The sequence below is a fragment of the Schistocerca gregaria genome, chromosome 1 (genome assembly GCF_023897955.1).
Source record: "Schistocerca gregaria isolate iqSchGreg1 chromosome 1, iqSchGreg1.2, whole genome shotgun sequence".
NCBI classification, from domain to species: Eukaryota; Metazoa; Arthropoda; class Insecta; order Orthoptera; family Acrididae; genus Schistocerca; species Schistocerca gregaria.
The window spans coordinates 349,877,730-349,949,818 of NC_064920.1; the positions used below are offsets into that span (position 1 = coordinate 349,877,730).

General features: G+C 43.4%; 1 protein-coding gene across 1 annotated transcript; it reads left to right on the forward strand.

The window, feature by feature from the left end:
• Positions 1-10,305: 10,305 nt before the first annotated feature.
• Positions 10,306-47,572, forward strand: LOC126324532 (uncharacterized). The gene is made up of 3 exons (XM_049995136.1): positions 10,306-10,545; positions 37,471-37,929; positions 47,204-47,572. Exons 1-3 carry the CDS (start codon positions 10,382-10,384, stop codon positions 47,205-47,207), a joined length of 627 nt encoding a protein of 208 aa, XP_049851093.1. The 5' UTR covers positions 10,306-10,381; the 3' UTR covers positions 47,208-47,572.
• The last annotated feature ends 24,517 nt before the right edge of the window (positions 47,573-72,089 follow it).

Genomic DNA, 72,089 nt, shown 5'->3' on the forward strand with positions numbered 1-72,089 from the left:
TCTTAACTGGAAAATTCAAATGGTTCAAATGGCTCTAAGCACTATGGAACTTAACATACGAGGTCATCAGTCCCCTAGACTTAGAACTACTTAAACTCAACTAACCTAAGAACATCACATACATCCATGCCCAATGCAGGATTCGAACCTGCGGCTGTAGCAGCAGCGCGGTTCCGGACTGAAGCGCCTAGAACCGCTCGGTCACAGCGGCCGGATGGAAAATTCATATTTTGGATCTCCAAAAGCGACTAGGTTCAGCAACTTTTGCAATCGGAATAATTGCTAATTTTGAGGATACGGAAATCAGCAAGATAACATAAACTCATGTTCATAAATTAAGGATAATGCTGATACATGGTGAAACAACGCTGTGGTGGGCGCTTTGCGGATTTAAATCACCTCGGTGTATGACCATGCGGTGCATTTGACGTGCGGTCGTCGCAAAGGGGCGTTGGCAGCAGTTCACATACGCAGGGGTGTGTTGGTGCATGCCAGAATACGGTGCAGCATTTAAGTGTGCAGATATTTTCAGACGTGCTAATGGTGACTGTGTGTTGAAAATGGCTCAACGATCACATATTGATGGCATTATGAGGGACAGAACACTAGGGCAACTGGAGGCTGGTCAAACACAGCAGGTCGTAGCACGGGCCGTCCGTGTGCCACAAAGTGTGATCTCAAGATTATGGCAACGATTCCAGCAGACAGAAAATGTGCCCAGGCGCTTCAGTACGGGACCGCAAGAAGACCGATATCTCACCATCAGTGCCCGCAGATGGCCACGGAGTACTGCAGGTAGCCTTGCTCGGGACCTTATCGCAGCCACTGGAACAGCTGTCTCCAGACACACAGTCTACAGACGACTGAACAGACATGGTTTATTCGCCTGGAGACCTGCAAGGTGCATTCCACAGCCCCTGGACACAGAAGATCCTGTAAAGCCTGGTTTCAAGAACACAGTACATGGTCATTGGAACAGTGGTCCCAGGTTATGTTTACGGACGAGTCTAGATATAGTCTGAGCAGGGGGTGAAATAGGGGATCAAAATTTTTAAGATAAATCTGTGCTAACTGGTATTTCACTTCTCAGTTACATATAAAGAAATATTTGTTAAGGGATCAAAGTTTCTATGGAAATACCTGCACAGCAACGCAAAAGGCACTCTGAAAAGATACATAGAACTCCATCTACTATAATTGAATTTTGGTCAGAGGTGGCCTTAATTAGCGTGAAAAGCTTAGAAGGCGTTGCCGTTTGAGAGCAATGTAAAAATTCGTTTGAAAAAAAAAAAAAATCTTTGCAGCCCATGCGTGCGAAGCAATGGGTGATAAGTTAGTTAAACATAGAATAAAAAAGGAAAAGTCACATAACACCCTTAAACTACGGTGTTGGTCATCGGGACTACCATCGCATCAGATGGCTTATTCGGCGTTCCTGATCTCAACGATTGGGATCTCTGAAGGGTAAGGAACTTACATTTTTCTGTCGGGCCCCACAGTTTTAATCTGACAGGAAGTTTCATATCAGCGCACACTCCGCCGTAGAGTGAAAACATTTCACTCTAGAAACAACACACAGGCTGCGGCTAAGTCATGTCTCCGCAATACCCTTTCTTCCAGGAGTGCTATTTCTGCAAGGTTCGCAGGAGAGCTTCTGTGAAGTTTGGAAGGTAGGAAACGGGGTACTGGCGGAATTGAAACTGTGAGGACGGGGCGTGAGTCTTGTTTGGGTGGCTCAGATGGTAGAGCACTTGCCCGCAAAAGGCATAGGTCCTGAGTTCGTCTCGGTCCGGCACACAGTTTTAATCTGCCAGGAAGTTTCAACTGCGAAAGTGATTTCTCGAAACCTGAGGACTATATACTATTTATGACGAACTAGAGTTCCAGGAAACCCATACCAACTGAACACACCCCAAGCTACCTGAGTTACGGCCACAGATGACCTACTGCCGCGTTCCGACGTCCCAGAAGGGAGAAGTGTCAGCCAATGAGACATCCCTCTCCTCCCTCCTCCTCCTCCTCCCCCCCCCCCCCCCATTTCCCTCCCCCTAACACGCGACACACGCCCCAACCTCTCCGCCTCTCCCGGGTTTGCTCTTGCTGGGAGACACACGCTAGTCTCCTATATGTTCTCATTCATTCTGTTGGAACTTTAGACTTGTCATGCCCTAGATGAGGCGTCTCCAAACTTTTTAGTCCGCGGGCCACATTGACTCCTCCACGTAGTCATAAGGGCCAAGATCTACCTAGTGGCATTAAAGCACCCTAGCACTCCATGATCACCGTAATGTAAGGCTAAAGGAAAAATGAAATCGCAAAAATCTAGGGTTGTGGGAAAAGCTAGCACTGAAACGAGCTACGATTTTTATTTAATTACGTAATTTTGATTGGTGGACGTACCCGACCTAAATTCTGGCGTATTTCATTCTGGTGAATTTCATCGACAAAAAAGTATGCCACTGCACATTCTTCACGAAAGCGTCCTGCATAGTTAACGAAATCTCAAAATCATTGTTAGCAACACTATTACTGCAAGACGTAACAGAGGTAGAGTATGTCAAAGCATTGTTATTTCAAGCGGCACAACAGTAAGTGTAGTTACGTAGTCTTGTAGCTAGTAGCAGAGCCAATGTCGCGGTGTATTGGTCGCGATAGGCCTCGAAACTCAATTGTTGGCAGTATAGGTACCACCTCAAATATTTGGCGAGCCGTAGTTTGGAGACCCCTGCCCTAGATGCCAAGTTGTTGTCCGCAAGTTCATTGTTGGAACACCATTGTTTCGTTCGGCCGGAGCTGAGTGCAGTGGTGTCCGGTTCACAGAGGCAGTGACCCCATCCAGGAGGCGCTGGGTGTAGCGACCGCCTCGCGGCCCCCGTCCCTCTCAGCGGGCCACATCCGCGAGTTGCCGCGTCCCGCGTCACCGGAAGCAGGAAATCATTACCGCCACCTGCGGTCGCACCCGCACACGCAGATCCGGCGTGCCTCTAATTTATCAAACAAACAGCAGGCTCGCGCCGATCTGCGGTAGGAAATGTTTGCCACACCGCAACACTTTGCTGGTTTCCACTTATCGCTTATCAGAGAGTCAATCAGGCGGTGCCTATTAGTCACTACTCGGATATCCACTAAATTCTAGTCCAAGGAAACCTTTCTGTGAAATAAATGAACAAAATATGAAGGTAATTTTTAAATTTAAGGAAAGTACCTGACAATAAAAGCTAAAAATAGTAATCGAACTCAATTAGAGATCCGTTCACAGCGTTAGTGATTTTTACTGCAACATTTGAGTACATTTACGTTAGTTATGCACATCAACGAAAGTTTTTATAATTACTACGCAAGTAACTCTGTCCATGATCACGGAGCAAGATCAAGACTAAGATTCACCCAGAAAGAATTAACATAACGTTAACGCAGGCTGGTGCGGTAGATGCTTCAAAATGGCTCTGAGCACTATGGGACTTAACATCTGAGGTCATCCGTCCCCTAGACTAAGAACTACTTAAACCTAACTAACCTAAGGACATCACACACATCCATTCCCGAGGCACGATTCGAACCTGCGACCGTAGCAGCAGCGCGGTTCCAGAGTGAAGCGCCTTGAACCGCTCGGCCACCACGGCCGGCGGTGCGGTAAATCCCGATACGGCGATATTCAATTCGCCATCGCGTTGGAAGAACAAATTTTTTATTGAAATTTTTGGTCCATCACTGTTGTGTGTTAAATATCAAACTTCTCAACAGTGCACCGTGGTGTGAGGCAATGGATACTGTTGAAAGTGATCCGCCCCTCGGATAAGGACGACATGCTAGGAGTCCCCATTGGAGCTATACGATAAGAAGACTCGCTTTTGTCTATTTTTGTCATCAACATTACAAACTCAACACTAATCCATTGCAAACCAGATTCATTAAAGGACTTTATCGTAACAATTATTTATTATCACTGGTTTCAGCTGTGTTTTAGTTAACTTAGACCCCACTTCCATATTAGGTACTCCTGATATGCGTGAGACTGTATCATATCGCCATACAGTACTGAGAAGTGACGTACTTATGTGTGTAATTTGCACGGAAATGAGTCAGCCTGGTCTAAAGGTAGCTAAGTGTTTGCAAGAAAGACGTCATATAACGTGATTAATAGGACTATCAAGAAATTTAGCATACAATTCCAGAAAACTATCTGTCTTTTTTCCTTTTTTTGCACTAGATGTTATGTCAACCTTTATGAGAACACTACCCTTGCCACTGACTTGTCAGGGCCATCATCGCCAAACACGTACACTTCACGAAGGCGTAAGACTCACAGATCGCAAAAATAGGTTCCAGCGTGCGCTATGCAAGAAATCCTTTCCAATTATGTGGCTCAAATTGCCACTCGAATTCCATCACTACCAGTTAACAATGCCCAAAGTTTCTCGTTTCTCCATTATTCTGTCTCCATCTGCTGTAAAGACTTCTGGAGCATGGGGCTTCCACAACCGCGCTTCGGAAATTCATCCTGCTGATAGACGATGTATCCAGTTTTACGTTTATGAATGACTTTTAACATCTAGTTTGCATCCATTTTTTGAAAGGAAGTAGTATAAACGGGGAAAATTTCCGTCTAAGTCTCCGCGTCTTTGGCGGTATATGGTAGTAAACAAAAGAACTAATATCATTTGTAAGAAAAGCTGTATTAATATTGTCTTATTGTATTTCTCAGATAACAATAAACTATAAATCAAAATACGATCGAAGGTTCGAATCCTGCCTCAGGAATGGATGTGTGTGATGTCCTCAGGTTAGTTAAGTTTAAGCATTCTAAGTTCTAGGGGACTGATGACCTCAGCAGTTAAGTGCCATAGTGCTTAGAGCCATTTTAACCATTTTTGACCCAACCGTATAGAAAAATATTAGATTTTAATCAAGCAAAGCGACAAGCTGGCTTTAGAAGGATACGTAGTGCAGTAGACTATTTGAACGTCGTGAAGGAAATCACAGAACCGAGTAGTGAGCATTAATTATTACCACTGCGTCATAGATTCTGAAAAAGCTTTTGACTCGTCTTCAATTATATCCCTATAACAGACCTTGAGAAATAAGACAGCGAATCGGTATGCGTTAGTGCACACTCCAAGCATTATCGTACGCCTCATATTACAACCGTTGTACAGTTCACAGCAATGTTCGCATATCCCACTGTCGACTTCAGTGATTTGTGCACTCTACGGAGGACACGTTGTGTTGTGTTGTTTGTCTGATGTTCCTTAATGGGACCAAGCAGTTCATCTCGTGTATTCACCTTTCGTCTGTATACCTTAGGCTTCATCGAACCCCATAAACAAAAACCTAAAGACGAAAAGTCTGGCTATCTTGATCATCAGTTAAGTGTACTACCAAGACCGATTCAATGATTAAGGTCAGTGCGTTTGAGACGTACGGTCACACGTCTCGTAATATGAAGACCACGTGATCAAAGGAACGTCCTCAGTGTGTTCAACAAACTACACTACTGATCATTGAAATTGCTATAACACGAAGATGACGTGCTACAGACACGAAATTTAACCGACAGGAAGAAGATGCTGTGATATCCAAATTATTAGCTTTTCAGAGCATTCACACAAGGCTGGCGCCGGTGGCGACACCTACAACGGGCTGACATGAGGAAAGTTTCCAACCGATTTCTCAAACACGAACAGCAGTTGACCGGCGTTGCATGGTGAAACGTTGTAGTGATGCCTCGTGTAAGGAGGAGAAATGCGTACCATCACGTTTCCGACTTTGACAAAGGTCGGATTGTAGCCTATCGCGATTGCTGTTTATCGTATCGCGACATTGCTGCTCGCGTTGGTCGAAATCCAATGATTGTTAGCAGAATCGGTGGGTTGAGGAGGGTAATACGGAACGCCGTGCTGGATCCCAACGGCCTCGTATCACTAGCAGTCGAGATGACAGGCATCTTATCTGTACGGCTGTAACGGATCGTGCAGCCACGTCTCGATTCCTGAGTCAACAGATCGGGACGTTTGCGAGACAACAACCATCTGCACGAACAGTTCCACGACGTTTGCAGGAGCATGGACTATCAGCTCGGAGACCATGTCTGCGGTTACCCTTGACGCTGCAATCACAGACATGAGTGCCTGCGATGGTGTACTCAACGACGAACCTAGGTGCACGAATGGCAAAACGTCATTTTTTCGGATGAATCCAGGTTCTGTTTACAGCATCATGATGGTCACATCCGTGTTTGGCGACATCGCGGTGAGCGCACATTGGAAGCGTGTATTCGTCATCGACATACTGGCGTATCACCTGGCGTGATGGTATGAGGTGCCATTGGTTACACGTCTCGGTCACCTCTTGTTCACACTGACGGCACTTCGAACAGTGGACGTTACATTTCAGATGTGTTACGACCCGTGGCTCTACCCTTCATTCGATCCCTGCGAAGCCCTACATTTCAGCAGGATTATGCACGACCGAACGTCGCAGGTCTTGTATGGGCCTTTCTGGATACAGAAAATGTTCGACTGCTGCCCTGGCCAGCACATTCTCCAGATCTCTCACCAGTGGAAAACGTTTGGTTAATTGTGGCCGAGCAACTGGCTCGTCACAATACGCCAGTGACTACTCTTGATGAACTGCGGTATCGTGTGGAAGCTGCATGGGCAGCTGTACATGTACACGTCTTCCGTGCTCTGTTTGAATCAATGCCCAGGCGTATCAAGGCCGTTATTACGGCCAGAGGTGGTTGTTCTGGGTACTGATTTCTCACCATCTATGCACCCAAATTGCATGAAAATGTAATCACATGTCAGTTCCAGTATAATATATTTGTCCAATGAATACCCGTTTATCATCTGCATTTCTTCTTGGTTTAGCAATTTTAATGGCCAGTAGCGTAATTTTCCAAAAAATGGGAGTAATTCGGTCCCGTCATTCGCTCATCTAAAATAGCTGGACCCATCAACATACACTACTGGAAATGGAAAAAATAACACATTGACACCGGTGTGTCAGACCCACCATACTTGCTCCGGACACTGCGAGAGGGCTGTACAAGCAATGATCACACGCACAGCACAGCGGACACACCAGGAACCGCGGTGTTGGCCGTCGAATGGCGCTAGCTGCGCAGCATTTGTGCACCGCCGCCGTCAGTGTCAGCCAGTTTGCCGTGGCATACGGAGCTCCATCGCAGTCTTTAACACTGGTAGCATGCAGCGACAGCGTGGACGTGAACCGTATGTGCAGTTGACGGACTTTGAGCGAGGGCGTATAGTGGGCATGCGGGAGGCCGGGTGGGCGTACCGCCGAATTGCTCAACACGTGGGGCGTGAGGTCTCCACAGTACATCGATGTTGTCGCCAGTGGTCGGCGGAAGGTGCACGTGCCCGTCGACCTGGGACCGGACCGCAGTGACGCACGGATGCACGCCAAGACCGTAGGATCCTACGCAGTGCCGTAGGGGACCGCACCGCCACTTCCCAGCAAATTAGGGACACTGTTGCTCCTGGGGTATCGGCGAGGACCATTCGCAACCATCTCCATGAAGCTGGGCTACGGTCCCGCACACCGTTAGGCCGTCTTCCGCTCACGTCCCAGCATCGTGCAGCCCGCCTCCAGTGGTGTCGCGACAGGCGTGAATGGAGGGACGAATGGAGACGTGTCGTCTTCAGCGATGAGAGTCGCTTCTGCCTTTTTGCCAATGATGGTCGTATGCGTGTTTGGCGCCGTGCTGGTGAGCGCCACAATCAGAACTGCATACGACCGAGGCACACAGGGCCAACACCCGGCATCATGGTGTGGGGAGCGATCTCCTACACTGGCCGTACACCTCTGGTGATCGTCGAGGGGACACTGAATAGTGCACGGTACATCCAAACCGTCATCGAACCCATCGTTCTACCATTCCTAGACCGTCAAGGGAACTTGCTATTCCAACAGGACAATGCACGTCCGCATGTATTCCGTGCCACCCAACGTGCTCTAGAAGGTGTAAGTCAACTATCCTTGCCAGCAAGATCTCCGGATCTGTCCCCCATGGAGCATGTTTGGGACTGGATGAAGCGTCGTCTCACGCGGTCTGCACGTCCAGCACGAACGCTGGTCCAACTGAGGCGCCAGGTGGAAATGGCATGGCAAGCCGTTCCACAGGACTACATCCAGCATCTCTACGATCGTCTCCATGGGAGAATAGCAGCCTGCATTGCTGCGAAAGGTGGATATACACTGTACTAGTGCCGACATTGTGCATGCTCTGTTGCCTGTGTCTATGTGCCTGTGGTTCTGTCAGTGTGATCATGTGATGTATCTGGCCCCAGGAATGTGTGAATAAAGTTTCCCCTTCCTGGGACAATGAATTCACCGTGTTCTTATTTAAATTTCCAGGAGTGCATTACCGACCATGCTGCACCAAAAACTGATCGAAAAACTAACTTGGAAATTGGTTCCCACTGTAGCATGTAGATTTTTCCTGTGACCGTCTATGATTATTTCGTGTACTGCTGATTCCATTCCGTGTTAACGTGACTTCATCAGTAAAAAGAATTAACGAGAGAAAATGACGATTGTCATTTAACAAGTGACAAAATTTAAGTCGCATGGCACTGTAACCAATGTTCGGAAGAAAAGTGGGAACCTGGCAGAATACCTGCTTCATGCAAATTCTGGTAAACACTCTACGATCAGAAATTCGTCGTATCGGAAAGCGCCGACGGTACTCTTCGACAGCGGAAGAGCCCGTAAACATTCTTCATCAGTGTAGATGTATGTTAATTAATAGAGGCTTCTCTCTGATACTCTCTCAGTCCCTCTCACTACTTCACTCGCAACACACCATGGGCAGAAAGACACCCCGAGCGAAGAGGTTGAAAGACACGAGGTAAGTTGGCCTAGAATAAAATGTCGAAGGGGCTGGGTGGATAAAACATATAGGGTGTTCAGAAATTCCCGTTATAAATTTCTAGAACTTGTAGAAGGGAGCGAGTACATAATATTTTGAATATGGACCCATGTCCGGAAACGTACCGTTTCTCTTCAACGACGGTTTCAATTCGGATGTTTGACTCATCCTCTTCTGCCTCAGGAATTGAATTAGAAGCGACACGGTACACGTTATTAGATAACAGTTCGAAAGGAAGCACAACTAAATATCAATTGATCACTTACACACATTTGGTTGTATTAACATTTAAAAATTACGTGTTTACATTATTCCAAACTAAAAAAGAACCCAGCAAATGTTCAAATGTGTGGGAATTCCTAAGGTCATCGGTCCCTAGACTGACACGCTACTTAAACTGACAGATGCTAAGAACAACACACACACCCATGCCCGGACGAGGCTCGAACCTCCGGCTGGAGGGGCCAAGCAGTCCGTGACAGGGAGCCTCACACTGCACGGCCATTCCGAGCGGCAAGAACCCAGCATACTGTACGTACAGAACAGTACTGATGCATGACAACAGCGTCTCGATGTAGCGACCACCAACGTTGTTAAAGACATTGTACGCATTGTAGCTGCCAAGCACGTTATGGTGCATGCTTTGCATCGCACCGGGTGTCTCTTCAGTTGCTACCGCAGAGATCAGAAATCGTGCCACCACATCTTCCTTTGTCTCAAGAGGAGTCTCTTAAATTAAACTTCGCATATGACCCCACAAGCAGTACACGTCCTCTTGTCGTCCTACTGCATACTGGGATAAGCTACTCTGAGATTTTTCTCTTTATCACGGGAGTTGTGAACTCGTTACACGTCTAAAGTGAAACCATAGTAGAACGCAAAGATAAGTTTCCGGACACGGGTTTCTATTCAAAATATTATGTACTCACTCCATTCTACAAGTCCGAGAAGCTTGTAAAGAGAGTTTCGGAACTCCCTGTATACATGTACCTCACTATCTCAAAAAAAAAAAAAAAAAAAAAAAAAAAAAAAAAAAAAAAAAAAAACCGAACATTAAATGTGTTCTACCTCTGATATGGCGTATGTCCGTATGAATTTTTTTTTGCCACAGATCATCCTGCGTTTCTTTGCCTAAATATTGACCATTCCTTTTGGGACAACCTGTATATCATTCACTGAATAGCATACGATGGCACGAGGAGAGCAAGTGTAGATATAAATGTAGATTAATTAGTCTGAGGAGATACGTAAGAACCTTGTCGGATTAAAAAAACAGACGAAAGAAAAATTCATGCATTTGACTTTTTCACCTATTAGGCAATTCAGCAACGACCCATACAGTGTCCGCTAGCGATAAGACGAGGAACGGAAGAACATGAGACGACGGCAAACAAGTAGGTTTTGCGGAGAGCCGCAAGCTGCTTCCTTCGGGAGTCCAGGCGCGCCACCTGCGGACGGACGCAGTAGCCTTCCAGCAGCGTCAGGAAAATGCAGACGGCCCCTCAGCTACTACTTCTAGCGGCGGCAGCGGTGTATCCGGTACTCGGCTATCCCATTGTGCCGAGGGCCCTCCAACGCTACGGCTCTCTAGACGGGCCCGTATGGGGTGACCCGTATGAGACTCGCAGCGAATTGACGGACAACAGAATAAGGTTGTTACTCATAGAGAGCAAATAATTTCTGTTTTCAGTCATTTCTTAAATGCTATGTTATTGTTGTGTTAAATGTATTCTGTGTATTTGTCGCATTAATTCTCTATGAACATCTGAACCTTCGCTAACATCCACCACTATGTACGCGGTGCGTCACAGTTCCGTTAGAACTGCTCGTGCGAAATTCCATAATGCCATGGTATCTTATGGCGAGTTGATCTTGAAGTTGCGACAACAGCCGTGTAGTAGGTCAAACCAGGCGTCCTGGTCACGCAAGTAACAGTACGTATCTGACACTCGTCGAAAGATGGCAGTTACTGGGGGAACATCATGTTTTGTGTTATGTTAGGCAAAGCAGCCCATGAAACGTTTGATATTATGAAAAGTGCGTAGGGTAGTGATTGTTTAAGTCATTCAAATGTTTTTCGGTGGTATGCTCAATTTCTTGAAGGCAGGGAGTACAATAAGGACGCCTCCCAAGCATCAAAGCCACGAAGAAGTACTACGGACGAAAATGTGCAAAAAGATAGCCGAAATCATTGCATCGGATAGATGTCTTTATGCACAATTCAGCTATGAGCTGTTAGGAATTGTAAAAACTGTTGTGCACAGAATTTTGACCGAAGAGTTCAAAAGGAAAGCCCGTGATCGGTGCCAGACGACTTTCAGGCGATGAAAAACATGGCGCAATCCAATAAAGCAAAGCTCTGTTACAGGCAGCCCAAAGTGATACTGATTTCACGATCTAACTGGCGACGAGTCACAGTGTTTCCAATACGAGCCTCTTAGATGGTTCAAATGGTTCTGAGCATTATTGGACTTAACATCTGAGGTCACCAGTCCTAGAACTTAGAACTACTTAAACCTAACTAACCTAAGGACATCACACACATCCATGCCCGAGGCAGGATTCGAACCTGCGACCGTAGCAGTCGCTCGGTTCCAGACTGAAGCGCCTAGAACCGCTCGGCCACACCGGCCAGCCGAGCTTCTTAGAAAGCGGCAGATTACAGCATAACTGAGCTCGAAGAAGTCGAAACCAAAGAAAGTGCGCTTGCAGAAGAGTCGTGTGAGGACAATGCTAAGAGTTTTCTTCGATTCCAAAGGAATCATTCACAAAGAGTTTATTCCCGAAGGACAAACTTTTAATTCTAAGTAGTATCTCGGAGTCCTCCGTCGTCCATGGGCGATAATTCCTCGAATTCGACGCAAATATCGATAGGCAGGTTCCTGGTCGCCCCAGTCCACAAAGGGAAGATAATGGGCGGTGTTTTGCCAGCAAACGAATCACAGTCCTTGATCACTCCCCGGATTTGACCTCAGCCGACGTCTCGTTGTTCCCCAAATTGAAGTTGGCAACAAAAGGACACCGTTACGATGCATTAAGGACATACCAGAAAACTGTACTGCAGCACTAAACGCAGTTTCAGAAAAGGACTACAGTGACCGTTTGAAAACACTTCCAAACCGATTTCAGCTGTATATTAATTCAGAGGTGACTATAAATATATGGCTAAACAGTTACCTAAATAAGCCTAGTCAGGTTATCTGTTCTTCACACCGTGTCTCGGTATTTTTCAATACACACAACGCCTCTTACTATTATGGTAAACTATAATTACATCCTACAAATGTAACTTTAGCTCCTATAACGTATTTCAATTTGCATATAAAGCGGCAACAATTATTCACCATTGCTGTTACTAATACCTAATGTGTGAAAAGAGGGCAAATATATGCAAGCATTGTTTAGTTTTTAGCGCAAAATATAAATAAACAGTACTATACTGAAGTAAAATGTTAATTTCGGTTTGTTTTCGTCACACTGTATTATGCTGGACACTTTCCTATAGAATCCCTCGGCATGAAGTGTTCGCTTTCACGCGTAGCTGTCGAAGTTGACACACGTTCCCATTTTCACAGCCTCTTTCATGATTGAATTCCAAAAGTTTGAAACATGGGTTAGAATGCATGTCTGCTCAAACAATATGTTGTGCTTATTTGTAAGGCTGTATTCGGTAACAGCAAATTTTTTTTGTGTTTCTGTAATTGGTGTGCCACTGATGTTTGGTACAGTAATGGGAGAAGGTTCGAATAGACAGTGGCTCTTTCCCACTGCCACATTCACACGGAACATAATAAACGCCTGGGACTCTAATGCCATCATTGTCCTTCACAGGACGCAACATCTCTACGATGGGCTTAGGTAACTGAAATATCTTTTAATCCCGTGTCAGTTTAAGCAGCGTCCAACATGGTGTTGTTCCACAAAACGGAAGGAATGTCATGTACTGATCTTGTTATCTTGTTTGATCGTGTTTTTATTTGCGCTTTCTGGAGAAAGCTGACTTTATTTCTTGTAGCTATAGCCATTTTGTTTGAACACAGAGATGATATGGTTTATTCCGGCGCCGATAAGACTCAGTGTCCTAGAGTGTTGGACACAGTTCTGATTTGGATAGCCTGATGAATACCGCGTGCAGTGAGAAATGTGTGGACTGGTTCAAGGTACACCAAATGGGCAAACGCGTCAAGTGCACCGAGAATATTTAATACTATCCGTCGCGTAAGATTTTGTGGTCATCACATTACTGGTGCTAAGCACAACGCGTTATAGTAATTTATCGTAAATTATTTAATGCGTACGTACATTTTGAGATAACACATTTTAAGCTTTGCTTCACTTTTCTTCACTTCAATATGAAAAATAATCCAGATACCTTATTAAGAAAAAGTCTGTAGTTGTGACTGATATCATTTCTTATGGCATAGTAGATGTTTGGTGTTGCAACGCCTAGCACCTGAACGCCGTCACCAGACAATGTAAATATTAAGAAAAAAACATTTCAAAGATGTTAATTGTACATATGCTCCGTGAATTTCTCACAGTGACATGGATTGCGTCAGTTTATAATTTCAATCGATGATTTTCATTTACATTTATCTCCAGCTACCATTCTGGATTACTTTACTTAATTCTTGTTGCACATGATGAGTCATACTTAGCTGTCTACCTCTATGTTTCCTGTGGGTATAGTTTATTTATTTAGATGAAGAATTTGTCAGGAAATCGATTGCAGTGTATGGACTGTTGTTTAAACTATTTAGACAATGTGTGGAATATTGTTTATTTAAACAATTTAGGGGATTGAGAGCAGTGTATGGAATACAGTTTATTTATTTGATTGAAGAATTTTTCAGGAAATCGACCCACCCCCCACTCCCACCACCACACCCACCCCTCTACCTGTAAGTTGGCGGCTCGGCGGTGGAAAGGAGGGAGCTCACGAAGGGAAATTCAAGGGTATGTTGTTTATAGGGTATGTTGTTTATAGGGTATGTTGTTTATTTATTAAAAAAATCAGTTTGCAGGGGCTGGATTTCTCTTTCTCATCATTCCGTGCTGCTTGGAAAGATGCCAGTCTTGTAACAAGTAATTAAATTGATCGCCCTTTTTATTATTGCAGTCGCGCAAGGAATACGGTCATGAAACACACATCACACTTAATTACACAGTAAGAGACCTTTCCATCGCGAAGCACGCAGAGCCCGCCCTCCCCTATCCACTGGATTGCACAGAACGCCTCCGCACACGCTCCCAGGAGTCGGGATGCACCGGCGGCCCCCGCGAAGTGCCGGCGCGGCCGTCACCTGTCTGCATACAGTTTTAATTATATACCTGTAAACTACGTAGAGGTTTTCAACACATTCTCCAACAAAGACGATTTTCATTTTACACAGTAGTGTTATGTTAAAGCAGGAAAACTTATTATTATCACTCTAGAACCCTGTTCTCCACAATACCGTCCGATATAGATATCGCCGAATTGGGACTGGTTCCTTCATATAATGTTATACCTCAAGTTTTCAGAAAAAGGACCAATGTATCAAACAGACTTAAACCATTCCCCATTAAAGAAATTAGTCATTTAAGTGCAGCTAATGTATTAAGCGTATAGAAACGAGAACTGGAAATGGAGGACCTCAAAGTAAATAACAGGAAACTGGAGTATATGGAGAAGACAACTGCCATAAAGGATGAATATAAGCTCCAATTGGAAAAGGAAGAACCCATTGCCAATGTGCAGATCAGGTTTACGTTCAGATTTAAGCAATCGGTATGGAAAAATCTGACTACGAAGAGGGAATACAAAATATTGGCATTGACAGTAAACGGCCGTGAAAACTGGTCTCGTGTTGGAGTACTAGCCGAAATCAGTGCAATCTATAACGTTTACCATATTAAGGGATACACGAAAAATGTGTTTATTAAGCTTTATTCCCATTTGCATTGGCTTAAAATGGATGGTTATATTCTATCTAAGTGTAGTGAGCTGGATGTTGTCCACCTGGTAACAGAACAGCCATTTGCCGAGTTTAAAACTCATGGAATAGCTACATTTAATGGCCATTAATCCTATCCAGTTGCCAACACAAGCTGAGTCCTTTCCCCACAAATACCTAGGAAGAGGTAGTGTTGGTTGACTTAGTGGAGGTAGCCCAAGGGACCTAATTTGCCGCCAAAATTTGAACTTCTCACCATTACATCATTGCAACGTTGCCACATCTATTGTCGCCATTTTGGATCCGCCATCTTGAATAAATTTGGCAACAATGCAGAGTGGGGTGACGCCACCCTTGTCCTACTACTCCTATATATCTGTCTAACCATTATGTAATCAATCTGACACCTTTCAGAATCTCCAGGTCTCTTCCAATTGTACAACCTTCAGTTATTATTCTTAAACCAATTGCTAGCGATGGTTAAATTGTGCTCTGTAGAAAATTCTACCACACGGCCTCCTCTTTTATTTATTTCCCCCATACAACATTCACCTACTACTCTTCCTTCCCTTTCTTTTCCGACTATCGAATTCTAGTCCTCCATCATAATTAAATTTTCGTTTCCTTTAACTATCTGAATCATTCCTTTTATCTCATCACACGTTTCTTCAATCTCTTCATCTGTGGAGCTAGTTGGCATATAAACTTGTAGTACTATGGTAGGCATGGGCTTCATGTCTGTCTTTGCTACGACAATGCATTCATTTTGCTGTTCGTAGTAGCTTACCCGCATTCCTATTTTCTTACTCATTATTAAACCGAATGCCGTGCTGGCCGTTGTAACCAAGCGATTCTAGGCGCTTCAGTCTGAACCGCGTGACTGCTACGGTTGCAGGTTCGAATCCTGCCTCGGGTATGGATGTGTGTGATGTCTTTAGGTTAGTTAGGTTTAAGTAGTTCTAAGTTCTAGCGGACTGATGACCTCAGATGTTAAGCCCATAGTTCTCAAAGGCATTTGAACCCAATATTTCATTACCTCTATTTGATTTTGTGTTTATAACTCTATGTTCTACTGATCAGAAGTCCTGTTTCTCCTGCCACCGAACTTCACTAACTCTCTCCTTATCTAAATACAACCTATCCATTTCCCTTTTTAACTTTTCTAACTTACCTGCACGGTTAAAAGGATCTAATATTGCACATTCTGATCCATAGGTCACCAGTTTTGTTTCTCCTGATAACAACGTCCTCCTGAGTAGTCCCCGCCCAGAGATCAGAATGCGGGACTATTTTACATCCAGAATATTTTACGCAAGAGTACGTCATCATCATTTAACCATACAGTAGAGCTGCATGTCCTCGGGAAAAAATATGGCTGTAGTTTCCCCTTGCTTTTAGCTGTTAGCAATACCATGACAGCAACGCCTTTGGGGTTGATGTTACAAGGCAAGATCAGTCAATCATCCAGACTGTTGCCCCTGCAACTACTGAAAATGCTGCTGCCCTCTTCAGGAACCACACGTTGGTCTAGCCTCTCAACAGATACCCCTCTGCTATGGTTGTAATACAGCTATCTGTGTCGCTGAGGCATGCAGGCCATTCCACTAATGACAAGGTCCATGGTTCATGGGGAGGGTCTCATTCTTTGATTTGTTCAAATTCTTCTTGGTCTCATTCTTTTATTTGTTCAAATTCATCTTGGACTGCGTGCCAATGACACTGGCAGTCTTCTTTTCATTCAGACATCTTTGCGAGTCGATTAATATATTTCTTTTTTCAGTTATCGAGAATTTATTGTTCTCTATGCTTTTTATATTTTTTCAAACAGAGTGAGCTTAGCGCCTTACATCGTGCCTACTGATGTGGGAGATGTGTGAACAGGAGTGCAGTGTGAGGCATGTGCAGGACAGGTCAGATTTCTCGAGAATACATAGTTTCTATGCGACTGGTAAAGGTCACTAGCTGCAATTAAAATAATGTCCTTTTTATTTGCAGTTCTGTTTGTTTAATTTTATAATTGTTTGTTAATTACTACTATTGTTTTGCTTGGCTATGAGAGTGAATGAAGGTGTGAATGTGAAATAATGTTTTCTATAAAGTTTTTGTATTATACATTGAAGTAATTGGTCTCGTGAGGAATGTTCGAGAATGACGTGTGTGTTATTCACACCGGGGAATTTCTTATAAACTATTTCGTCAGTTTATGGTACTGGGGAAATGAGATTATGATTTCGGTAAAGCAGTTTTGTTAAGAGGGAATTGATTTTACATTTGTAGGTTTCCAAAATTTATTTATGTAATTTGCTGTTCTGATTCAATGACAAATTTTGATTGGTTCTGTATATACGCGCGGAGTTGATCGGGTTTGATGCTGCTTTCCGATTAGCTGTGATTTTTCCCTGCCAATCAGAAATTAGTGTATTCGCGCCTTTTTCGGGGAACTAGAGACTTATTTTCTGTAGCGAGATGAGTAGAGTCTGGGGCTTGGATTTCATAGTGATCAGACCTATTGATACGTACTCCGTTGAAAATTATTAATATTGTGATGCTTCGGTACCAAAATGTTCGAGAAGTGCCGTAAAGTGTGGATGAGAGTTACATTTAATGCCTGGTGCGAAATTTAGCGTTTTTTGTGTCTTTTCGAATACTGAATTACGCGTTGCGTGTTGCATACTCGCAAACGTCAACCTTTTGTTACGTGAGACATTATAGCAACATCTGAGCGAGAAATTCTACGTAAAACAAACACTCCGTTTGTAAATATTCTGTAAAGAATAATTCATAATTACCATAGACTGGCTGCGGCCATGAATGATGTGTGTATGTGGACTTTTAAGGCTTTACACAGCTTAGAGTAAGGCTTGGTAGTGGTGTATGAAAGCTTACTGTAATAGAGTGAAATTTTACACACATAAATACTTTTTTTACTATTTATTCCACTGATAAAACAATTTTTAGTGCGACTTTTGGTTACAGGGTGTACAGCTGTTCTTTTCTATAGTTTTTTTTTCCGGCTGAGAAGTGCAATTCAGTTACTTCAAGGAGACGTGCGTGTGACAATAGATTCACCACAGGGTATGTGGAATTTTGCAATGAACGGCAACGCCGCAAGAGCCAAGTCTGACTGCAGAAACATGAAATAAATTTCACTGATCGGACTACTAAAAATTCTGAAATTATTTTAGGTGGCCTGTCTTCGGCGTCAAAATGTTGTCATAATAGAACGCAAATCTTAACAAAGTTAACGGGCATTAAAGAAAGCCATCTTGTTTTTGAGTGAGATAGAAGAATCTTATGATTGATGTCAACGTATACGCAGAACTGTTTCAGCTCCTCTGTACTTACCGTGTAGCCGGCCGCGGTGTCCGTGCGGTTCTAGGCGCTTCAGTCTGTTACGGTCGCAGGTTCGAATCCTGCCTCGGGCATGGATGTATGTGATGTCCTTCGGTTAGTTAGGTTTAAGTAGTTCTAAGTTCTAGGGGACTGATGACCGAAGATGTTAAGTCCCATAGTGCTCAGAGCCACTTACCGTGTATATTGAAAAATAATTAAAAATTTTCGTGACTATTATTTCAATGTCGAGAGTTAAGACTACAGCAGCGCTTGATTCAGTATTGTTGAGAACATTGGCAGGGCATCCAATTACTTCTCTTTTCCCCAACAGCCGGCCGGTGTGGCCAAGCGGTTCTAGGCGCTACAGTCCATAACCGCGCGACCGCTACGGTCGCAGGTTCGAATCCTGCCTCGGGGATGGATGTGTGTGATATCCTTAAGTTAGTTAGGTTTAAGTAGTTCTAAGTTCTAGGGGACTGATGACCTCAGATGTTAAGTCCCATAGTGCTCAGAGCCATTTGAAGCATTTGTTCCCCAACTTCTTCTTTAATTTGGTGAAACATGTTTCACTCGCGGCGTCGATGAAATCCATCTAAGCTGGTGTTGGTACTGTCTCTACAAAAAGCGATTAATTACTCAAATAGAATTTGTGGTTGTCGCAAAGCTCCGAGACAAATCTTTCCAAGAGTCCCGATGTTTCGTAATTCAGCGAATCAAACTTCAACAGCTTCTGTTGGATACAGTCAGTTTCAGTAGAGTATTGAATAACTAAAATAAGTATATTTTCAGCCTTGTGGATCGATGCATCGGTGCTCATGCCATAATACGAAACTTCCTGCAATTGTTTTATGCATTCGGACACGGAGTGTGGTGCGAGAATATTTTTAAAAATCGTTGTAGCTTTGATCTTGGCTGTAGACTGCTTTGCGGCGACTTTGGAGTCAGCATACATTGTGGCTTTCAGTTTTATTGTATAGGCAAGAGAACTGAAGCGTTAATGATGCTTTTCAAAGTCATAACCTTTTTTTTCTGCAGCAGCAACGAGCAATTCTTCCTGAGTATCTTCTTTAATCACGAATGTAGAAATAGGCTTTGATGTCGACGCTACCTGAACCTATTTGTATGATTCTTCCTAGAAATGCGATACCTCGAATCTGCCTTACCTCCTTGAATTACTGACATGAAAAAGTTGCACACCTCACTCAACGCTTCTTCAACAGTACGTCCTTTCTTGACCAAAGACCACTCTGGTAAGGTATAGGATTGGCAAGCAGGGCACATGGGCTGCTGGAGTGGAATGCTGACACCTTTTGAGGCTACAAAAATTTATTTTCACCACGTAAATTAAAACAGAGCACTGGTAACAACACAATGATTAATTATCATCTGCTAATTGCGGTGATCTACACAGATTATTCAGTTGTATAAAAGCAATGAGAATAATTTTAAAAAAAACAGCCTTATGGCCCAACCGTAAATCAACAAAAAATCCTTTATACAAATACAACCTTAACAGATTTAATCTCACTAGTTTTGAAATTAAGTCAATTATCAGGCCTTCTGAATATGAAAAATAACAATATTGGTTAAAAACAGTCTTGGTTGCAATTTTTTAATGAAATTTACCGCCTTGATTTATATTTTACTTCGTAAAATTTTAGGATAAGTTATGCACAGGTGTTGTCCCTAGTAATTCCATCTTATCAATGTTTTATGTGCATTACATTTATAAAGTTTTAGTGGGTATGTATATCCTGTTTGCGATTTCTCACTTTTATCACTGCTGCGTCGCAGCGCCACCTCTTGAGGTGATTCTGTATTAGGCTTCAGTACTGCTTACTACCTGAGCCCCCACCTTACTCTGTTACTCGCTCCTGTGAACGGGAACGCGTTATGCAGATCATGGTGCCTCTCGCATCCACCTAGAAAAGGTAGTGATTGTACTATTTTATATTTCTAGTTTTTACTGAGTTTAACGAAGGCGATGTTGGCCTGATATATTCGGCGATGCCCTTTGGCTACACTGACTAAAGGATTCTCCTAAGAAATGCCATATTAAGGTATTTGCTCTTTCAATAGTTGATCTGTTGACGAATGCTTATAGGTTATCCAAGTCTGCACAACACGATTGCGATTCTTAAATAGATGTATTTCTTCTCTGTTTTCTATGAAGATAACCTGAAGATGTCTAAATAAGGAGAACCGCGTCGTTGAAAAATAAAAAAAACAAAAATTGCAGCCTAGACTGTTTTTAACCAATACTGTTAAGCAGTGGTTTGCTGTATGCCACATATGGATTGGAAAAATTTCTGAAAATAACTGTTTGTAAAAGCTATTAGGTTTCAAAAAATACTCAAATAGCAAGATCTCATAAATAATTAAATTAAATATTATGGAAAACATTTGGCAATATGATGCAATGATAGCCTGAAACCTCTACACAGAAATCAGCACATTCTCGACGTTTGGCGTTCACATCGGCCCCGCGTCTGAATTCCGTGCTCGAGAGCTCGAGAGACGACAATAGGTAGGATGGCCTTCGCCCACCAATAACAGCATCCAGAACACACAAACCCAGTATTAATACACAGTTCACTAAAATACTGAAACCAACAGCCAAACACTGGGTAACGCCAAATGCATGGGGAGATGTTAAACGTTATAGTGTGACAACCGTAGTTACTATTAAAGCAATCGTTCATTAAACAATCTCCAATGTGAAATTTCACTTGATAAATTCATAAACCACAACTGGCTCACGGTGATAATGACGAGACAATCCGCATACTGTAATAGTTGCCAACAAAGAAGGAGTTTGCAATCCCAGTTTAAATGAGCGGCTGAAGTTTAATACAGAGAATAATCTTTGATTCATAAAACTGACCACTTGACATATTAACAATAATAATAAAAAGGAATCGCCGAACACCGGCCACACTTGTAATTCAAGATAAATGCAACGGTACCAGGGCACAGCGCAGTTACATGGACTTGCAATACCAAGTATCCCGGACTCACGTCCAAATGGTTTAAGAAATGATTAGCGAAAATCACAGTGACTACACGGAGCTATCACATCCAAACGTTCCACCACAAAATGGCTCACCATTTAAAGTTAGTCCAGGAGCTCGCTGTTAACATGCACGTGGCCATAGTGCAGAACAATCTTTCACTGATGGTATTTTACAAATCTCTAGCAGCTTACAAATTCTTATGAAAATTGAGTATCATGTTACCTGGACTGACTACAGTTAGACGATGTATTGGTGCCACTAAGTTTCTACCAGGCTTTAACAAAGCCTCTTTGGAAAGGGCATGTGTAGTGTCTTTTGATAAGATGTCGATAATGCAGCATCTGGAGTACACAAAAGATCTGGTTGGTTCAAATGGCTCTGAGCACTATGGGACTTAACATCTATGGTCATCAGTCCCCTAGAACTTAGAACTACTTAAACCTAACTAACCTAAGGACATCACACAACACCCACCCATCACGAGGCAGAGAAAATCCCTGACCCCACCGGGAATGGAACCCGGGAACCCGCGCGTGGAAAGCGAGAACGCTACCGTACGACCACGAGATGCGAGCAAAAGATCTGGCTTCAGTAGAAGGTCTAGAGGATTTGGGTGACAGGGGAAGAAAACCACTTTCTGGTAATTATGCACTTATTTCTTTGATTAGAGGTAACTACAGTAACTGGAAGCTGCCTGTTTCATACTTTTTGTCTAGTTTATAAGTAAAACATGCGAACATATTGGTGCTTTTACAGGAGTTAGTTATTTTGTTGCAAAAAGCAAGCTTGGAACCAAAATTGGTCGTTCGTGATTAGGGAGCTAGTAATCGAAGCATGCGTGGTCGTTTACAGGTTACGCCAGAAAGACCTCATTTCAGTGTAAATGGACAGCGAGTGTCTGCTATTTATGATGTTCCATACTTATTCAAAAGCATAGGAAACAATTTGCTTAGTGACAACTTCACTTTCAACACTGCAGTTGTTTTATTTGACGACGTTTGGCTGACATACGATATTGACGAGAAGAACAAAAAAAGTAGACTGTTGTTAAAACTCACTGACAGTCATTTACAACCTGATTCATTCCAGCAAATGAACGTGAAAATGGCAGTCTAGGCCCTCAGCCAGTCTGTTGCTGCAGCTATCAGAACATGTGTTGCAACCTGAACGCTACAGCAAGAACAATAAGGAACTTATTCCAAACCAGCATTATTAATATACAAATGAAACCTGTCGCTTCAGACTGTGAAAGTGACGCTGACAACGTACTGTTACTGAACAACTGTGGATTGGAAAAGGAAGAGTATGAACCTTAGCACTCGATGGGCTCCGGAAACAAGGAAATCCCTAACACTCTTGGTTCCTCTGTGGATGGAACAGACAGCATCGTCGAGGGTGATGAACATCTGCCTTCCTCTCAGGAAGATCTTTCTGATGAACAGTGTTCAGTAGTACATTTTGCTGGCTACTTATCACATAAATGCATCCAAAACTATGGATGATTGCGAAGAAACGAGGCACTTACTTGTAGCAATTAGCTTCAAGAAAAGAGAGGATTATTTATTCTCAATCAGTGTTACGTAACTGGCACTTCGTGTGGTTCGTCAACAGGGCTCAGAGCTCCAACTTTTGATTTCAGCAACGTTATTGAGACGTCGTTACAGCCATACGAATGCTGTTTTGTGCAATTTATTTATAAGAGAAATATAAAGTTTAGGATACTTAACTACATGAAATCCGCAACTGAAAAATTTCACTGGCTGGATGATGAAGAACGTGGAGAGCTCAGACCTTTTATTTTAAACCACCTTGCTAATCGCAAACTATATTAGTTTGCAAAACTATGTTTAGAGGAAAGTTTCGTAAAACTCGCTCAAAACTGAAGATACTAAAAATGTATAGTTATGTATACTTTCTTGTAGTGACAAATAAAAAATATGTTACTCTGCTCTAATCGATTTCATTATCTTTTCTTCACCACTCCACCTCATTCAACTGAGAGGAGGTAAAAGTTAAAATACTGCAAAATATGTTCGCCGTTAATAATGCCTACAGAAGTTCAAATCAAATGGCTCTGAGCACTATGGGACTTAACATCAGTGGTCATCAGTCCCCTACAACTTAGAACTACTTAAACCTAACTAACCTAAGGACATCACACATATCCATGCCCGAGGCAGGATTCGAATCTGCGACCGTAGCAGTCACGCGGTTCCGGACTGAGCGCCTTAACCGCGAGACCAACGCGGCCGGCGCCTACAGAAGTATTTGCAAAGGAAGCCAAAACTGTTTCTTGTGCGTGTTTACAGTATCCATGTGAAAATTATATTGTCGTTATAATTCAGTTAATTCCTATACATGCAGTACGCAAAAAAGCGAACCACATCCGTAGTGTCAGGACATGATACCTAATGGTACTTCAGTTGTATTTACTACAGGAACCGTGTTCAGATCATTTCAAATGTTCAAATGGGTGTGAATTCCTAAGGGATCAAACTACAGAGGTCATCGGTCCTTAGACTTACATATTACTTTAAACTAACTTATGCTACAAACAACACACACACACCTGCCCGAGGGAGGACTCGAACCAATCCGTGACATGGCGCCTCAAACCGCGCGCCCGTTCAGCGCGGCTCAGGTGATGTACCTGATTAGCGAATGCAGTGAGCCTTACACCTGTTACCCACCAACTAAGTTTTTATTTAATGTAATGAAATCCGTGAGTTTTGTTGCACATGTTCAGCAGTCGGATGTATTAAGAAAAATAGATACACACACACACACACACACACACACACACACACACACACACACACAGTAAATCAGTAGTGGGTTCCTGTATACTTGTGTCATCGACAATTGTGAGCACTGCAACTCACGGGTGATTAATAACGTTCGGGTAAATTTATTCGTACTGCTGGTAGCGTCCGGTAAGCAGGAACGAGAGAGAATCAAAGCGATGGTATTTTACAGCCGTAAAGAGCAAAGCTGGAAGAAAATGACTAACACAACTGTAGTCGATGTTTCTGTAGGACATCGAAATAAAAACCAATCGGCTTCCGCCAATTAACTATTGTTTATTCATTGTTGCACCGGTGCAATATGTGTTTAACATATGTCAGGAAACTAACTGATCAAATTTTTAAAAAAGCTGAGAAGCATCTGAATGTTTTTAGTGTTATACCTGCATGTGGAGACTTTTTTACCCTCATCATCCGTGTCGGCGCGCTGCAGAGAGGACGGAGGGCGACGAGCGTATAAATTAAGCTACTGCATAAATCCGACAGTTTATCAGACAGCTTTTATGGCAGTACAGCCTTCATGCAAGCACCAAATAGCAGAGGAGTGTTTCATTCATTTATTTATACCGCATATAACTGTAGGAAGTATCCCTAGAGTAGAAGTAAATTTCATTTGTAGAATTAGAAGAGCTAATTTGCAACCTTCGCTGCGGGGCTCGCAGCGCTCCAGCCTTCCGATAAATGTACCCTGCGATCTGGGCCGTGGTCGTTCTCCGGTAGCCAATTCCATGAGACAAACTGGCCAAACAACATCGTAACGTCGCATGCGACATCTGTTGTCTGACGAAAAAACTTTTTATGTGGTTGCCTGTTCCACCTTTAAGGGCGGCCAATCTGTTTACTGTGTGATCTGGGCCGCAGTGCAAAATGAGAGGTCGCGCTATAAGGAGAGTATTTCCGGGAAGGAACGAGCGAAAGCGAGACAGGCCAAGCCTTGTCACGCACAAGGCCTGCACACCAAGCCTGCTTCAAGTTTGGCTCACCGTGGCCGGTTCTGACTTCCACATTTCTCAGTTTCCATTCATATTAAAAATATGAAGGGTTACAGAGTCCAACCTCGAGAATGGAGGTACATATATATCTCCTCCCAAATTTAAAGAAAAATTCAGTAGATTAGCTAAATTCTAAACGCACAATTTACGATCTAATATGCACCTAAGTAAGAAACATAGCTGCTCCAATTTTTTATAAAAACCTTTCGAATTTTGTTCATTGTGTTACTTAAATGCAAAAATCACTATACAGGGTGATCCATTGATGGTGACAGGACCAAATATCTCACGAAATAAGCGTCAAACGAAAAAACTACAAAGAACAAAACTTGTCTAGCTTGAAGGGGGAAACCAGATTGCGCTATGGTTGGCCCGCTAGATGGCTCTGCCATAGGTCAAACGAATGTCAACTGCATTTTTTTTAATAGGGACCTCGATTTTTTATTGCATATTCATGTGGTACGTAAACAAATACGAATGTTTTAGTTGGACCACTATTTTCGGTTTGTGATAGATGGCGCTGTAATAGTCACAAACATATGGCTCACAATTTTAGACGAACAGTTGGAAACAGGTTGGTTTTTTTAAATTAAAATACAGAACGTAGGAACGTTTGAACATTTTATTTCGGTTGTTCCAATGTGATACATTTACCTTTGTGAACTTATCATTTCTGAGAAAGCATGCTGTTACAGTGTGATTATCTGTAAATACCACATTAATGCAATAAATGCTCAAAATTATGACCGTCAATCTCAATGCATTTGGCAGTACGTGTAACAACATTCCTCTCAACAGCGAGTAGTTCGCCTTCCGTAATGTTCGCACATGCTTTGACAATGCGCTGACGCATATTGTCAGGCGTTGTCGGTGTATCACGATTGCAAATATCCTTTCCCCACAGAGAGAAATCCGGGGACGTCAGACCCAGTGAACGAGCGGGCCATGGTATGGTGCTTCGACGACCAATCCACCTGTCATGAAATATGCTATTCAATACCGCTTCAACCTCACGAGAGCTAGGTGCCGGATATCCATCAAGTTGGAAGTACATCGCCATTCTGTCATGCACTGAAGCATCTTGTAGTAACATCGGTAGAACATTACGCAGGAAATCAGCATACATTGCACCATTTAGATTGCCATCGATAAAATCGAGTCCAATTATCCTTCCTCCCATAATGCCGCACCATACATTAACCCGCCAAGGTCGCTGATGTTCCACTTGTCGCAGCCATCGTGGATTTTCCGTTGCCCAATAGTGCATATTATGCCGGTTTACGTTACCGCTGTTGGTGAATGACGCATCGTCGCTAAATAGAACGCGTGCAAAAAATCTGTCATCGTCCCGTAATTTCTCTTGTGCCCAGTGGTAGAACTGTACACGACGTTCAAAGTCGTCGCCTTGCAATTCCTGGTCCATAGAAATATGGTACGGGTGCAATCGATGTTGATGTAGCATTCTCAACACCGACGTTTTCGAGATTCCCGATTCTCGCGAAATTTGTCCACTACTGATGTGCGGATTAGCCGCGACAACACCTAAAACACCTACTTGGGCATCATCATTTGTTGCAGGTTGTGGGTGACGTTTCACATATGGATGAACACTTCCTGTTTCCTTAAATAACGTAACTATCCGGCGAATGGTCCGGACAGTTGGATGATGTCGTCCAGGATACCGAGTAGCATACATAGCACACGCCCGTTAAGCATTTTGATCACAATAGCCGTACATCAACACGATATCGACCTTTTCCGCAATTGGTAAACGGTCCATTTTAACACGGGTAATGTATCACGAAGCAAATACCGCTCGCACTGGCGGAATGTTGCGTGATACCACGTACTTATCTATCACAAAGTGAAAAAAGTGGTCCAACTAAAACATTCATATTTGTATACGTACTACACGAATATGTAATAAAAAATTGGGGTTCCTATTTTTAAAAAACGCTGTTGATATCCGTTTGACCTACGGCAGCGCCATGTAGCGTGCCAACAATAGCGCCATCTGGTTTTCCCCATCAAGCTAGACGAGTTTCGTTGTAGTTTTTTCGTTTGATGCTTATTTCGTGAGATATTTGGTCCGTCACTATCAATGGACCACCCTGTATACCACTAACGGAATGATGTGCATTTCACCACAAAAATGACGTATATAGCTATAAGTAATGAAAAAAAAATTATTTACTTAACAGTTTAAGGCTCACCAGCTAGCGCAAGCTATGCCAAAGAGTATAAATTTCAAAGGTAGTTTATTCTTTGTTACATTATCATAGAATACATAAAACTCATTGGCTATAGTACAGTGTGTTGGGAAAATTATTCTGCAGTTCCAACATATGTTGGAAGTGATATTCGCTGGCAGCTATACAAGCCACAACTGGCCTAATTTTAATGGAAAACACTTTCTGCATATGTGATAGTGATATGCTTCTCACATGCTCAGTTATAAAGTCACAAACCATGCGCGCATTGTGATACACTACCGAATTTACAGTTTCCCAAAGAAAAATGGTCTGGTGGAGTAAGGTATTTCGAGATGACATATTTCCCAAAAAAGTGTACTGGAATACGCAAAGTGCCGTTAGCTGTGAGCACAGTAGCGGCATCTTGTTGAAACCATGAATTGTTGACACACATGGCTAAGGACATAGTGGGTCATTAAACAATAACGTTTACCGTTCACGGTTTCTTCAAAAAATAAAGATCCAGTAGTGCGTCATCTGAATATTGCTAAGCACAGTCCACTTTTCTGATCATACAATGGCTTTTCAAGCAAAGCACGAGGATTCTCTGCTGATCATAATTGTGTCTTTTGTGTATTGACATGACTAGAGAAGTGGAACCACACATTGTCGCTAGGGAAGGTGATATCAAAAATATCAGTGGTATTGCTCTCCATAAAATATGTAAACTGTTTGCAGCAACGAATTGGCTTTTCATGATCTGCATCTTTCAGTTCTTGCCCTGATGTTACTTTATACGAGAAAAATTTCAGTTTTTGGTTAACTGCTTTATATGCTGTTGCAAGTCCAATGTACACTCCTGGAAATGGAAAAAAGAACACATTGACACCGGTGTGTCAGACCCACCATACTTGCTCCGGACACTGCGAGAGGGCTGTACAAGCAATGATCACACGCACGGCACAGAGGACACACCAGGAACCGCGGTGTTGGCCGTCGAATGGCGCTAGCTGCGCAGCATTTGTGCACCGCCGCCGTCAGTGTCAGCCAGTTTGCCGTGGCATACGGAGCTCCATCGCAGTCTTTAACACGGGTAGCATGCCGCGACAGCGTGGACGTGAACCGTGTGCGCAGTTGACGGACTTTGAACGAGGGCGTATAGTGGGCATGCGGGAGGCCGGGTGGACGTACCGCCGAATTGCTCAACACGTGGGGCGTGAGGTCTCCACAGTACATCGATGTTGTCGCCAGTGGTCGGCGGAAGGTGTACTTGCCCGTCGACCTGGGACCGGACCGCAGCGACGCACGGATGCACGCCAAGACCGTAGGATCCTACGCAGTGCCGTAGGGGACCGCACCGCCACTTCCCAGCAAATTAGGGACACTGTTGCTCCTGGGGTATCGGCGAGGACCATTCGCAACCGTCTCCATGAAGCTTGGCTACGGTCCCGCACACCGTTAGGCCGTCTTCCGCTCACGCCCCAACATCGTGCAGCCCGCCTCCAGTGGTGTCGCGACAGGCGTGAATGGAGGGACGAATGGAGACGTGTCGTCTTCAGCGATGAGAGTCGCTTCTGCCTTGGTGCCAATGATGGTCGTATGCGTGTTTGGCGCCGTGCAGGTGAGCGCCACAATCAGGACTGCATACGACCGAGGCACACAGGGCCAACACCCGGCATCATGGTGTGGGGAGCGATCTCCTACACTGGTCGTACACCTCTGGTGATCGTCGAGGGGACACTGAATAGTGCACGGTACATCCAAACCGTCATCGAACCCATCGTTCTCCCATTCCTAGACCGCCAACGGAACTTGCTGTTCCAACAGAACAATGCACGTCCGAATGTATCCCGTGCCATCCAACGTGCTCTAGAAGGTGTAAGTCAACTACCCTGGCCAGCAAGATCTCCGGATCTGTCCCCCATTGAGTATGTTTGGGACTGGATGAAGCGTCGTCTCACGCGGTCTGCACGTCCAGCGCGAACGCTGGTCCAACTGAGGCGCCAGGTGGAAATGGCATGGCAAGCCGTTCCACAGGACTACATCCAGCATCTCTACGATCGTCTCCATGGGAGAATAGCAGCCTGCATTGCTGCGAAAGGTGGATATACACTGTACTAGTGCCGACATTGTGCATGCTCTGTTGCCTGTGTCTATGTGCCTGTGGTTCTGTCAGTGTGATCATGTGATGTATCTGACCCCAGGAATGTGTCAATAAAGTTTCCCCTTCCTGGGACAATGAATTCACGGTGTTCTTATTTCAATTTCCAGGAGTGTATTTTTCTCGTGTTGGCTTGTGCAATAGTCTTGCTGTGCTCTGCTGCATAAAGGCAGAAATATCCAGCAACTTATGTTCTTTTAGGTTAGGTGGTCTTTCAGTTCGTTAGACTTCTAACACAGCCTGTTAGCCTGTTTCTCGAAATTTGTCAGTAAGTCGACGAACAAAAGCAGAATGAAGTACTGCTGCTTTCGGGAACTTTTCAGCTAATGTCTTCCGCACTAAATATGTGTACTTATCGCCATATCGAAAGCCATGTACAGCAAGAAAAATACGTTCCTCAGTTGAAAGCACCATAGTTTAAAAGCAAATTGAACATCTAAAAACGGCCGCAGTGGCCGAGCGGTTCTAGGCGCTTCAGTCAGGAACCACGCGGCTACTACGGTCACGGGTTCGAATCCTGCCTCGGGCATGAATGTATGTGATCTCCTTAGGTTAGTCAGGTTTAAGTAGTTCTAAGTTTAGTGGACTGATGACCTCTGAAGTTAAGTTCGATAGTGCTCAGAGCCATTTGAACCATTTGAACCCAAGAAAGTCGCTGCAGGTGATGCCGTGCTGTCAGAAAGTCCCATAGTGCTTAGAGCCATTTTTTTAACATATTAACATTACACCTTGTATCCAATAGCTTTCATCAAAGGAAAAGGAAAATTTCAATAGTATGTAAAAGTAGAAAGAATTTTAAAATGAAAAATCCGTCCTGCTAACTTCCAACGTAATCTACAGGTTGACCAAAAAGTCCGTTGACATTCAAAATGCGCTACGTCACGGAATAATGTAGGCAGAGAGGTAAAACTTAACTCACATGTCTGAAATGACATGGGATCTTATTGAAACCAAAAACGAGCGCAAAATCGGGCAACAGATGGTGCTGGACAGCGACACGTCAGTAATGGTTCAATTGGCTCTGAGCACTATGGAATTTAACATCTGAGGTCATCAGTCCCCTAGAACTTATATCTAATTAAACCTAACTAACCTAAGGACATCACACACATCCATGCCCGAGGCAGGATTCGAACCTGCGACCGTAGCAGTCGCGCGGTTCCGGACTACAGCGCCTAGAACCACTTGACCACCGCGGCCGGCCGTCAGTAATGCCGCATGAGAATCGTGTAGCTATGAAACGTCAGTGTGACGTGTGCGAGGTACGCAGATATGTTACAGAGTCATATCATCCCTAGCCTGCCTGATAAAAAACCTGCTGAAATGTACTACTTTTATGCAGGATGCAGCTACACGTGCGAAAGATATCTTGTGCACATCGTTTGGTGCGGATCGCTTGCTGAGCCGCCACGTCTGTCACGTTCGACCTCCCTGACCCCAGACGTCAGTCCGTGTGGCTACGAGTACTGGCTGTGGGGTTACCACAGATGTCATTAGGGATGCTAAAAGACAACACATGACGGCAGTCCTGCTGATATGCTGTACAGTGCTGTTCACAACATTGTCGCTCGACTACAGGTATTGCAGCGCGGAGTGGCCGCATGGTTTGAGGCGTCACAGCACGGACTTCGTGGCCCTTCCCGCCGGAGGTTCGAGTCCTCCCACGGGCATGGGTGCGTGTGTTGTTCTCAGCATAAGTTAGTTTAAGTTGTATGTGAGTCTAAGGACCGTGACCTAAGCACTTTGGTCCCTTAGGAATTCACACAATTTGAACTACAGGTATTGTTGATGAAGCCTACATGTTGACCATTTGTTGTAGCTTAAGGAACATTGTCTTTGCTAAACTTCAATTGTTACCCTACTTATTGCTTCTGTATCACGCCAAGTGTCATATGTTGGTTGTTTTGTGCTCTTTGTTTTGGTTTCAATAAAATCCGATGTCATATCAAGTATGTGTGTCAATTTTAATCTCTTTACCTACAATTTTCTGGGAAGTATTGAAACCCCTACACTGTCCTTCACACGTATAAATCCCTGGTTGTCCCCAGCCTTGGCTATGCAAATGTTGCAGGGATCTCTGCCCGTCCTAAGTTCTATAAGCGCCATCAGATCCTCGATCGCCATGCTCATCGCCTTGCTTTCCACATCCGCTTACCTTCCCCCACACAGATCCTTTGTCAACTCATCAAATTCCTACCTCTCCTCACGGTGCACCATCAGCAAATTCGACTCCACCAATCCTACTGTGTCCCCTCCATTTTCCAATCCTAGTGTGCTGCCCATCTTTTCCTGCACATTCCAAAAGTCCTGAACCATGAAGTCCGCCGCAACATATACCAATCCTACCAACTCTGAATCATCCTACCCTCTGTGCTCCCTCCTCCTCATCGCCCCATACCACACCTCCTCCTTTTCCCCTTCCCTGTATCGCCTCACATCCCATTTTCTTCTGCTATCTATAGCCGTTATATAGAAACCAGGGGTTGGCAGATGTGAAAATTACTGAACTATCAGCTTAATCAATCACGGCTGCCAAATACTAACACGAATTCTATACAGATGAATGCAAAAACTCGTAGAAGCCGACATCTGGGAAGATCAGTTTGGATTCCATAGAAATATTGGAACACGTGAGGCAATACTGACCCTTATCTTAGAAGACAGATTACGGAAATACAAACCTACGTTTCTAGCATTTCTAGACTTAGAGAAAGCTTTTGACAATGGTGAATGGAATACCCTCTTTCAAATTCTGAGGTGGCAGGGGTAAAATACAGGGAGCGAAAGGCTATTTACAATTTGTACAGAAACCAGATGGCAGTTATAAGAGTCGAGGGACATGAAAGGGAAGCAGTGGTTGGGAAGGGAGTGAGACAGGGTTGCAGCCTCTCCTCGATATTATTCAATCTGTATATTGATCAAGCAGTAAAGGAAACAAAAGAAAAATTCGGAGTAGCTATAAAAATCCATGGAGAAGAAATAAAACTATGAGGTTTGCCGATGACATTGTAATTCTGTCAGAGACAGCAAAGGACTTGGAAGAGCAGTTGAACGGAATGGACAGTGTCTTGAAAGGAGGATACAAGATGAACATCAACAAAAGCAAAACGAGGATAATGGAATGTGGTCGAATTAAAGCGGGTGATCCTGGGGGAATTAGATTAGGAAATGAGACGCTTAAAGTAGTAAATGAGTTTTGCTATTTGGGGAGCAAAATAACTGATGATGGTCGAAGTAGAGAGGATATAAAATGTAGACTGGCAATGGAAGGAAAGCTTTTCTGAGAAAGAGAAACTTGTTAACATCGAGTATAGATTTAAGTGTAAGGAAGTCGTCTCTGAAAGTATTTGTATGGAGTGTAGCCATGTATGGAAGTGAAACGTGGACGATAAATAGTTTGGAGAAGAAGAGAATAGATGCTTTCGAAATGTGGTGCAACAGAAGAATGCTGAAGATTAGATGAGTAGATCGCATAACTAATTAGGAAGTATTGAATAGAATGGGAGAGAAGAGGAGTTTGTGGCACAACTTGACTAGAAGAAGGGTTCGGTTGGTAGCACATCTTCTGAGGCATCAAGGGATCACCAATTTAGCATTGGAGGGCAGCGTGGAGAGTAAAAATCGTAGAGGGAGACCAAGAGATGAATACACTAAGCAGATTCAGAAGGATGCAGGCTGCAGTAAGTACTGGGAGATGAAGAAGCTTGCACAGCATAGAGTAGCATGGCGAGCTGCATCAAACCTGTCTCAGGACTGAAGACCACAACAACGACAACATCTGTAGGGCTGAATCCCAGTTGCCACACTCTCCTTGTTCCCTACAGCCACCGCTGTGTAGTTACCACCTCTTACAATTGTCACGCCCTCATCATCAGCACTTCCCCATCTCCCTCCTTATCTATCCTTCTTTTCATTTACAGTCCACTGTCCAAGAGAAAGTCCTTTTCCAGTTAAAGTGAAAGTGCACTGTGCTCCATTTTTAATGCTCTGTGAATCTTCTATCTTGTTCAGTGATTTTCAACTGTTAATTGTTGTTGAAGTGTTGCTCACGTGTTTTTAACTGTTCTGTCTGTCCACATTTTTATCGCTGTTTTTATACAATTCATTTTTTACACTTCTCCCATTCATGTCACCTTTTAAAATTACTTTGAATTTCTTAGTGCACGTGTCTCGTTGTTTTTTGTTTTAGCGTCTATACTACCGGTTAGTTCTGCGTGCTAGAGAGCAAGTTATTTTTTCCGCTGCTAGCTCCCCCTCCCCCACTAGCCTACATGGGACGAGGGGGGATGAAATAACAATAATGGAAAAAAGCAAATACTGAATTTTCAAATTTTAACGGACTTTTGGGTTACACTGTACAGTCGTGGACAAAACGAGTGAGACCCACCTACTTTTTGTTTTGCTAATCCGCACAGCTTTAAAGTCTCCTACACAGTATAACAGGCAAGGCGAGCAAGTGTTACAAACATATTATGCACAGGCGTGAAATTGACGAACTATCCAAACTTTGTCAGACTGTTTTCAGTCATATGTAAGACTATACGAGGGTTGGAACTTAAATAGTGGCAACTATTTATTCACAAGCGATACAAAAGAATTACATGTTTGCACTTGTTACTGTCCTTTAAAGTAGTCACCAGTGTTGTGTGGAACCCGTTGCCGTTACTTGCTAATAACAGTATTTTGTTATTTCGATAAACATCCCGAATGGTTGTTATATAAGCGATGAAATAAAGGTAGAAAATTCATGTTTTAGAGTCCAGAAAAGTCTATGCAACAGAAACTGCAGATAATTTTGCCATTTTCATTGCTAAATTGCCGGCTTATGCATGCCTGGGTTAATAATAGAGGGCTGTATGCCTGGGTTGTCTGCTAAGGTAGTGAAAGGTGTTTGCTACTGCAAGGGAGGTCTGGTTTGTTTTCGGTTCTAATCTCGATGGAGGCAGATAGACTATCAGTAAAGCAATTTTAAGAAATTCTCGCGCCCCCAATACGCTTCATTGGCTCTGAGCACTATGCGACTTAACTTCTGAGGTCATCAGTCGCCTAGAACTCAGAACTCATTAACCTAACTAACCTAAGGACATCACACACATCCATGCCCGAGGCAGGATTCGAACATGCGACCGTAGCGGTCGCTCGGCTCCAGACCGTAGCGCCTAGAACCGCACGGCCACTCCTGCCAATACGTTTTATAGCTACATTTATTCTGGACTGGCACCTTGTGGATGTCAATATGAAACTCTTGTAGAATTTCATACTTGTTACTGCCTTCCTTTATCCGTCTCTGCCAATAACTGAATTGACCTACGTGTGGCACTGAATGATTTTTAGGTGAATTTCGTTTTGAATCTCCACGCATTGATAAATTTGCACACTTTCATGGTAGGTCACCAACGGTAATCCACTGTGACTGGTCTGACAAAACAGTTTCGCCGCCGAATGCGTATAATATTTTGCTAATTCGTAACGATCTGAAGTACTTAGTCTTAATAGAACAGTTGTGTTATCTCGATAAGCTGAAATTCATTTTTATTAGTACAGTTCATACTAATTCGCGTTTCTTCTTTCATATATATCTTATATTTACGTGTTGTGTTTAACACACTAATCAGCATTAATACAGTGTTACACGTGATTGAAAACAGTCTGACAAAGTTCGGATAGTTTGTCAATTTCACGCTTGTGCATACTATGTTGGTAGCACTTCGTCGCCTTACCTATTATGCTGTGTAGCACGTTTCAAAGCTGTGTGGATCAGCATAACGAAAAGGCAATGGGTCTCGCTCGTTTTGTCCACGGCTGTACATCTGTAGTCCGTTGTTGTTGTTGTGGTCTTCAGTCCTGAGACTGGTTTGATGCAGCTCTCCATGCTACTCCATCCTGTGCAAGCTTCTTCATCTCCCAGTACCTACTGCAGTCTACATCCTTCTGAAACTGCTTAGTGTATTCATCTCTTGGTCCCCCTCTACGATTTTTACCTTCCGCACTGCCCTCCAATACTAAATTGGTAATGTCTGAGAACACGTCCTACCAACCGATCCCTTCTTCCGGTCAAGTTGTGCCACAGATTCCTGTTCTCCCCAATTCTATTCAATACCTCCTCATTAGTTATGTGATCTACCCATCTAATCTTCAGCATTCTTCTGTTGCACCACATTTCGAAAACTTCTATTCTCTTCTTCTCCAAACTATTTATCGTCCACGTTTCACTTTCATACATGGCTACACTCCATACAAATACTTTCAGGGACGACTTCCTTACACTTAAATCTATATTCAATGTTAACAAATTTTTCTTCTTCAGAAACGCTTCCCATGCCATTGCCAGTCTACATTTTATATCCTCTCTACTTCGACCATCGTCAGTTATTTTGCTCCCCAAATAGCAAAACTCATTTACTACTTTAAGCGTCTCGTTTCCTAATCTAATTCCCTCAGCATCGCCCTACTTAATTCGACTACATTCCATTATCCTCGTTTTGCTTTTGTTGATGTTCACCTTATACCCTCCTTTCAAGACACTGTCCATTCCGTAAAACTGCTCTTCCAAATCCCTTGCGGTCTCTGACAGAATTACGGTGTCATCAGCGAACCTCAAAGTTTTTATTTTTTCTCCATGGATTTTTTATAGCTACTCCGAATTTTTCTTTTGTTTCCTTTATTGCTTGCTCAATATACAGATTGAATAACATCGGGAATAACCTACAACTCTGTCTCACTCCCTTCCCAACCACTGCTTCCCTTTCATACCCTCGACTCTTATAACAGCCATTTGATTTCTGTACAAATTGTAAATAGCCCTTCGCTCTCTGTATTTTACCCCTGCCACCTTCAGAATTTGATAGAGAGCATTCGAATCAACATTGTCAAAAGTTTTCTCTAAGTCTACAAATGCTAGAAATGTAGGTTTGCCTTTCCTTAATCTTTCTTCTAAGATAACTCGTAAGGTCAGTATTGCCTCACGTGTTCCGACATTTCTACGGAATCCAAACTGATCTTCCCCGAGGTCGCCTTCTACGAGTTTTTCCAGTCGTCTGTAAAGAATTCGCGTTAGTATTATGCAGCTGTGACTTATTAAACTGATAGTTCGGTAATTTTCACATCTGTCAACACCTGCTTTCTTTGGGATTGGGATTATTATATTCTTCTTGAAGTCTGAGGATATTTCGCCTGTCTCATACATCTTGCTCACCAGATGGTAGAGTTTTGTCAGGACTGGCTCTCCCAAGGCTGTCAGTAGTTCTAATGTAATGTTGTCTACTCCCGGGGCCATGTTTCGACTTAGGTCTTTCAGTGCTCTGTCTAACTCTTCATGCAGTATCATATCTCCCATTTCATCTTCATCTACCTCCTCTTCCATTTCCATAATATTGTCCTCAAGTACATCGCCCTTGTGTAGACCCTTTATATACTCCTTCCACCTTCCTGCTTTCCCTTCTTTACTTAGAACTGCGTTTCCATCTGAGCTCTTGATATTCAAACAAGAGGTTCTCTTTTCTCCAAAGGTCTCTGTAATTTTCCTGTAGGCAGTTTCTATCTTACCCCTCGTGAGATAAGCCTCTACGTGCTACATATGTCCTCTAGCCATACCTGCTTAGCCGTTTTGCACTTCCTGTGGATCTCATTTTTGATACCTTTGTATTTGTTTTTGCCTGCTTCATTTACTGCGTTTTTATATTTTTTCCTTTCTTCTGTTACCGAATGGTTTCTTCTAGCCCTTGTCTTTTTACCTACTTGATCGGCTGCTGCCTTCACTACTTCATCCCTCAGAGCTACCCATTCTTCTTATACTGTATTTCTTTCCCCCATTCCTGTCAATTGTTCCCTTATGCTCTCCCTGAAACTCTGTACCACCTCTGGTTTAGTCAGTTTATCCATGTCCCATCTCCTTAAATTACCACTTTTTTGTAGTTTCTTCAGTTTTAATCTACAGTTCATAACCAATAGATTGTGGTTAGAGTCCACATCTACCCCTGGAAATGTCTTACAATTTAAAACCTGGTTCCTAAATCTCTGTCTTACCATTATATAACCTATCTGATACCTTTTAGTAACTCCAGGGTTCTTCCATGTATACAACCTTCTTTCATGATTCTTGAACCAAGTGTTAGCTATGATTAATTGCCGTAATGTTGTCAACAGCCCGGAGGACGACAGGGAGGAAGCAGTAGTGTTCGACACGAGAGAGAGGGACAGAGAGGTAGAGGGGATCCTGGAGAAGCCGCTGGAGTCGCTGCTGGACGAGGGGGTGGTGGCGGAGCTAGAGGCGCTGGGCGAGCCGCGGCTGGAGGCGCTGCTGCGCGGCCCGGCGCGGCTGTTGGTGGCCCGGCCGGCGGAGGCGCGCGCAGCGCTGGGGCGGCCCGTCTACGAGACGCTGAGCGTGCGCGCCGCGCACCTGCTGCGCCAGCTGCCCGCGCGCGTGCTGCTGAGGCTGCGCCGCCTGCTGCGCCTGCCGCTGCGCGACGTGCTGCGCGCCGACCCCAGCCTCGAGCCGCTGCTGCGCAGCTTCATCAATGCGCCCGACAGGCCTGTCACCTGCGCGCCCGGCCAGGGCGTCGCCAGCGACGGCACCTGCCGCGACAAGTGGAAGCGGCACACCAGGTTCTTAACCACCTTCCTACATCTGCTTGCGCCTGTACACTAGAGATGGGCAAAGTCGTTCATTCTTGGGAACTAGTTCACTGGCGGTTGCTCTTTTTTGGGAACTTCGTATTTACTCGTTCACCGTTAATTGTGCTTGGTATATGGTTCTTATAAAAATTAGTAGCATAGGTGACTGAAGATGGAAGGCGTCAAGACGGGGTACTTGCCTCCCGCCCTGAAGTACAGAGTTTTTATTCATAACAGAATTCTCGCACACTTGTAGTTTTCGTGATTGTGCAAATCATCTCGCTTAGCCAACTGTAGAATTATGTGGATGATCGCAGTGAAATAATATAAGATGGCGCACGAAAAACCGGTCCCGAGTACAGACTGTTCGCCATTTACGCACGATTTGCTGACCGCTGGCGACGGCCTTGACGCAGTGGATACACCGGTTCCGGTCAGATCACCGATGGTTGACCATCTGGGCCGCAATGTACTGTTGCCATTTTTCGGGGTGCACTCAGTCTCGTGATGCCAACTGAGGAGCTACTCGACCGAATAGTAGCGGCTCCGGTTAAAGAAAACCATCATGACGACCGGGAGTGCGGTGTGCTGACCACACACCCCTCCTATCCGGATCCTGAGCTAAGGATGACACGGCGGTCGGATGGTCCCGATGGGCCACTTGTGGCCTGAAGACGGAGTGCTTTTTGTTGACCGCTACAAGCAGAATAGGTAACATGTAATAATTAGGTAGTGAAGAAATAACAAATAAGCTAGTGGAAACATTTTAGAAACAATAGATGACGATTGGTAAGCGACAATGAGCAGTCTAGTACTCGGGGTCGATTTTTCGTGCGCCACCCTGTACCACTGAAATAATATTGTAGGAGCTATCACATTCCCTTTACAAAATGTGGCATTACACACTCGATTACGAAGCGCGGGCTTCATTCGGTTGTAAATCGGTCCGCCTTCCGTAACACTGAGCATGCTCATTCACCTAGGATCAAAAACAGACGGAAAATGGCCACAAAGTGCATCTGCGACAAGTGGCCACGCGAAGAATGACGAGTCCGGCCGAGCGAGACCGAGACAGAGAAAGACGGGAACGGGACCGAGGATGGAACGAGACCGACCGACATGCCGTTGCGGGAACGAGACCGACCTTTCTCGTTCCCGGGAACGATAAGTAGAAAGACGCGACCGAAGTGAAGTATGAAAGACCGTTCCATTGAATTCGTTCCTCGCTCGTTCCGTTCATCTTGGTGAACCGTTCTATTGGAGCCGTTAGTTCTCTACCATACACACGTTCCATGTAGCGCATAAGAGTCCCCTGCAACGTAGCAAATACGTTACGTACCAATGTACAAAAGTATCCTCCTTTTTTTTTCTTCGTGCTTACATTTATTTACAATAATAATAAATAAAGGCTTCAACAGAATTTATAGAGAAGAATTTCACGCCATCCACAAGAGGACGTGAAATAAACTATTTATTTTGAACTCCAATTAAAGTAAGAGGGAGCGATTGAAACGACACTAGCCAGCGGGACGACACCGTTAGTCAGCGTGTCGGTAGTGTACATGGGTGCACACAGAGAACGCTAGTTAGCCTGCTAGTCAAGCTGCAGTACAGCCATTACAAGTAGAACGTCATGAGCAATCTGTTAACTTTGTAGTCTTTCTCACATAGTTTTAAGAAAATGGTTCAAATGGCTCTGAGCACTATGGGACTTAACATCTGAGGTCTTCAGTCCCCTAGAACTTAGAACTACTTAAACCTAACTAACGTAAGGACATCACACACATCCATGCCCGAGGCAGGATTCGAACCTGTGACCGTAGCGGTCGCGCAGTTCCTGACTGAAGAGAATAGAACCGCTCGGCCACCAGCGGCCGGCTTTACATTCGTGATCTCCTCGGAAGGTATAAGTAGGGGGAAGCAATATATTCGATACCTCATCCAGAAACGCAGCCTCTCGAAACCTGGACAGCAAGCTACACCGCGATGCACAGCGCCTCTCTTGCAGAGTCTGCCACTTGAGTTTTCTAAGCATGTCGGTAACACTATCACGCTTACCAAATAACCCTGTGACGAAAGGCGCCGCTCTTCTTTGGATCGTCTCTATCTCCTCTGTCAGCCCGACCTGGTACGGATCCCACACTGATGTGCAACACTCAAGTATAGGTCGAACGAGTGTTTAGTAAGCCACCTCCTTTGTTGATGGACTACATTTTCTAAGGACTCACCCAATTAATCTCAACCTAGTACCCGCCTTACTAACAATTATTTTTATATGATCTTCCACTTCAAATCGTTCCGCACGCATACTCCCACATATTTTACAGAAGTAACTGCTACCGGGTCTAACCACATGCGACTTTCCCAGTTCATTTTGTCTTGCGCTTTAAGGAACGTATATATGGGCACTAAGTACTACTCGTTCTGACATGCGGTTCAAAATGACGAAAAGAGGTTTTCGGCAAATACACGGAAGTGGCAAAATTCATGGGCTACCTCCTAACATCGTGTCGGATCTACTTTTGCCCTGCATAGTCCAGCAACTCGACGGCTCATAGACTCAACAAGTCTTTGGAACTCCCTCACTGAAATACTGCCGGCCGCGGTGGTCTCGCGGTTCTAGGCGCGCAGTCGGGAACCGTGCTACAGCTACGGTCGCAGGTTCGAATCCTGCCTCGGGCATGGATGTGTGTGATGTCCTTAGGTTAGTTAGGTTTAAGTAGTTCTAAGTTCTAGGGGACTAATGATCACAGCAGTTGAGTCCCATAGTGCTCAGAGCCGTTTGAACCATTTTACAGAAATACTGAGCCATGCGGCCTCTGTAGCCGTCCATGGATTTTGTGCACTAACTGATCTGTCGATTATGACCCATAAATGTTCGAGAGGATTAGTGTCAGGCAATGAGAGTTGCCAAATCGTTTGTCAGAATTATTCAGAATGTTCTTCAAACCAATAGTGAACAACTGTAGCCTGGTGACAAAGCGTACTGTCACCCATAAAAATACCATCGATGTTTGGGAACATGAAGCCCATGAATGGATCCAAGTGGTCTCCAAATAGCCAAAAATAACTATTTGCAGTCAATGATCGGTTCAGTTCTAGAGGGCCCAATCCAGTCCATAAAAAACGCAGCCCTTACCATCATGGAGCCAGCTTGCAAAAGAGCCTTTTTGAAACACTGGATCCCTAGCTTCGTGGGGTTTGATCCACATTCGAACTCAACCGTCATCTCTTACCAGGCCACTGTTTTCCAGTCTTCTAGCGTCCAACCAATATGGTCACAAACCCAGGAAAGGTGCTGTAGGCGATATCGTGCTGTCAGCAAAGGCTCTCGCGTCGGTCGTGTGCTGTCACAGCGTGTTAACGCCATATTTCGCCGCACAATCCTGACGGAGACGTCCCACAGTGATTCCTGCGGCTATTTCATGCTGTATTGCTTGCCTCTTAGCTCTGACAATTCTATGCAAACGCCGCTGCTCTCGGTCGTTAAAGGGAGACCATCGTCCACTGCGTTGTCCGTGGTGAGAAGTAAGGTCTGAAATTTGGTATACTCGGCACACTTTTGATATTATGGTTCCCAGAATATTGAATTCCCTAAAGTTGGAAACTTTTTCACATGAATCACCTGAGTACAAATGACAGCTCCCTAATGCACTGCCCTCTTGTACTACCGCCATCTGTATATGTGCATATCGCTAAACCATGACCGTTGTGATAGTACACACAGACAGGGCCTTACTGAAGGGGTGACCAAGGCGCAGCAGAGAAAGGACTTAAAACTCAATTGGAAAAAGACGGTATGAAAATCAGCCAGGAAAGATAGGTGAGTTTCCCACCAATCGTATTCCAGAGTTTGCCTACGAGAAGTAGCTTTTCTTCGACCTGCGACGGTATACTCACGCTGTTGTCACAGGCCGACTTCAACACTGTTATTTTGTCCGACTAGAATCATAAAGAAATGTCTAAAGTGTCTACTACCGAGCAGACGTCTGTCATTAACATCGTTTATGTGGGAACAGTGCACTTTGTTCACACAGCTGCTGTCTGCACAGCACGTTTACGTTCAGTAATTGAAGTCTTATTGCTACTTGGCTACAGTACTGTTGGATCTCAATGGTCGGGGAGTAGGGTTGTCATACGTCGTGGATTTCGCGGACAGTCCGCAATTTTATGTCCTGGACGGAGAGGAAAATGTCGGCGAAAAAAGTGGCTAGTAAGTAAAAAAAAAAATTTACGCATGTTTTGCCACTGGCTACCGATCAAGTGTTTCATAACTCTTGCAAACTTGACGATAGCCGTTGAAAGCTGTGCTGACATTCCGTGTCGCTTCATAATCGCTCGGCTATTTTCAGAACAGACCGTGGAAGCAGTGTAATAATCGATTCTTTGAGATTGTTCCAGTTTTCCGCTGTTGGCGTACAACGTCTCTGCTGTCGGTATCTGATATTCTTTGGTCGTGTAAAGTTAACATTCAGCTGTGCGAAGTGTACTGGTTTAAAGTATAAAGTGAAAGATATATATTAATTGTAGCAGCATGATTGTGTACATGTTAATAATGTGTGTTCAGTGCTTTAATTAAAAAGTTATTTAATGTCAATTGCAATTAATTTTCTTCATCATCGACCACTCCTTTATAGACACCATTAATGCTTGGATTAATTTTCCATGTTAATTAAAACACCTTTACTGATAGAATTAATGTTTGAATTATGGTAATTACGAAGATTAGGCTGACGTGCAGAGAGATGAAGGACATTGATGATTCCAGGTTTCAACCACATCTTCATAATTACCACTGTAAAGTAATGATGAAGATTCAACTGAAATTTGAACCAATGGTTACTTGCATAGAATACCGGTCCGTGTTTCAACCACATCTTTATAATCATCAATTTTGTCTTGATATTCGTCCTTGGATTATGGCAATCCCTAAGGGATTCTGAAGCAAATACATCACTTGATCGTACGCTTCCTATTTTGTAAGACCAAGGATTGGAGTGAGACACCATGATGAAGGAAGTAGAAAACGTGGAGGATATGTCCAATGTACATGCCCCAGCAACCAGTGCTATCGCTGCTGCCAAGCTTTGGTTGATACAATGTTTCTTTCTTTCTTGCTCGGGGCCTTTGTCCCGCTCCAACGCAGGGTCGGCTCTGTTATTACGGCTTTGGCAGTGTTACTTACAGAGGAGGGTGGCCGGATGCCCTTTCTGACGCCACCCCGAACCCCCCAGGGCAGAAGTATTGTACCCCAGCTATCTGCGTCTAGTGTAAGTCATGACATAATGCAAACGTTTTAAAATGTTTGTGAGCTGTGTAACTGAGGCGGAACGTGGGGACCAGCCCGGTATTCACCTAACGGTATGTGGAAAACCGCCTAAAAACCACATCCAGTCTGGCCGGCATACCGGCCCTCGTAGTTAATCCGCAGGATGGACGCGATCCGGGACCGGCGCGCCTACCCGAGTCCAGTAAGCAGCGCATTAGCGCTCACGGCTACACTGGCGGGTCTTTGGTTGATACAATCTGCGTTGTAAATAGTAAAGAATTCGAGAATAAGCCTTCTGCAGCTGATTAATAATATTGCCAGAATGTTAATCGATGTGCTATAGACAGCTACACTCTGTTCATCTCTGCTCAACCGAGGTGGAGATTGCGCATAGAGTAACGTGGCCGGCAGATGCGCAGGTGGCAGGGCACTCGTAGGGAGAGCGGTAATGACAGAGGTTGAAGCCGGGCACTGTAGGGAAAATGCCGACCGCTAGAGGGGAATGCCGTTCTAAACTGAAGTATATGCTCACATTTTTTGTAAATATTAAGCTGAACCCCTCCACGCCTACACTTGCATTGTGACCACTCAAAGAGATCTACTGTCTCCTCTGCTGTGGTCAGTCTAAAAAGAATTCAACAAAGGCAGCGTTTTATATTCACCTGATTTGTTAACCGTTTATTACTTTCAGATCAGCGTCAGGAGTGAAGAATTTTGAGTAAAACCTACACATTCCTCTTGTTGCCATGTTAAAATTCGCTTCTTTTGTCAAAAGACAGAGAAGCTTACACAGTTTCACCTCACTATTCTGTTGTGCAGACACAACTGGGGGAAAATTCTGCAACAGTGGTTTATTAAGTTTATGAAATGAGGAATTTTGCAGAAGTGAGGTAATAGTTTATGAAAAAGCAATTCCTCAGTATAGAAATAAACTTGTAATGTCTTCATTTATGTTGTTCCAAAACCCATAGCATTTCTCGGTTCACCAGCTATCAATGGCCCTTAAAAATTACATTCTTTCATTCAAAAAGTCTGCAGCTAGTGGAATGGCACAGTAGGTAATGAATTATGATGATGTTTGGTTTGTGGGACGCTCAACTGCGCGGTCATCAGCGCCCGTACAAAGTCCCAATTTTTACACAGTCCAATGTTTAACTCAGTCCAAGCGAGCAACTGTCATGAATGATGATGATGAAATGTTGAGGACAACACAAACACCCAGTCCCCGGGCATAGAATTCCCAGCCCGGATGGGAATCGAACCCGGGACCCCGTGATCCAGAGACAGCAACGCTAGCCACTAGACCACGAGCTGCAGACGTAGATAATGAAGTTTTGCGCAATAGTCACATGGCGTGCTATAAAATGCCAAAATTTCCTTTCGACATTTCAAACCGTTTATGAAATATGAGGAATGTTGTAGATATTCCACTTTCGCTTCATCGCTATCATGCCCACTGCAAATGAGTGTGTTACATCCGATCAGTTTTTTTCGAGATTTGGGACGGAGACCCTCACCAAGTCTAAAGAAAAATTCCATATGTTAACTAAATTTTATATGTAGCAACATATTATGTAATATGCATCAAACGGAAAGTCATAGAGACCCCTATTTTTCATTGCAAACTTTTTTAGAATTTTGCACAGTATCTTGCATGTACATTACTGACCATTAAAATTGCTACACCAAGCGAGAAATGCAGATGATATAGGGTATTCATTAGACAAATATATTATACTAGACCTGAAATGTCAATACATTTTCACGCAATTTGGGTGCATAGATCCTGAGAAATCAGTACCCAGAACAACCACCTCTGGCCATAATATCGGCCTTGATACGCCTGGGCATTGTGTCAAACAGAGCTTGGATGGCGTGTACAGGTACAGCTGCTCATTCTGCTTCAACACGATACCACAGTTCATCAAGAGTAGTGTCTGGCGTATTGTGACGAGCCAGACGTTTTCAATTGGTGAGAGATCTGGAGAATGTGCTGGCCAGGGCAGCAGTCGAACATTTTCTGTATCCAGAAAGGCCCGTGCAGGACCTGCAACATGCGGTCGTGCATTATCGTGATGAAATGTAGGGGTTCACAGGGATCGAATGAAAGGCAGAACCACGGATCGTAACACATCTGAAATGTAACGTCCACTGTTCAAAGTGCCGTCAGTGCGAACAAGAGGTGACCGAGACGTGTAACCAATGGCATCCCATACCATGACGCCGGGTGACACGCCAGCATGGCGATGACGAATACACGCTTCCAATGTGCGGTCACCGTGATGTCGCCAAACACGGATGCGACCATCGTGATGCTGTAAACAGAACCTGGATTCATCCGAAAAAATGTACGTTTTGTCATTCGTGCACCCAGGTTGGTCGCTCAGTACACCATCGCAGGCGCTCCTGTCTGTGATGCAGCTTCAGAGATAACCGCACCCATGGTCTCCGAGCTGATAGTCCATGCTGCTGCAAACGTCGTGGAACTGTTCGTGCAGATGGTTGTTGTCTAGCAAACGTCCCCATCTCTTGACTCAGGAATCGAGACGTGGCTGCACGATCCGTTACAGCCGTGCAGATAAGATGCCTGTCATCTCGACTGCTAGTGATACGAGGCCGTTGGGATCCAGCACGGCGTTCCGTATTACCCTCCTGAGCCCACCGATTCCTGTCATTGGATCTCTACCAACGCGAGCAGCAATGTCGCGGAACGATAAACCGCAATCGCGGTAGACTACAACCCGACCTTTATCAAAGTCGGAAACGTGATGGTTCGCATTTCTCCTCCTTACACGAGGCATCACAACAACATTTCACCAGGCAACGCCGGTCAACTGCTGTTTGTGCCTGAGAAATCGGTTGGAAACTTTCCTCGTGTCAGCACGTTGTAGGTGACGCCACCGACGCCAACCTTCTGCGAATGCTCTGAAAAGCTAATCATTTGCATATCGCAGCATCTTCTTCCTGTCAGTTAAATTTCGCGTCTGTAGCACGTCATGTTCGTGGTGTAGCAATTTTAATGGCCAGTAGTGTAATAATCACAGTAACTATGAGCATTAACGAAATTATGGGCACATCGTCGTGAAGCTGATACATAAAGCTTTAAGCAACGCAAAAATGACTTTTTTTACCGAATAGTTTCTGTAAAAACGTTTGAGAGAGACGGCAGGGCATGCGCCTTGATTCTGTTATAGCCGGCCGGCCGAAAGCGGGCAAACACAGTCGGCCTACCTCCCAAACGAACGAACTAACTCGCCCAGCGCTTGGGACGAAAATAGGTCACTGCGCTTCGACCAGCATATCCTGGGTGGACTCTAAATTACCGTATGCCCTGTCATTGTTCATCGGCTGCATTGCTCAATCATATCGTGTAAGACAACTGTAAGTAGGCTCTACTTATGTTTTAGGTAGTTTGTTTTTATTCTACCATGAATGAAACTCTTGATACATGTAGCACCAAAAGACTAAATTTTCTCTGCTGATCTCTATACCAAACGCTTTTCCCACCCGGTTCTTGTGCCACGTCTCACTGGACAGATATTTCGCTGCCGTTAAACACACACAAAATTTGCTAAATCTGCATAGAAAAAAACTGTCGGAAGGTAGTCTTAATGGTGGTGGGGAGAAGGGGGGAGAGGGGGTCCAGCTTCCGCGTTGTCGCGTGAGTAGGAACACCTCAGTACAGATTTGCACGTAATTTTCTTACTTGTTCAAGCCTCTTAACTCTTATCTCAACACAGATAATGAAGCAAATTTATTACTTAGTGGAACAATTTACTTTTTTACGGCAATTTAATCCTCTTGAAAAGACAAGTATAGTCATATAACACTTGTCGCTTTGAAATTTTTCGCAGAATTATCTGAGAAATGTTATTTCTCTTCCTGAATCAAGTGCTGAGCACTTACTTTGAAACAATTTTTATAGTACTAGATATAATTTATTTGTACCATGGGAGACATTTTCACTGCATAGATGCTGTTTTTCTTTTGTTTTAGATGAGGAAGATTCTGTCAGCGGCCAAGAATACCTATTACCTCCGAAAGTGAAAGAAGAAAAGAAACAATTGAGTAATGAAAGGAAAATGAATTCTTTAAGGAATCTAAAGATATGTTCGTGTCGCAGAGTTAAGAACTAAGAAAAATGGAAAGATTGTTATGTGAGAAATGAAATCGTTTGTCCAAAGAAGACATTTCTATTTGTCTAGACTACTTTCTCAAATGTGTTTCTGCAGCTGCAACATCGAAGTTTCGCAATCACAACAAAATATTTAATTGTTTGAAAAATTGTTTTTTCACTGGTCATTCATTAGTACAACTTGTAATTTTCGTATTAAATATAATAAATTAATTATTGTAGATTAGAAATTGTCCTTATCTGTGTTTCATTCTTATTTGACGAAGCAGAGATTTAAAAAAGACGTTTCAGGCCACTTCATAATGACATGCGCTGATGTGTCACATACTTTTATCTATCAAAGTCACGACAGGAAGCACGAAATGGCTGTTTCATCTTAGTGTTCTTCTCAGTTGTAGTTCAGAAGAATAGCGTAGATTATTGCTTCGTCCATAAACCACAATCCTCTACATGAAGTGGATTCAGGTGCACAGGATAAATCAAAGAACACACCAGGAAAGAGAAGAGAGCACTGCATACTCCTTTGGACCACTACATGAACTAGGAATTAAAGATAGGTTTGTCAACATGATGTCAATGAGGGGTGTTTGGTCTTCCCTTTTCAAATATCTGTAACAAATCATCTTACTCAACACATAGAAAAAACGTCACTTCTAAAGTGATTCTTGATTTTGCAAATTACCTGGTACGTTTTTGTTTGAAACATCAAACATATCGAGTATAGGGTGTACATAAAGTCCTGGAACACTTTCAATCGTTTATTGCACAAGAACCAATTTGTATAGATACCATACATGTGTCATTTTGAAGAGAGACCCTGAAAGTTTTTTTTTTTTTTCATGTATATCGCCACCGTAGTTTGGTAATTTGCCGGTAGTCAGCGCTAGTCGCAAACATGGCGAGTTCAGGTGCGGAGTGAGCTTTCTGTGTGTTGGAGTTCGACAAAAACAAGTGTGCTGCAGCTGTCCAACGGATGTTTAGAACCAAGTACGGTAAGAAGCCACCAAGAAGGAACGCTATTTACCACTGGCACAACAAATTGGTTACGACAGTTTGCTTGTGCCCGGTAAAGAGAAGCGGACGTCCCACTGTGAGTGAAGCGAATGTAGAGCTCATACGAGAAACATTCATAAGGAGTCCAAAGAAATCGGTGCGTCATGCAACCCGTGAACTCGAAATGGCTCCGATGACAGAGTGGAAAGTCCTGCGACAGAAGCTGTCAAATTGGAGCTAGTGCAGAAGCTCAATGACGACGACAAAGACAACCGTTTTGAGTTTTGTTCGCAGTTGCAACAACTGAATGAGTATGGGGATGGCATTATTAATCGCTTAATTTTTAGTAACGAAGCCCCTTTTCACACTAATGGGAAAGTGAACAGGCATAATTGTCGAATCTCGGGTACAAAGCATCCACAGGAATGCATTGAAGTTGAGGGTGGTTTCCCGAAGGAAAATATTTTTTGTGCCTTGTCACATCGAAAATTTCTTCGCCGAGAGCACTGTCACTGGATATTCCTACTTGGACATGTTGCAGCTATGGCTGATGCCTCAAACGCAATTGGACTCTCCGTTCATTCTTCAGCAGGATGGGGCTCCATCCCATTTCATCGTAAAGTTCCATGAACACGAAGCTGCCACCACATCGATGAATCGGCTTTGCTACAGAAGGGGGCAGCTGTTTCATGAAATGGCCTCCCCAGTCACCAGATCTCACTCCGTGTGACTTTTTTTCTGTGAGGACACATTAAAAGATCTGGTGTATGTACCGCCTCTACCACGTGATGTAGCAGAGCTCCGGGAGAGAATACGGGAAGCGACTGTCACAGTCGACAGTGCCATGCTGAGACGAGTATGGCAAGAATTCGATTACCGTATTGACGTGTGCGGCTCACTCATGGCTCGCAAATCGAATGTTTGTTTAAAAACTTTCAAAGTTTCTCTTCAAAATGCAATGTGTATGCCGTCTATACAATGTCTAGTACTTGTGCAATAAATAACTGAAAATGTTCCCAGACTTTATGTGCATCCTGTATAATGACTGTGTATCGGTATATAAATGACTTTTCATTTCGGTACATTGCCAAGAAAGAGCGGTCTTAATGACAAATTCCACCAACCAACCAACGGACGCAAAAACAGCGTTTTAAACATTCCTCTCATTGAAATTCTGGTAGCGAATTTAAAGTCTATTCTTGTTATTTGATTCTGCATAGCACAACAAAGACCGTGTTGACCTGTGCTGCCATATCTAATGTAGTAGGGAGTTGGCGGCGCGAGCACACTTTTGATCTCAAATTGATATACAAATTAATTAAATTGATCAATTAATCACCCCCATCTCCGCCAACCACCACCCCCGAGCACGCCAACCAACACCCTCACATGACGTCATGTCTTCTTTCAGCTGCACGTGTACCCAAGCCACTCCTCCCCCTTCCCTATCCCCCCCAAACCTACCCTATTAGCGGGAATTCTAATTTTAGGGGAAATTTCGAATTATGGTGAGAAATTTTCCTGGGAATTTATTTGTCCCAGGGCTGTGCGACATCCCACCCCACAAAACCCCACCCCACCCGGGAATCGCCGGGAAATCAAAATTAGCCGTACCCTTTCCAGGACTCGAACCCTGGGGGTACAGGACGAAAAGCCCAAGTGCAACCCCCCTAACACAATTAAACCACCAGAGGCGCTTGGAATTGACGGGAAATTAAAAATGGCTGAGCCTTTCCGGGACTCAAACCCTGATTCTACTGGATGGAAAGCCCAAGTGGACGCCCAACACATGGAAACTGTCCAGATGCGGGAGAGGAAGGTTAGGTTAGTGTACTTTACTAACTTTTGGTCAGAAAACTGACAGAAATATCAATCCTAATTACATAATCAATCACAAAGATTGGGCCTAATTACATAATTATACACATGGCGCTAGACAAGCATGGCATAAAAGTGCAATACAGGTCAGAAACTGACGATACCATACAACTAGAGTTATCCTGCTGGGAAAAAAACTGCAATACCACTCGAAACTAGAGATACACTCTGCAACTTTACCCTACACCCTCAAGCTGGCGGTAAAAAGACAGGGGTATAAGGTACTATCTTTATTCTTTTTGGTGGGAAATACATTCAACAGACGTGATGCTGGTGTTGGACAGAGAGGAGTTTATCTATCGCTGTTTCACGTGACAGTTCCCTACAGATGCCTGCTCAAAAACCACCCTGCTACCCAGGTAATCGCTACCACAACTGATGAAAAAAAAAATGCGTCACAGTTCTAATTAAACTTCGAAATTGTCGTGAAAAAACCAGCACTTTTAATGAATGGGTCATAATGCAGCACATGTACTCATGGAATATCGTCGTCCTAAAAGTCTGCAGAGTGCAGAGGGGCGGTAGATGAACGCGTCTTCTACTCAATGTACAATCACAAACTGCCGAAAACCAAGGCCTTATCTCTTCCCCTCACGCCACCTCATCCCCAACTCTACGATGCTCCACCGAGCATCTCGCGGCCCTGCTACCACCCTTGTTCGTCTAAAATATAGCGACAGAGCCCCCACACACCGTCCCCCCCGGACCGAGAGCGGCTGTGTCCGGCGACCGCCACAGCAGACACGACCCCCACACCCCTCGCCTGCAGCAGCCCGCCGTTCGGCGAAGAACAATTGTATTTGACGTCAATGCATTCCTCATTGCTACAGACTCGTCCTATTTACATATGCTGCGATACCTTACTCATGTTTTTATTTTTACTTTTTAATTTTTTTCACCAATAACCTAACACAACTCTTTTTATTTGTGCTACCTCACGCGTGTTGTGAAAAGCACCGTACGGCGATGGTCTATACCAGAACTGTGATCATGTACATGACTGCAAAATGAAGGAACAATGCTTTTCGAAACGGAGCACCGAGACATCCGCTACCCTTTCGACCTTTCGATGGGAAGATGAGATTAACTGTACAGGTATTCACCTTCGAATACTTGTTGGAAGCATTCTACAATATCGCAAACTCTTCCAGTTTCCATTCGTTGCGATGTCTTCCACATTTTTGTCAACGAGAAACGTCGCATCTGTGTTTTATTTCTACCAGCCGGTGGTGTGGCAGCTGCACAGTTTATGCCACGCGACATTCAGTTTTCTGTAAAAGCCAGAGCATCGGAGTGTCTTAATGTTGGTTCAGCAGCAGCTGTCATGGGTCTCTAAATCATGGTAGAAAAAACAAAGTGTACTGTAGTGTACACGGATTGGGTGTGTTACAACCAAGAGAAACAATGTATTAAACTGCTTATGAAGGAGCAATACAGGAATCCTCCTCTGTGAATAATAGCCCATTGGATATGGTCATCCTACGGTACAGTGATGAAACTTTACACCGGTCTATGGAAGCGACTTCAATCACGAACCACCTGCTCCAATCCACCAATACCTGTATATATAATAGTATCGCTACATATGTTTGGCTGATAGACATGAATGCACTCTGAGACACACAGATCTCCTTCGGACTACGTGTATGTGGTTTCGAAATGTGTCGCAAAATCTTCGTCTTTCCTCCATGCCATGTATGATGTGTGATCTTCCTAATTTTCCCAACAAGAAACACCACTTAGGAGCAGTTACAAGACGTAGAGGGAATGTCTAAAAACAGCGGTGGAATTCTTGGTGTACGGGATCCTTAGCAGATAGGTTCTAAAATAAAAGATTACTCGTTTAGAGATACGAGGGTGGCACGAATATGATTCACCAGTGGCTGTAATCATTAAAAGACGTCTCTACAGGATCCAACGCAAATATGTTGTTGAATGGATAGACTTTATTCCTAATTGCTGTCAGTAATTTGGACAGCAATTTTGCCTGTAAGTGTAACACTATCAGCGACCTTACGTGCCTGCAGACTCAAGAACTCTTTTTATGTAGGCTGATGGTAACATGGGCGTTATGATCGTGCTTTAAAATAGCGCTTTCCTTACACAAAATGTATGTTGTGGGTTGTAGAATCCCTGTGTGGTCAGTTTCAAATGTCATTTCTGAATAGTGTTCCTCAAAAAGAAAGTCGTGTTCCCTCCATGGATTCCCAGTTGTCCTGTCTGGCAAGTGTACTCCGACTATTGAAAAAAATTACGCGCCGTACAAATTGACTCTCATGATCAATTAGCCTATCAAATTGATATAAATTATGCACCGCCTGATGGGTAGAAGACATGGCTAGGGGACCACAAAATGATTCTTCTCAAGCTTTTCTTTCTTTTTTTTTCGTTGTGGCGATATCTTTTAACAAAATTTCAATCTCCCATCTACACAAGGCGAGACAGGCTCTCAAGATTTGTTTCGTTAACGCTTGTATGATATAATATCGCACTGGTAAAAGGATCCCTGTCATAGTGTACAAAACAGCTACGTACTCTTGAATTATAGCTTCTTGTTGTCAGACGTAAAATGAATGTGTTTTCTATCGGCATGTGCTCCAATGGCGTGAAAGGATGTCTGAAATGTTTGTAATAGACACGTGTAAGACAGTTTATTTGCAGAGACAAAATGCGAGAGATGCTCTCAGATGGTGTAATTTGTACAACAAGCTGGAAGAAATTGATTAATATAGATTTTTTCTTTGGGGCTTAAATTCTTGCTTTTTCTTTACTCTGATGACAATTTCTAAATAACAAGGACGTCCTGAGGTGAGCAGTAGTTCTCATATCAAAATATTTGAAGTTTTTTTCCTGATTTTACCCAGGGTGGTGATGTCTCTGCTGATCATTTGTGATCAGTTGTGATACACTTCGCTGGATGTCACAAAATAAAGAGCTGCGACTACAGTAGATCATAGAAACTATGCCGATTTTGCTCATGAAACTAAAAGTAAATGGACTTCACCTATATCGTGGAAAGAGGACATCTATTACGGCCACAAAAGTGTTTTGCTGTTTGTAATAGATGCTTGGTTATAGATGCATTGACGCCAAATACAATTGTTCTTCGCCGAACGGCGGGCTGCTGCAGGCGAGGGGTGTGGGGGTCGTGTCTGCTGTGGCGGTCGCCGGACACAGCCGCTCTCGGTCCGGGGGGGACGGTGTGTGGGGGCTCTGTCGCTATATTTTAGACGAACAAGGGTGGTAGCAGTGCCGCGAGATGCTCGGTGGGGCATCGTAGAGTTGGGGATGGGGAGGCGTGAGGGGAAGAGATAAGGCCTTGGCTTTCGGCAGTTTGTGATTGTACATCGAGTAGAAGACGCGTTCATCTACCGCCCCTCTGCACTCTGCAGACTTTTAGGACGACGATATTCCCCGAGTACATATGCTGCATTATGACCCATCCATTAAAAGTGCTGGTTTTTTCACGACAATTTCGAAGTTTAATTAGAACTGTGACGCATTTTTTTTTTCATCAGTTGTGGTAGCGATTACCTGGGTAGCAGGGTGGTTTTTGAGCAGGCATCTGTAGGGAACTGTCACGTGAAACAGCGATAGATAAACTCCTCTCTGTCCAACACCAGCATCTCGTCTGTCGAATGTATTTCCCACCAAAAAGAATAAAGATAGTACCTTACACCCCTGTCTTTTTACCGCCAGCTTGAGGGTGTAGGGTAAAGTTGCACAGTGTATCGCTAGTTTCGAGTGGTATTGCAGTTTTTTTCCCAGCAGGATAACTCTAGTTGTATGGTATCGTCAGTTTCTGACCTGTATTACACTTTTATGCCATGCTTGTGAGGAGGAGGACCTGGGGCACACATGAGTGAAACAACACGTGACGTCATCTGAGGGGGGGGGGGGGTGTCGGTCAGTGCGGGGGTGGGTGGGAGCAGAGGCGATTAATTTCTCAATTTAATTAACTTGCATATAATTTTGATATCAAATGTGCCTCGCGCTGCCATCTCCCTACTACTATTCCAGCAATGAAAGAGTGTTAAATAGTACTACTTTTAGTAATATTTTCAGTATCCTTAAAAAAGGAGATTAACCCTAGTTAAAAGCTGGAGTAGGAAATGTATTGAATTTTGACAAGTTTCGTTGTATTCACACTACTCTGTCTAGAACTATCTTTTTCTTTTTTGTGCTTAGTGGAATCACACTTTGGTTGAGGAGCTTAAAACAATTGGTTATAGAAAACGAAGTGAAATAAACACAATAGCACAAACTTTTCCAACGGCAAGTTACCTACGCAACCACTGATCTTAAAACAGACACAGGATAGTTTATTTTGTTTAATTCTACTAAATTATCAGACAAACACAGCTTTTCCTGTAGATTGATAATTACAGTATCAATATGAAGAAATGGCCAAGTTGCTGTCTGAAAGATAATACTGCCTTTAATCATAATTCATGTAACTATAGCTTTAAGACACTAAAATGAGTAAGAGGAGTATATAATCAGATACTATTTCCCTAATTCTACTTGTATAGTTGGGTAATGCTCAAAATGGCTCTGAGCACTATGGGACTTAACATCCATGGTCATCAGTCACCTAGAACTTAGAACTACTTAAACCTAACTAACCTCAGGACATCACACAACACCCAGCCATCACGAGGCAGAGAAAATCCCTGACCCCGCCGGGAATCGAACCCGGGAACCCGGGCGTGGGAAGCGAGAACGCTACCGCACGACCACGAGATACGGGCTTGGGTGATGCTACTAAATATTATTTTTTATGAGGAGATCACACTGAAACACACACGTGTAGCGAGATTGTAGTTATGAAATAAACAATATTCTAGTAACTTGTCCGATATAAATCCGACCTTTAAAAAATAGATTTTTCTCATTTATTCATGTCTGTTATATGTTTAGCCCCCTATGAATAACGGATTTTGCCGCGATGGGGTGGGTTCCGCACGTCAGTGAAACAGAGCAGCTGCAACCACAACGGAGGAGTATTATGGAAAGGCCAGGCTAACCCGTGGTTCCTGAAGAGCGGCAGCAGCCTTTCCAATAGTTACAGCGTTGACAGTGTAATTGGCTAATCTGGCCCTATAATAGTTACAGCGTTGACAGTGTAATTGGCTAATCTGGCCCTATAATGTTAAGTCAACATGGCCTTGCTACGTTGGCTCTACCAATGGCTGGTAGTAAGTGGGAACTACAGCCAGTGATTTATTTTCCCTGTGCATGCAGCTCTACTCTATGACTTAATTGCGATGTCATCCTCTTGGGTAAAATATTTCGAAGGTAAAATAGAGCCCCGTTCAGATCTCAGGTGAGGATACCTCAGGAGGATGTCGTCATTTGGAAAAAACAAAACTGAGATGTTAGATCCCTGGATCGGGTAAGTATGTTAGAGCATTTAAAAAAAGACAAGTACAGGTTGAAGTTAGATATAGTGGGGACTAGTGGAGTGCAGTGGCAGGAGAACGGGAGTTCTGATCAGGTCAGTACAGAGCTATGCACACAAAATCAAGAGGGTGTAATGCAAGAGAAGGCTTAATAATTAATTATTTAGAAAACGAGTACGTGGGTAGATACTGTGACCCGCACAGTTAAAGCTTTATCATAGCCAAAATAAATAAAGAGCCAACACCCGCCACAGCAGCACAAGTTCATATGCCAATTACGTCTGCAGATTAAGAGGAAATTGAAAGAATGTATGATAAGGTAAAAGAAATTTAAGTCTAAAAAGGAACAATAGTAGGAGAACATGGACTGCGAGAAAGGAATGAAAGAGGAAGATGCCTGGTAGAATTTTGCACAGAGCATAATTTAACCATTTCTAATATTTGGTTCAAAAGTCATGAAAGACATGAAAGACGATTGTATACACAAAAGAAACATGGGGCACTGGATTGTTTCAGACTGACTATGTAAGAGAGATTTCTAAACCAAATTTTAAACAGCAGAATATTTTCAGGAGCAGACGCGCACTATGACGATCATTTACTTGGTACAACTGCGGATCAAAATAAGAAAACACAAAAATTTTAGGAATTTAAGTAAATCGGACCTGGATAAATTGAAAGAACCAGAGGCTGTTAAAAGTTTTAGACAATAAGCAGGCAACGTTGGACTGAAACATGGGAAATGAATATAATAGAAGACGAATGGACAGCTTCGAGAGATGGAATAGTGAAGGCAGCATATGGTAATATAGGTAAAAAGACAAGGCCTAATAGCAATCCTTGGATAACAGAAGAGAAATTTAATGTACTTCTTAAAAGGAGAAAATGAAAAATGCAGCAAATGAAGCAAACAAAAAAGGAGTACAGATGTCTAAAAAATTAGATTTAGAAAAAAATGGGAAAAATGACTAAACGAGAAAGACTAAAGGACAAATGAGAGTCTCTATTTATCTGCTTGACTGGGGGGAAAATAGATGCCACCTACAGGAAAATTGAAGAGACCTTTGGAGAAAAGAGAAACTGTATCAAGATATCAGGTGACAACCAAGTATCAAGCAAAGGAGAGACAGGTGGACGGTGGAAAGAACCTATAGAGCATTCAATGAGGAAAACAAACTTGACTACAATATTTTAGAAAAAGAAGAGAAAGTAGGTGGAGATGAGATGGAAGGTATGACACTGCGAGAAGAATTTGACAGAGCACTGAGAGACGCATGTCGAAATAAGGCCCCTGGAATATACGACATTTCTTCAGAGTTTTTAGATGCTTAGGAAAGCCAGCCATGACAAAACTATTCACCTGGCGAGCAGAATATGTGAGGCCATCCGACCTCAGGAAGAAACTTACAATTCCACAGCAGGAAATTATGAAGGTAGTGAGGGTAAAATACAGGTAGTGAAAGGCTATTCACAAGCTGTACAGAAACGAGGCGGCAGTTATAGGAGTCGAGAGGCATGAAAGGAAAGCAGTGGCCTATCCATCAGGTTATTCAATCTGTAAGTTTAGCAAGCAGTAAAGAAACCCGAGGAAAAATTTTGAAGTAGGAATTGAATTTCAGTGAAAAGAAATAAAAACTTCGAGGTTTGCCGATGATGTTATAATTCTGTCACAGACAGTAAAAGACTTGGAAGAGAAGTTGAACAGAATGGGCGGTGTCTTGAAAGGAGGATTTGCCATAAAAATCAGCGAATAATAGAATTTAGTCGAATTAAATGAGATGATGCTGAGGGAATTAGATTAGGAAACGACGAGCTAGCCGTAGATGAGTTTTGCTATTTGAGCAGCGAAATAACGGAAGATGGCCGAAGTTGAGAGGATATAAAATGTGGGCTGGCAATAGTAAGAAAAGCTTTTCTGGAAGAAGTCAAATTTGTTAAGTGTTAGGAAATGTTTTCGGAAGGTATTTGTATGGACTGTAGCCATGTGCAGAAGCGAAACATGGACGATATACAGATTAGACAAGAAGAGAGTAGAAGCTTTTGAAATGTGATGCTACAGACGTATGCTGAAGACTGGATGGGTAGATCATATAACTAATAAGGAGGTAGTGAATAGAATTTAGGAGATAACAAATCTGTGATACAATTTGAACGAAAGAAGGGATCGGTTGATTGGACACTTTTCTGCGATGTGAATTCAACAGCAATTTAGTACCTACTGGATGGATTGTGGGGGGTAAAAACTGTAGAGGGGGTCAAAGATATGATTAGAGCAAGCAGATTCAGAAGGATGTAGGTTGCAGTAGTTATTCATACACTCCTGGAAATTGAAATAAGAACACCGTGAATTCATTGTCCCAGGAAGGGGAAACTTTATTGACACATTCCTGGGGTCAGATACATCACATGTTCACACTGACAGAACCACAGGCACATACACACAGGCAACAGAGCATGCACAATGTCGGCAGTAGTACAGTGTATATCCACCTTTCGCAGCAATGCAGGCTGCTATTCTCCCATGGAGACGATCGTAGAGATGCTGGATGTAGTCCTGTGGAACGGCTTGCCATGCCATTTCCACCTGGCGCCTCAGTTGGACCAGCGTTCGTGCTGGACGTGCAGACCGCGTGAGACGTCGCTTCATCTAGTCTCAAACATGCTCAATGGGGGACAGATCCGGAGATCTTGCTAGCCAGGGTAGTTGACTTACACCTTCTAGAGCACGTTGGGTGGCACGGGATACATGCGGACGTGCATTGTCCTGTTGGAACAGCAAGTTCCCTTGCCGGTCTAGGAATGGTAGAACGATGGGTTCGATGACGGTTTGGATGTACCGTGCACTATTCAGTGTCCCCTCGACGATCACCAGAGGTGTACGGCCAGTGTAGGAGATCGCTCCCCCCACCATGATGCCGGGTGTTGGCCCTGTGTGCCTCGGTCGTATGCAGTCCTGATTGTGGCGCTCACCTGCACGGCGCCAAACACGCATACGACCATCATTGGCACCAAGGCAGAAGCGACTCTCATCGCTGAAGACGACACGTCTCCATTCGTCCCTCCATTCACGCCTGTCGCGACACCACTGGAGGCGAGCTGCACGATGTTGGGGCGTGAGAGGAAGACGGCCTAACGGTGTGCGGGACCGTAGCCCAGCTTCATGGAGACGGTTGCGAATGGTCCTCGCCGATACCCCAGGAGCAACAGTGTCCCTAATTTGCTGGGAAGTGACGGTGTGGTCCCCTACGGCACTGCGTAGGATCCTACGGTCTTGGCGTGCATCCGTGCGTCGCTGCGGTCCAGTCCCAGGTCGACGGGCACGTGCACCTTCCGCCGACCACTGGCGACAACATCGATGTACTGTGGAGACCTCACGCCCCACGTGTTGAGCAATTCGGCGGTACGTCCACCCGGCCTCCCGCATGCCCACTATACGCCCTCTCTCAAAGTCCGTCCACGCTGTCGCGGCATGCTACCAGTGTTAAAGACTGCGATGGAGCTCCGTATGCCACGGCAAACTGGCTGACACTGACGGCGGCGGTGCACAAATGCTGCGCAGCTAGCGCCATTCGACAGCCAACACCGCGGGTCCTGGTGTGTCCGCTGTGCCGTGCGTGTGATCATTGCTTGTACAGCCCTCTCGCAGTGTCCGGAGCAAGTATGGTGGGTCTGACACACCGGTGTCAATGGGTTCTTTTTTCCATTTCCAGGAGTGTAGATGAACAGACTTACACAGGATAGAGTAACATCGCCAGCTACATCAAACTAGTCTTTGGATTGAAGAACACAACAATTTTATCATAGCGAAATATTTCCCTTGATTGATCGATTTTCATAAATTTTCTACTTTTTCTTCCCATCTTACTTTTTCCTCATTGTTTACATTAAAAAAAGGATTCTAGAAGCATCTTATCCTCGAGTGCATTGCTCGCGTTGTCCTAGTCTATTTATACCAGTAACATTATCGCTGGATAGTTTCCTTAATTTTGGGGTGATTACTTTCCGCGTATCCTCTTAGAGTAAACAACGTGCCGTTACGTGGTTCTCAACAATGCAGTCGTCTCTGCAGCGACCTATGCAGTTGCTTAGCATTTTTCTGTGGCATTAGTTTGACACGAGGCGACCGGCGAGTTACGTGAAATTGTTCGTCATCGGTCAGTAACATTTCAAGAAAACCGTGAAATGCAGTAAAAATATGGTGCTGATGTAGCAGTCAGAAGGTAAGCCTTCTGAGGCCCATATTTGACGATTATGGAGATCTTCGCCACTGCTGCACACTTTCAGTGTAATTTTATATGGAGACACAGTCTTCCAGACTGTTTATCAAAGTTTACCTAATGCAGTTTGTGTTGGAAAACCCTGAATTTTTTAAATATAGTAATTGCAGGAATGTCGGAAAACTCAAATTATATGCCCGTGCCATGTTGTCTGTGTATTCGCTCGTTTAGGCATTGTTCGACAAGTCGAGTTTCTCACCATGGCGCCTTGCAACGCAGAGTCTCCATGCACATGTCACATTTTGATAGTATTTATTAACTACTGGGCATGAATTTTAAACATTACGCTACAATTTTGTATGAAACTAATTTCCGTTTTAAATTTTACGTGTTTCATGAACGAAACGGCATGCGACTCGAAACTGCTGTTTCCGCTTACGTATACTTCAATAAAGTAGATCAGCTTCTGGCTTTGTGCCAGTGCAGTTCGTGTCTCCAGTTGGGATTGTTGGTATTTTTAACAGTATCTGGAATCCGATATATCGATATTTAAAAAACATCATTATTGGCCCTCGCTCTAACGAAAAAAATTATCGATAAACCGCCTGAAAGGTGTCGACGTCCCGACAAAAAAAATATCGGCTGCACATTGTAAATAAATTACCACTTTTAAAGCTGTACGTTTAATTATTGATTTATTGCTAGATATTTTGTAATCAATAAGCTAGCAGCCTGCTTATCCCCCTTAGATCAAAGAACTGAAAGAAAAACGGTGCACGTTCATGCTTGACGATAACCACTTTGCCAGCAATGGGAACAACAAGAGAGTCCGATGAGTCCTTCGGTTTCGTCACATATCGGATTAGTGTGGAACACTTCATGTGGACTTCCGTGTATTTTCTCATTTCTGCAAACGCCAGCGAACTAGCAGTCGTACTATCAAAATTGTGTGGTGAATTTAAATGTTGCAGTTTCTGCTGGTAGTGCCGAGCGCTGATTACATCAGCGTTTCTCTCACACGTCTCCGCCCACAGTAAAGAGCAATCTTGTCATTTAGATTTTTGTTCATCAGTTTCTGCAACTGCTTTTGAAGAATGTCGACGTAAAGAAATAACACACCAGTTACGTTATAAACTGTTTTTAACGCAATTCTTATTTCTTCAGATCAGCATTCTTCAAAAACAGTTGGTATGCTATTTCTTCACATCGGATATCTTACTCCATTCAGCATTCTTCAAAAACAGTTGGTATTCACACCGCCCCCCCCCCCCCCCGTACATTCGGACATCTTCTTTGTGCCATCTATCAAGAAAAAGAAGAGAAAGACTAGACGTGATGAAAGCTCGAAAAGAAATAAACTGTTTCACACAGTGAAAGTAAAATTTAACAGTTTCAAAAGAACAATTTCAAATATTTACCAAAAATGACGACAATAATATAATATAAGACAAAAAATATCGGCACTCTGTACTGCCATTTCGATGTCAGTACATCGGTGAAAGAAATGTCTTCGACATATATCGATATTTTCGTAAGAGATGTCGATATTTTATCAACAGTCGTATCGTCCATCCCAGTACCGAGCGCGCACATTTTCTTCGTTTCCCCTGTCCCTAAAACTGAAGTGGTAGAGGTAGTCGGAATTCGACTTGCCAAAATATTGATTCCTATCGCTGCCAGCTTTGATAAAATGGTACATGTGAGCAATAGGCTAACTACTATATTCGCCATTGTTTACTGCCATGTTTCATTTAGGTGGTAAGTAGTTTCTAACAGTAAGCGTCATTCAAACATGGTCCCTTACGCCATTGTGTACCTCCTAATCTGTCCTAAAAAATGTCAAGCGTTCATTTTTAAGAAGATTCTCGGAGCAATGACTGACGAGTAACTGTTTCAAAATAAGTCGAAATGTGCATGGCTTCGAACTGGTATTCATATGTTTTTTCAATGTCGTGTGCAAAGAGCATTTTCATTGAACATATCGTCATAACATTAAATTTAAACGATTTAAAATTCAACTACTTTTAGCGTTTTTGTGATCTCGCTCTCTGCGTGTTACGTCTATTTTCGTTTACGAGTGCATCAAAGCACTGAAAACAGCAACGTCTGTTAGCTAGAGTTGACCAAATGAATCTGTACGTAAGAATGATTTTCAAAACTAACTCAGGAAAGGCTTTATTTTAGTGGCTCATTAAGGCCCAATTGGTCATGTATCAAATTGATGTTCCCCACTGCCTGTTATTTGCCAAAAACCTCGTTTACATATCTCCAAGCTCGTAATTTTTAGATGATTCGGCCCGTATATTCCAGCCTATAATGCGTTACCCAGTATATTTAAAGTTTGCATTCAGAATTCGGGACGTGTTTCTTGTACGTACAGGTTGATTGACAAGATTTCATTAAAATTTTATAATTGTTCAGCAAACGATAGAGACACACATGTTAGGATTTACTGGGCAAGACAGGAAACTTTGTGGACGTATATATCGATTAACAAACAAAAAGCGTCTGAAGATGAAGCTTTAGAGATTAGAAATCGACCGCAAAAAAAGAGAGGAAATAATTTTTATATTAGGTGATAAGATGTTTAGCAATTGACGTCCCCAACTCTTCCAACACTATGGAATGAATGAGAAAACAAGCTATCGTTTTATGAAGTAAAAATGAGTTATAGAGCCGAAATAAGTGTGGTAATCTCCGTCGTTATCTCGTAATAAATTGCTGGCTGCTTTGTCTGTATACCAAAAGCCAATTTAGAAAAATCTGTTTACACATAGCGCCCGCGCCGCTATTTTTCGTGAAAACGTCGGGACAGAATAATAACCAGTGTTTCGTGTTAATTATCCATTTCTTTAATACAATGGTTACACATAATAGTATAATGGTTACAGAATAGACTTAACAGAAGTTTGGGACTGTCGCAGGCCGCTGTAAGCCAGATGGGCCAGCTAAATCATCGCTTCGCGCCGTTTCTTCATTTTCTTCTCGACGCTGCCGTTGCACTCGACGTCGCTCTGCTCTGTACTTTTTGGCCTTTTTATATAAGTTTCGACGCTGTCTTTCCTCTCACTTGCGTAGCCTATAATACAGAGCATGTTAACGTGTCATATGAGGAGACAGCTTTAATTATTATGTAATTTTCAACTTTAAACCTAATTTCGCTTATATTCCGGAGAATATTTTTATTGTTTCGCTTTGGGTCCTAGCAGTTCTCCGCAACGTCTGCACAATGACACCCTAATGGATATCCTAGCCAAACGCGTTTCCAGGCTACGCCAATTTACACTGTCGAGAGAAAAAGCAACACCCTCAAGGACAAGGACATTTTATTTTGTATCAACTTCCGACCAAATGGAGCATACATGTCACAGTAAAGGGAGCCCAAATAGTGGCACCAATACGAAGTGTATCCGCCCCCTCCACACTACCTCGCCCCCTCTGACGCATACATGTATTCTAGCACGAAAGCGATCACAAAGTTGCCGAATGGCTTCCTGCGATAGACTCCCCAGGCATCTAGATCTAACACCTTTCGTTGCAATTCCGCAATGATTCGTCAGGTGCTGGACAACGAGTTAAGTTCTCACCTCATCGTGTCCCATACGTGCTAAAGGGCAGTTGTTGGTTACATGTTCCATTGATCATTTGAACGATTATCATTTTTGGTCCTACTCACCTAACTACACTTTTAGTAGCTACCAGTTTCTTAAGTACAAATTCGCCAACGGAATCGGAATGAGCTGTCCAGGAGAAATGATTTTATATTAGATTTGAAACTTTCCCCCCTACTTGTCAGAAAGTTTTTATTATTGAGCAAGTGATCAAAAATTTCTGTTGCTGCCTATCGAACTCCTCTCTGAGCCACTGACAGCTTTAACAAAAGGTAATAAGGGTCATTTTTCACTCTACTGTTGAAGGTAAGCTCTTCTCAAATTGGGATGGATTATTTATGACGATTAGAAAATATATGTATTGTGAAGGCGCAAATAAAACTCCTGGCTCCTTAAATAGGTACATAGATGACGTCCGTGAGTGAACCACAACACATTATTTTCAATACTCGGTTTTGTGCAATCAATATTTTCTTTCTAATCCCAGAAAATTATTCCGTATGGTATAACAAAGTGAAAATATGCAAAATATGCCAGGAGGTTGATACATTTGATTCCAAGATCAGCACTTAGACAAAGAGCAAAAGCAGCTGAACTTAATTGTTCGAAAAGCTCAGTCATATGCTTCTTCCAGTTCTAGTACTCTCAAAAATTTGGATCATTCTACCCTACTTACAAACTCCTGCTCATGTGCTATATCTGTTGCTGGGATGTCTCTGCTTGTTGCACGGAACTGAAAGTAGTGTGTTTAGTTTGTTTGTTTTTTGTTTTCGAAATTTAGGGACAGCCCATTTTCAGAGAACCACTTAATAATTCTCTGGAAAATATCATTTACGAACCCTTCTGTTACTTTCTCTCTAATGCATTTTATTATAGCATTAGTATCGTCAGCAAAAACTACCAACATTGCTTGTTGAATATTGAATGGAAGGTCATTTATATATACAAGGAATAGGAGTGCGCCCAAAATTGCGACTCATTTTCTGGTTTTTTTCCCCAGTCACTAAAATTTTCTACATTTATGTCCCTGTATGAATTATTCAGCACAACATTTTGCATCCTGTTCGTCAAATATGATTCAAACCGGCTGTGTGTAAAGACATCAGTTCCATAAAACTTTGGTTTTTTGAGAGAGTGTCATGCTCTATGGAATCAAACGCCTTGGAAAGATGACAGAAATTACCTTCTGGCGATGTGTTACTATTTAAAACTTGTACTGTTTGATGAGTGAATGCATAAATAGCATTCTCAGTCGAGCAAGCTTTCTGAAATTCATTGTTTCCCCTTAAATGTGCGACTACTCTTGAATACATTACTTATTCGAATATTTGGAAAAAGATGTCAGTAAGGAAATTGGACAATAACTTAATAAGTTTGCCTTATCACCTTTGTTACGAAGTGGTTTAATAATTGAAAATTTTAAGCAGCCCAGAAAAATTCCATGTGGCAGTGACGCATTGTATATATCACTAAGGAGATTCCTTAGTAAGCGAAAAACTTTTCACAATTCTTTCAGATAATAGAGCATAGTAATCAGTCTCCCTTTTCTTGCTGGTTTTATTCAGAAAATCAAGATTTTGGCAAGTGTATAGCCATTTTCAATGCTAAAAAATACAAGAAGAACATAATCAGGCGGTAGCATAAAAAATTACAACTCGTGGCATAACCTGTATGCTTATACATCAAATTACATACCACCATTTTTCATCATCTCAATGCATGTACTCCCTGTTGTTCGGGCTTCTGTCACTATTCTTTCAAGACTACAGTATAATGAAGGTAGGCATTGCGGGGAACACATCGACTGGCTGTATGGCGCCCTCTGTATGAACTACGTAATATATAACACTCAAAGGAGAGAAGCTATGGCCTCTAATGAAAAGCTTCAAATTTGTAAAGGAATAACACAAAATAAAATAAAGTAAAATTATTTACATTGCTGTCCGGTTTATTTCCACATTTAACAGTAAACTTAAACAACATAAGAAAAATTCCAGGTTCACATGCTTGTGGGTCAATTGTTTCGTTATTCTTTAAAACACGTGTCTAAAGTCAGATTGGTAAAACTTTTTTTAAAAAAAGTTTACAAAACACAAGGAGGCTATGCTATATGCTTCAACTATTAGAGCTGATTTGATTTGATTTTTATTTAATTTTTTCTCAATTCTGTCTGAAATTCCATCAATCCCACAAGACCTTTTCTTTTTTAGAATTTTTAGAAGTCTATTAATTTCAGTGAATGATGTTTGTGCGACTTCTAGTTACTTAAAGTTTTGAAATGAAATGACATTTTCAATATCTTCTCTTGTTTTTTCAACTGAACCATTTAATCCTATATTTGCTGCCACACTTAGAAAGTGATTGTTAAAGTTACTACAACTTGTGGATTATCAGTAGATCGCTGAATTTTAGGTCGAAAAAGTACATTTTAGGCGCCTACAATAGACGCTTTCAGTACCTCATTTAGGCCATATAAAACCTAAAATAGGTTCTAAAAAGTATTATCCAGAGAAACTAAACACAATGTAAACTACACGGAAAATGAAAATATTTACAATTGCACAACAAAGAAAACATTATACCACTGTAATATTCAAACTGGTCGCAAATCTTCATAGTTTTTCCAAGAAAAAAATACGGTACTAAGGAATTTGTTACAATACATGTAGTATGTAATACAGGGTGATTCAAAAAGAATACCACAACTTTAAAAATGTGTATTTAATGAAAGAAACATAATATAACCTTCTGTTATACATCATTACAAAGAGTATTTAAAAAGGTTTTTTTTTCACTCAAAAACAAGTTCAGAGATGTTCAATATGGCCCCCTCCAGACACTCGAGCAATATCAACCCGATACTCCAACTCGTTCCACACTCTCTGTAGCATATCAGGCATAACAGTTTGGATAGCTGCTGTTATTTCTCGTTTCAAATCATCAATGGTGGCTTGGAGAGGTGGCTGAAACACCATATCCTTAACATACGCCCATAAGAAAAAATCGCAGGGGGTAAGATCAGGGCTTCTTGGAGGCCAGTGATGAAGTGCTCTGTCACGGGCTGCCTGGCGGCCGATCCATTGCCTCGGATAGTTGACATTCAGGTAGTTACGGACAGATAAGTGCCAATGTGGTGGCGCTCCATCCTGCTGAAATATGAATTGTTGTGCTTCTTGTTCAAGCTGAGGGAACAGCCAATTCTCTAACATCTCCAGATACAGTTACAGTACAGTACAGTTACAGTTACAGTAGCACCTTAGAAAAGAAAAAGGAACCAAAAACTTTATTGGCTGAAATGGCACAGAAAACGTTCACCTTAGAGGAGTCACGTTCATACTGAGTTGTTTCCCGCGGATTCTCAGTGCCCCATATACAGACATTGTGACGGTTGACTTTCCTGTTAGTGTGGAAAGTTGCTTCATCACTTAACACAATCTTTGAAACGAAAGATTCATCTGTTTCCATTTGAGCAAGGATAAAATCACAGAAATCGATTCTTTTAATCTTATCAGCTGCAGACAGTGCTTGAACCAATTTCAGGCGATAAGGGTTCATAACTAACCTTTTTCGTAGGACTCTCCATAGAGTTGATTGTGGAATTTGCAGCTCTCTGCTAGCTCTGCGAGTCGATTTTCCTGGGCTGCGAACAAATGCTTGCTGGATGCGTGCTACATTTTCATCGCTCATTCTCGGCCGTCCAGAACTTTTCCCTTTGCACAAACACCCATTCTCTGTAAACTGTTTATACCAACGTTTAATACACCACCTGTCAGGAGGTTGAACACCATACTTCGTTCGAAATGCACGCTGAACAACTGTCGTCGATTCACTTCTGCCGTACTCAATAACACAAAAAGCTTTGTGTTGAGCGGTCTCCATCTTAGCATCAACTGACACTGACGCCTAGTCAACAGCGCCTCAAGCGAACAAATGTACAACTAAATGAAACTTTATAGCTCCCTTAATTCGCCGACAGATAGTGCTTAGCTCTGCCTTTTGTCGTTGCAGAGTTTTAAATTCCTAAAGTTGTGGTATTCTTTTTGAATCACCCTGTATAATAAGTGCCTGGCATACCCATGGTTTCAAACATTCCTACCATAGTTAGCTTCACAGTAAATAAGTAAGATCTGTTCTAGGTTTCCAGAGAAAAACTATGGCGCTTATCAGCCAGTATTCATTTAAATGCTGAAAACGAACGTTCTGCATCAACGGACGTGCCAGAGGCTTTCTTCACTTTCGGGACATGTTGGACAGAAATACTGCAACGAGGGGAGGTGCGTCCAAGTTCTTTAGCTCGGTGGTCTTCTCCAAAATCTTTTGCATTTTTGCCCATGCTTTCTCTCCCATTTCAGCAAGCGCTTCAGTGATTTCCTTTCAAACTTCCTTCACTAAAGAAATGTTCTCGTAGATAGTCCTCCCTGAGCCTTCTAGCTCGGAAATAATTCTTGCCAAAACGTCCAAGTCCCACTTGATTGATGGATCTTTGAGTAACTGTTTTACAGCTATTACGGAGGCGCTATCCTTCGTTAGATTTTCTGGACTGCTGGGATATGCTTAGTGTAGTATTCAGCTGCTACTGACCATGTACCTCAGTATGTAACAACAGGTTCAGGTGGCAAAGGGACATCTGAGAGTTGTTATTTGAATACCTGTCTCCCTAATGGTGCGTTAACAAAAACTTTCTGAACCGTCGAGATTGATTTATTTGCCTTAGGGAAATCTAACCTTACTTGCTCTTCTGTATGGCTGATACCAGGCGCTACATAAATTATATGCATCATCAGGGGATAGAATGCTCGAAGTAATTGAAACGCTGCAGCCATTTATGCAACAGCTTGTGTGAATTCATCCACACTGTTTGGATAATACATCCTCGGCATGTTGTTGACAAAGTATGCAGTTGTTTACTGGTTAGTCTTTGGAAGTTGTTTGAACAAATCAAAAAGCCCTGGATGGCGCATCTGGGTTCAACTTGTAGATTTTCCGTGTGCCGGCCAAGACTCGTGAGTCGTTTCATCAAAGCAAGTCAATGTATAAGACTTCCCAATGTCTCCGCGGATTCTGGGCAATGCGTCAGTGTAAGTAGAATCCAAATAATTTTGATGCAGTTTTGACTGTGCAGGAACAGACCGATGGCAGTACTTCTCACGAAAACCTTTGAAAACAAGGAATTTCTGTTTTTCGAAAATGGATGGTTGTTGACATAATAGGAGCATGACACAAGTCACTGCGGAACTGGCTCTATTCGGTGGGTTCATTAGACGCCTTAGTTAAAAGCGTTTGCTTCGATTTTGATTTCTGTTCAACATTTGCTATATGTGTTACATGATTTTCAGAGAGGCTCAGAACATCTATCACTTCAGGATTTTCCCCATCTTCTAGGCATAATGTACGCTCATCTACATGGCACATCAACCCCTTAATGTTCTGATGAAACAAATTAATTTTATTTTGCTGGAAACTGTTACACGTTTTATGGTCTTGCAGTGCACTAATTTATTTCATTACTCTCTGTCGTAATCTGACTCTAGCCTAAAAGATGTGCCCCTTCGACTCCAGTAATCACAGGGATTTTCTCTTGTGTGCCTGTGCCCCCCCCCCCCTGCACTTTCTGCAAGGTGCTTAGCTACTGTTTCCTTCCGCCTCCTCTTCAGGTGCAGGCAATGATTATTGTTGTACACCACGAAGAGAACGTCGCAGCCTTGCAAGGACGTGTATTGCTCTGCTGAAAAAGCTCTCTACCTTCCTGTCGAATAAGGGGAGGCAGCAGAGGGGTAACGAGCTTTGGAATGTGGCAGGCATTGGTTAGTTTGTCCAGCATAAACACTAAATGACCCACCACACCATGAAACATAGGGGTGAGACGTGTTTGTCGTGGGTGGATGCAACCCTAAATAGGCCGCTCACGAGGCCCACGGTACATACACGTCAATCCCTCGCATACAGATATAACCTACACTTATTACTGAAGACAACAGAGCTCTTTTCCACTCTCCGGCTAACTCTTTCACGACACCAGAGTAGCCGTGATTCGCGGCTTCGTAGTGTCTGTGGTAGCCTGGACAGAGGCACACGTGATCTTCGCCCTGCTGCAGGCAGGTGGCGTAATGTACCCTGATGAAAGAGCAGGTGTCACATGAGCCAGGATTTCGTCCGTGCATGATGTCCGGTCAGACACCGCTGCTCGCACAGAGTGTCGATCTCGATGAGCTTCTGTACTATGCAGGGGTCCAGATCCTGATCTGCAGATGCAGAAATGTTCCTTAGACCACTACCGAACGCAGCTGCACACCATCGATACAATGTGCCTAACATGTTCAATAATCCGTTATGTTCACCAGGCTTCTGCCCGCCCCTGGTAGCTGAGTGGTCAGTGCGACGGAATGTCAAACCTAACGGCACGGGTTCGATTCCCAGCTGGGTCGGAGATTTTCTCCGCCCCGGGACTGGGTGTTGTGTTGCCCTTAACATCATCATTTCATCCCCATCGACACGCAACTAGCCAAAGTGGCGTCAACTCGAAAGACTTGCACCAGGCGAACGGTCTACCCGACGGGCGGCTCTAGCCACACGGCATTTACATTTTACCAGGCTTCTCGCAGGCCCAGAATGCCAATGCATTCAAATATCTGAATCTGTTCAATAAGAGTGAATACTCTTCGGTGGGGCATGGGTGTACCCTAGAATGAATGCTGCACACACTGTTGTTCACCTCTAAACTCAGTATAGTTACTACCTGCAGAGTCAACACAATGGGTGGTCGGAAAGGCTACTTGAGCGTCATCTGATCGTCGATGGCTGTAAAAAATGAATCATTAGCTATAACCCCTCAGTATGCACATATTATCCCTAGGTGCCACTGAACACAGCCCTTCAAGGCGTTGCTTTTTTTCCGATAGTGTATAATTTTACACGTAGCTGACTGTTAACTATCACGCACATGAACCTACACTGGTACAATGACGCCACTGGCAAAACAAATATTGGGCGACAAACACAAACAGACACCTACGAATGCAGTGTTTCACGGCGATATGTGCTGGGCCAGCCGGAGTGGCCGAGCGGTTCTAGGCGCTTCAGTCCGGAACCGCGCGACCACTACTGTTGCAGGTTCGAATCCTCCCTCGGGCATGGATGTGTGTGATTTCCTTAGGTTAGTTAGGTTTAAGTAGTTCTAAGTTCTAGGGAATTGATGGACCTCAGTTGTTAAGTCCGATAGTGCTCAGAGCCATTTGAACCTTTTGGTATGTGCTGATAAAATGCTCCCGAATTTCCAGCAGCATCAAGTGGTTTAAAATCCACGAGCTTTGGTCCTAGTACTCCTCCGCCTTTGCCAAGTCGTTTGGTTGCTGCTACCGGCCTTATATAGCCGCGCTGCCTTCTGTGACGTCACTTGTCCTCGCTCCAACACCATATAAGGTAATTACGTTGCGCTTCAACCTTCCGATAGCCGGGTCCTAAGCCGTGGCCTAGCTAAAGACCACTGTCTTTATTGAGAGTGTTGCCACAGTTCTTTTTCTAGATCTCTTCTTTTAAGAATATACTCCAGAAACTATTAGTCCACGTAATAACGGATGTCTTTTCGAACGCCTGCACGGCTCCTTGAAAGTCTAGTTGCTTTTGCCCGTTACGTGGTCGACACTTTCGTCGTCTGGTCTCATAGACATGAAAAGTGGAGAGAATTCTTGGACCACATCAGCCGTATCCATGACAACATCAAGTTTAAGATGGAAGCAGAGACAGATACTGCCTTGCCCTCCCTTGATTTCTTCGTCTGCTATAAAGAAAACGAGTATCAACGACAGTGTTTACCGGAAACCTACCCACACAGACCGGTATCTGCTCCCTAACATCTATCACCATTCGTCGCAGAAACGTTCTGTTCTGAGGACCTTGGTGCATCGAGCGGAAACCGTCTCAGACGCTGAAAACCTGCCGAAGGGACAGAGCCACTTACGGAAAGTATTGAACGAAACGAGCTACAACAACCGCGAGATTTCACAATCCATCTTTCCCAAAACAAGAAAGCAGAAGGACCCCGAGAAGAAGTCGCAGAAGCTTGCGTTTTTGCGTTCTGTGGCTCAGTAACAGAAAAATTAGCCGGCTTCTAAAGAGGCATAAAATCGATTCTGTCTTCAGGGCTCCAACAAAAATTCGGCAACTCATCAGGCCTGTGAAAGACGAAGTAAGCCTCAGAACATCAGGAGTATGTAAAATGTCGTGTGGGTGTGGACAGTTGTGTGACGGCCAGACTGTGCGTACTAGGAAACAGCGCTGTGTGTAACGCGAGAGAGGATTTCGCCTTCGGTACCCTGAGAAATCAGCTGTAGCAGGGCATTCTCTCGAAAACGGACATCGTATTGCATTTGACGAGACGTCTTTTACTACAAAAACTAATAGTTTCTGGGATAGCGCCATAAAAGAAGCGATGGAGGAAAAAATTTGTGACAATACCCTTAATTAAGACGGCAGCCTGCAACTAAATCTAGTCAACGAAGGAAAATGAAGGGGAAATTTTGTCTAGTCACAAATCTTTGTACAATGGTAGGGAGAATGTTATGAACAACATAATAAAAATCCCCACCTTTGAGTGTGAGCATTGGAGGAGAGGGACTTTTACAGGTCACTTTTTTATGTTTTTCCTGA

Bases quoted from the DNA above. Each gene is read 5' to 3' on its own strand.
- LOC126324532 (XM_049995136.1), top strand. From the start codon at position 10,382: ATGCAGACGGCCCCTCAGCTACTACTTCTAGCGGCGGCAGCGGTGTAT. The intron at 10,546-37,470 runs GTTGTTACTCAT...TGTTGTCAACAG, and splicing joins TTGACGGACAACAGAATAAG to CCCGGAGGACGACAGGGAGG.